Below are 72,089 nucleotides of genomic sequence, written 5' to 3'. Positions count from 1 at the left end.
AGTACATAAAAATATTAACTAATGTAGAAAATGCCAAAAGTATCTCATTGTCCATAGAAATTCTCTGCAATCCATACCTATTACCAAATTATAAAGTTAAATATAGTTACAATATACATTATTTTTAAAAAAGAAATGCATGTGTGTTAGTCCATTCTCACATGATATAAGAAAATACCCAAGACTCAGTAATTTACAAAGAAAAGAGGTTTAATTGACTCACAGTTCCGCATGATTGGGAAAGCCTCAAGAAACTCAAAATCATGCCTCTTCACAGGGTGGCAAGAAAGAAAATGAATGCCAGCAGGGGAAATGCCTGACACTTGTGAAACCATCAGATCTCAAGAGAACTCACTCATGATCAAGAGAACAGCATGGGGGAAACCACACCCATAATTCAATTACCTCCCACCTGGTACCTTCCACAACACATGAGAATAATGGGGATTACAAAATCAAGATGTGATTCAGGTGCAGACAAAGCCAAACTATATAAGCATGTTATGTAGTCCCAGATATTTTTAAAACTGAGGATTTTAGGGACCATGGTGGACGGGAAGGGAGGACTAGATTGCAGCTCTGGACAGAGCAGCTTACAGAGGCTTGCATTGTGAATTTTAGCTCCAGATTGACTATAAGAACAAACCAGCAATTCTGAGAGGACCCACAGACCCTCTGGAGGAAGCAGACTTCTTCTGCAGGACCCAGGAGACACCTCAAATACTGTGAGTGTCCCAATTGCAGAAGGAGGAAAGGGAGACCGTCCTCTCCTGAACACACTCCCACACTAGAGAAGCTGAATGTCTGTTTGCAGGAGAAGTTCCCAACTTTATCTGGAGCTGAGTCAAGTTAGAGATCAAGCTGAGAAAACTACAGGGGTAGAGGAAACAGCAGAAAGGCCCTGGGAGCTCACTAGTTCTCCAAGCAGCTCTTTCCTGCCTGGCACCACAGGGATCCATCAGGAGGGTGGCCCGAGGAGCAGGGGGTGAAACTTCCCAGGGAGAAGGACTTCTCTAGCTGAACCTCATAACAATTTGAATGGGATAAGAAGTCTCCTGGCCAGAACTCGAGGGAGGGCTCAAATCCGGTATGCAGACTTCACAGGTGAAGAAAGAATTAAAATACTTTCCTTTCACAGCTGGGAGGCAGAAATCCACCTGCAAGTTTTCAAGCCCGGCTCATCCTCCACCTGGAAACAGACTCAGGCTGCTGTGGGGGTCATGGTGGGAGTGAGACCAGCCCTTCAGTTTGCACAGGAGCTGGGTGAGGCCTGTGACTGCTGGCTTTCACCCACTTCCCTGACATCCTGCATGACTCAGCAGAGTCACCCACAATCCTCCTAGGTACACAAACCAGCGACTTCAGAATATCACACCCATCCCCCACAGCAGCCACAGCAAGACCCACTGAAGGAGAGTCAGCTCAACACGCCTAGCCCCACACCCACCTGATGGTCCTTCCCTATCCACACTGGTAGTGGAAGACAAAGGGTATATAATCTTGCGAGTTCTAGGGCCCCACCCATGGCTGGTCTCTCTTCACACTACTACAATAGATGGTTTCTGGAAAGTGCCACCTCCTGGCAAGAGGCCAACCAGCACAAAAATAGAGCATTAAACTGCCAAATCTAAGGACCCCCACAGAGTCCATTTCACCCTCCACCACCTCCACTGAAACAGGCACTGGTATCCATGGCTTAGAGATCCATGGATGGTTCACATCACAGAACTCTGTGCAGACAACCCCCAGTACCAGCCCAGAGCAGGGTAGACTCACTGGGTGGCTACACCCAGAAGAGAGACAATAATCACTGCAGATTGGCTCACAAAAAGCCACATCCACAGGAAAAGGGGGGAAATATTATATCAAGGGTACATCTCATAGGACAAAATAATCTGAACGTCAGCCTCCAGCCCTAGAACTTCCCTCTGACAGAGGATACCGAAATGAGAAGGAACCAGAAAACCAACCCTGGTAATATGACAAAACAAGGCTCTTCAGCACCCCCTAAAAAATCACACTAGTTCACCAGCAATGAATCCAAGCCAAGAAGAAATCACTGATTTTCCTGAAAGAGAATTCAGGAGTTAGTTATTAGGCTAATCAGGGAGGGACCAGAGAAATGTGAAGGAAATCCAAGATAGGATACAATAAATGAAGGGATAAATATTCAAGGAAATGGATAGCTTAAAAAAAAAACTTTGAAAAATTCAGGAAACTTTGGACACACTTTTAGAAATGTAAAATGCTCTAGGAAGTCTTGCTATAGAATTGAACAAGTAGAAGAAAGAAATGTAGAGCTTGAAGACAAGGTGTTTGAGTTAACTTAATCCAACAAAGACAAAGAAAAAAGAATAAGAAAATATAAACAAAGCCTCCAAGAAGTCTGGGATTATGTTAAATGACCAAACCTAATAATAATCAGTGTTCCTGAGGAAAAAGAATATTGTAAAAGTTTGGAAAACATGTTTGGGGAAATAACAGAGGAAAACTTCCCCAGCCTTACTAGGGACCTAGAAATCCGAATAGAATAAGAACAAAGAACATCGGGAAATTAATCTCACAAAGAGATCTTGGCCTAGGCACATTGTCATCAGGTTATCCAAACTTTAGACAAAGGAAAGACTCTTAACTGTGAGACAGAAGCTCCATGTAACCTATACAGGAAAACCTATCAGATTAACAACAGATTTCTCAGCAGAAACCCTACAAGCTAGAAGGGATTGGGGCCCTATCTTCAGCCTCCTCAAGTAAAACAACTATCAGCCAAAAATTTTGTATCCAGAGAAACTAAGCGTCATGTATCAAGGAAAGGTAGTGTTTTTCAGACAAACAAATGCTGAGAGAATTCACCATTACCAAGCCACCACTACAGGAGCTCCTAAAAGTAGTATGAAATCCTAGAACAAATCCTGGAAATACAACAAAACAGAAACTCTTTAAAGCGCAAATCACATAGGACCTACACAAGAAAAATACAAGTTAAGAAGTAAAAACAAACAAACAAAAAAAAATAAAGTACACAGGCAACAAAGAGCACAATTAACGCAACAGTACCTCTCATTTCAATACGAACATTGAAAGTAAGTGGCCTAAATGCTTCACCTAAAAGATACAGAACTAGTGAATGGATAAGAACTCAACAACCAACTATCTGCTGCCTTCAGGAGACTCATCTAGCACATAAGGACTCACATAAAATTAAAGTAAAGGGGTAGAAAAAGGTATTTCATGCAACTGGACACCAAAAGTGAGAAGGGGTAGCTATTCTTATGTCAGACAAAACAATCTTTAAAGCAACATCAGTTAAAAGAGACAAAGAGGGACATTATATAATGGTAAAAGACCTTGTCCAACAGGAAAATATCACAATCCTAAACATACGCACCTAACACTGGAACTCTCAAATTTATAAAACAATTACTAAAAGACCTAAGAAATGAGCAACACAATGATACTGAGCAACACAATGATTCTGGGAGACTTCAATATTCTACTGACAGCACTAGACAGGTCATCAACACATAAAGCCAACAAAGAAACAATGGATTTAAACTATACCTGGGAATAAATGGACTTTAACAGATATATACAGAACATTTCATCCAACAACCACAGAATACACATTCTATTCAACAGCACATGGAACTTTCTCCAAGATAGATCATATGATAGGTCATAAAATGAGCCTCAATAAATTTAAGAATGTTGAAGTTCTATCAATCATTCTCTCAGATCACAGTGAAACAAACTGGAAATTAACTCCAAAAGGAAACTTCAAACCATGCAAATACATTGAAATTAAACAACTTACCCCTGAATGAGCATTGGCTCAAAAACAAAATCAAGATGGAAATTTAAAAATTTTTTGAACTGATGACAACCTATACCTATCAAAACCTCTGGGATACAGCAAAGGCAGTGGTAAGAGGAAAGTTTATAGCCCTAAATGCCTACATTAAAAAGACTGAAAGAGCACAAATTGACATTCTAAGGTCACACAACAAGGAACTAGAGAAACAAAAACAAACTAAACCCAAACCCAGCAGAAGAAGGAAATAACCAAGATCAGAGCAGAGCTAACTGAGATTGAAACAAACAAACAAACAAAAAATTACAGAAGATAATGAAAAAAAACCTGGTTCTTTTAAAATATAAATAAAATTGATAGACCATTAACAAGATTAACCAAAAAAAGAGGACAGAAAATTCAAATAACCTCACTAACAAACAAAACAGGAAAGATTACAACTGACACTAGTGAAATACAAAAGATCATTCAAGGCTACTATGAACACCTTTATGCACACAAAGTAGAAAACCTAGAAGAGATGGAGGAAATTCTTGGAAAAATACAATCCTCCTAGCTTAAATCAGGAAGAATTAGATACCTTGAACTGACCAATAACAAGCAGCAAGATTGAAATGGTAACTTTAAAATTGCCAACAAAAAAGGTTCCTGGACTCTGGCTAAAAATATGATCCTTTACCTTGAAAACCCTAAGGACTCCTACAGAAACCTCCTAGAACTGATAAAAGAATTCAGCAAAGTTTCCAGATACAAGATTAATATACAAAAATCAGTAGCTCTTCTATACACCAACAGCAACCGAGTAGAGAATCAAATTAGGAACTCAACCTGTTTTACAAAAGCTTCAAATAAATAAATAAATAGGAATATAGCTAACCAAGGAGTCAAAAGTCCTCTACAAGGAAAACTACAAAACACTGCTGAAAGAAGTACAGATGACACAAAAAAATGGAAACACATCCCATGCTTATGGATGGTAAAATCAATATTGTGAAAATGACCATACTGCCAGAAGCAATTTACAAATTCAATGCAATCCCCATCAAAATATCATTCTTCACAGAATTAGAAAAAACAGTTCTAAAATTATTATGGAACAAAAAGAGAGCCCACATAGCCAAAGAATGGCTAAGCAAAAAGAACATATCTGGAGGCATCGCACTACCTAATTTCAAGCTATACTATTAGACCATAGTCACCAAAACAGCATGGTACTGGAACAAAAATAGGCACATAGTCCAATGGAACAGAATAGAGAACTCAGAAATAAAACCGAACACTTATGGCCAACTGATCTTCAACAAAACAAACGAAACCCTAACGTGGGGAATGGAGACTCTTTTCTTTTTTTTTTTTTTATTATACTTTAGGTTTTAGGGTACATGTGCACAATGTGCAGGCCTGTTACATATGTATCCATGTGCCATGTTGATTTCCTGCACCAATTAACTCGTCATTTAGCATTAGGTATATCTCCTAATGCTGTCCCTCCCCCCTCCCCCAACCCCACAACAGTCCCCGGAGTGTGATGTTCCCCTTCCTGTGTCCATGAGTTCTCATTGTTCAATTCCCACCTATGAGTGAGAACATGCGGTGTTTGGTTTTTTGTCCTTGCAATAGTTTACTGAGAATGATGATTTCCAGTTTCATCCGTGTCCCTACAAAGGACATGAACTCATCATTTTTATGGCTGCATAGTATTCCATGGTGTATATGTGCCACATTTTCTTAATCCAGTCTATCGTTGTTGGACATTTGGGTTGGTTCCAACTCTTTACTATTGTGAATAGTGCCACAATAAACATACGTGTGCATGTGTTTTTATAGCAGCATGATTTATAGTGCTTTGGGTATATACCCAGTAATGGGATGGCTGGGTCAAATGGCATTTCTATTTCTATATCCCTGAGGAATCGCCACACTGACTTCCACAATGGTTGAACTAGTTTACAGTCCTACCAACAGTGTAAAACTGTTCCTATTTCTCCACATCCTCTCTAGCACCTGTTGCTTCCTGACTTTTTAATGATCACCATTCTAACTGGTGTGAGATGGTATCTCATTGTGGTTTTGATTTGCATTTCTCTGATGGCCAGTGATGATGAGCATTTTTTCATGTGTTTTTTGGCTGCATAAATGTCTTCTTTTGAGAAGTGTCTGTTCATGTCCTTCACCCACTTTTTGGTGGGGTTGTTTGTTTTTTTCTTGTAAATTTGTTTGAGTTCATTGTAGATTCTGGATATTAGTCCTTTGTCAGATGAGTAGGTTGCAAAAATTTTCTCCCATTCTGTAGGTTGCCTGTTCACTCTGATGGTAGTTTCTTTTGCTGTGCAGAAGCTCTTGAGTTTAATTAGATCCCATTTGCCGATTTTGGCTTTTGTTGCCATTGCTTTTGGTGTTTTAGACATGAAGTCCTTGCCCATGCCTATGTCCTGAATGGTAATGTCTAGGTTTTCTTCTAGGGTTTTTATGGTTTTAGGTCTAACACGTAAGTTTTTAATCCACCTTGAATTAATTTGTATAAGGTGTAAGGAAGGGATCCAGTTTCAGCTTTCTACGTATGGCTTGCCAGTTTTCCCAGCACCATTTATTAAATAGGGAATCCTTTCCCTGTTACTTGTTTTTGTCAGGTTTGTAAAACATCAGATAGTTGTAGATATGTGGTGTTATTTCTGAGGGCTCTGTTCTGTTCCATTGATCTATATATCTGTTGTGGTACCAGTACCATGCTCTTTTGGTTACTGTAGCCTTGTAGTATAGTTTGAAGTCAGGCAGCGTGATGCCTCCAGCGTTGTTCTTTTGGCTTAGGATTGACTTGGTGATGTGGGCTCCTTTTTGGTTCCATATGAACTTTAAAGTAGTTTTTTTCCAATTCTGTGAAGAAAGTCATTGGTAGCTTGATGGGGATGGCATTGAATCTATAAATTACCTTGGGCAGTATGGCCATTTTCACGATATTGATTCTTCCAACCCATGAGCATGGAATGTTCTTCCATTTGTTTGTATCCTCTTTTATTTCATTGAGCAGTGGTTTGTAGTTCTCCTTGAAGATGTCCTTCACGTCCCTTGTAAGTTGGATTCCTAGGTGTTTAATTCTCTTTGAAGCAATTGTGAATGGGAGTTCACTCATGATTTGGGTCTCTGTCTGTTACTGGTGTATAAGAATGCTTGTGATTTTTGTACATTGATTTTGTATCCTGAGACTTTGCTGAAGTTGCCTATCAGCTGAAGGAGATTTTGGGCTGAGACAATGGGGTTTTCTAGATATACTATCATGTCATCTGCAAACAGGGACAATTTGACTTCCTCTTTTCCTAATTGAATATCCTTTATTTCCTTCTGCCTAATTGCCCTGGCCAGAACTTACAACAATATGTTTAATAGGAGTGGTAAGAGAGGGCATCCCTGTCTTGTGCCAGTTTTCAAAGGGAATGCTTCCAGGTTTTGCCCATTCACTATGATATTGGCTGTGGGTTTGTCATAGATAGCTCTTATTATTTTGAGATATGTCCCATCAATACCTAATTTATTGAGAGTTTTTAGCATGAATGGTTGTTGAATTTTGTCAAAGGACTTTCCTGCATCTATTGAGATAATCATGTGGTTTTTGTCTTTGGTTCTGCTTATTGTCACCATTGGAAAAGAGAAGGACAAGGTGTGATCAAGTAAGTCAACAGGAAGAAAAAAGCATTACTTCTTGCAGCCATTGTATTATGACTTCTCTGTTCCACATCACAATTGCGTCAATTACCTCTGCTGCAGTTGTGGGAAGAGCACTCTCTAAAACACTACAGATAGAAACTCTTCTCCTGATAGGAAAGCCATATTTAATCCAATACTGTGACTCATGGAACGAAATAAACAAAGAAAAATATTCTTTAAAAATATAATTGAGCCGTTATATCAACTAACTTTGAATATTTTCATAACATTGAAAAGTGTAATTATGCTAGCCAATCAAAAAACTTTTTATATTTCAAAACAGTTTGAATTCAGTGTTCTGTTATTTGAACCAGAAACATCAAAACTGAAACAGTTGCATTTTCAGTGTGTTTATGAAAGTTTTAATTTACAGGCACTTTATTTACCATTATATTTCAAAAAGCAACATGTTATATTAATAGTTATAACAATATAATCTGCCTTATTCATAATGGCTCATTAGTCTTTCAAAATTTCATTACAAATTTTATATCTTTTTGCTTCCAGATCAACTTTTAGGATTAAAGGAATATCCAGAATAGTTTGCTTTTATGTGGAAAGAAATGCAACCTATGGTTGCCATTTTTCCCCAAAGGTATATACTTAGCAAAATGCTATAATTTGGTGAAATGAAATTTAGACATAAACACAATCAAAATTAATTCATTACCTTGATAACATTGTAATAGTTTCTTCTTCAGAAGAAGCAACATAGAAGAGTACCGGGACTACAGTAAATATTATTAGTCTATGTGATTAATTGGTCTACTCAAAAAACAGAGCTTAGACTAATTATGCAAGATTCTTGGAAAAACGTGGTCCATTACCATCAGAGACATTTCACAAACCTTAGAATTATACCACTAGCTCCTCCACATCCTAGTAAAAAGAAAGAAATGACAAGGACTCTAAGATTCATAAAGCAAAGTTACTCATGCAATGACATTATACCCAAGAAACCTAATGTCTAGTCATTTTTGGAAGTGTGAATATATGAACATATGCAGACTGGAGACTCTAGCAGAAACCTAATCCTGCCATCCTGTAATGATTACTGGAATTTGGGATTCAAATTCCTGGTAGCATGTCCAGAGAAAGCCCATTGGAATGGCAACTACTGATAAGTTATTAGGCTTTCAGAAAGACACATTTTAATGTCATTAATGGCATAGCATGACCAAATATATTAATAAAATTGAAATAGAATTTACACAAACATATTTTAGGAGGTGGCTCCGGGAAGTATATCATATTCATAAGCCTAACTTTCAGAACAAAAGGTACCTCTCACAGAGGTTTCCATTCCTGTTGATCAGTGATATGAATGCAATTATACATTTCCTACCAGAGAATAACAAAATACTAAATTTCTCAATTGAAGGGTATGATTATTACAGAAATCTATTGAAATTCTCCCTCTGAATTGTAAAGCCTTGGTCAAAGTAGGCAAAATTAATTCCCCTGAAGGAATATATGTATTAGCAGTATATCCTTCACTGCACGTAGCATTTGATTATCCATGCCATGTCTGTATATTTTCAGATTCCTGGGTAGTACCCTCACCATTTGGATAGGCAGAAATGCTTCTGATGAATGGATATCCAAGAAATTCAGCAAGAGAGAATGCTATTATGGAAGGTCATTCAAGTATTCGGAGGGAAGTTTAAAGTGGGCATAGGATCCACCAAAGAACCCAGGTTTGACTCAAAAAAGAAAGAGAATCCCACTGGCTTTTGAGGTGGTGGGGACTTGAATATATGCATGAATGACATATAATGATGAGCAGAATAATGACATACCCCACTAAGCCAACCAAAATGTGGTGAAGAATAAAGTTCTGTAACACTTTGAGGAGTGTTAGCTAGGGTCAAATATTATAACACGGTTTGTTGGCTATTTCATAGGACCATTAGGCATAGATCCTAGTGGCTTCAAAGAGATGTATCCTTAAATACATTTTCCATTTTGGAATGCACTTAGCGTATGACCCAAGCCACAAGTGACAACACTGTCAAGCTACAGAAACACTACATAATACCAATTTGCCCACCCAATTACATCTCATTGATCTAAGGCAGAGATTTCCTCATGGCCCATGGACATAACTGGGCTAAAAAGTACATCACATCGACACATTATATCCCTTACAACTCACATAATATTGGCTTAATAAAAGCTAAAATTGGGTTTAAAAGAGTAATACGTTATTGAAAAAAATCATAGCTGATGAGAAAGGAGCACACAGATCAAAAATAATTCCTAGAAAGGAGATGATTATTATTTTCCCATGAGATTATCTTGACTCTTGAGAATAAAACTATTAACTCTTTCTCTCATATATGACATGAAGTCAGTTAGTGTCAGGAAAACATACTAGACTCCTTTTCACATGAATGAGAGAACTGAAGTTATTTCATGCTCTGCTTCAGAATTATATTATTTGGAAAAAAAGCACAACGCAATAAGTGGCTCTGTTGGAACAATTGAATAAACAAAAATCATAAATGTGAATAAATGAAGATGATAAAAGATAAAGAAGGAAATGGAGTAATCCAAATGATTTAAAAAAAAGATATGGTTTGAATCTGTGTCCTAACTGACCCAAATCTCATGTTGAAATGTAACCCCCAATTCTGGAGGTAGGGCCATGTAGGAGGTGACTGGATTATCGAGGAAGCTTCTCATGATTTAACACCATCCCTTTTTGGTACTGTCATCACAATAGTGTGTCCTCATGGGATCTGGTTGTTTAAAAATATGTGGAAATTCCCCTTCTTGATCCTGCTCCTACCATGTAAGTTGTGCCAGATCCCACTTTGCCTTCCACTATGATTGTAAATCTACTCAGGCCTCCCCAGAAGCTGAGGAGATGCCAGCATCATTCTTTCAGTTACAGCCTGTAGAAAAATGAGTTGATTAAACCTCTTTTTTAAATAAATTACAGAGTCTGTCTGATATTTCTTTATAGCAATGCAAGAATGGACTAATACGAAAAATTAGTACCAAAGCATGGGGAATTTCTATAAAGATACCTGAAAATGTGGAAGAGCTTTGGAACTGGGTAACAGGCAGAGGCTGGAAGAGTTTAGAGGGCTCAGAAGAAGACAGGAAGATGAGAGAGTTTGGAACTTCCTACAGGCTTTTTGAATGGCTGTGACCAAAATGCTGATAGTGAAATGGACAGTAAACTCTAGACTGAGGAGGTCTCAGAAGGAAATAAAAAACTAAATGGGAACTGGATAAAATAAAGGTCACTTTTGCCAAACTCAGCAAAGTCTGGCTGCATTGTGCCCCTTTTCTAGGAATCTGTCAAACTTTGAACTTGAGAGTGATGATTTAGGGTATCTGGCAGAAGAAATTTCTAAGCAGCAAAGCATAAAAGACTTAGCCGGGCTGCTTCCAATAACCTAAGCTCATATGAATGAGCAAAGAAGTGATCTGAAAAAGGAACTTATATTTAAATGGAAAGCAGAGTGTAAAAGGTTGAAATATTTGCCACCTGGCCATGTGGTAGAAAAGAAAAGCCCATTTTCTGGGGAGAAATTCAAGCAGGCTGCAGAAATTTGCATAAGAGGAGCCATGTGCTAACAAGCAAGACAATGGGAAAAAGCCCTCAAAGGCTTTTCAAAGACCTTTTCAGCAGCCCCTCCCATCACAGACTTGGAGACCTAGGAGAAGCAAATGGATTTCTGGGAATGTTCCAGTGCCTTGTTTCCCTGAGCAGCCTTGGAACACTGCTGTGTGCATCCCAGCCACTTCAGATCCAGCCATAGCTAAAAGGGGCCAAGGTACAGCTCAGGCAGGTGTTTAAGGGGATAAAAGCTGTGAGCTTTGAAGGCTTCCAAGTGGTGTTAAGCCTGCAGGTGCACAAATTCAAAGAGATGAGGCTTGGGAGCCTCCACCAAGGATTCAGAGGATGTATCAAAAAGCCTGGAAGTTCAGACAGAAGCCTGCTATGGGTTGGAGCATCAGAGAGGATCTGTACTAAGGCAGTGCAGGGGGGAAATGTGGGGTTGGAGCCCACACACAGAGTACCCACTGGGGCACTCCCTAGTGGAGCTCTGAGAAGAGGACTACCATCCTCCAGAACCCAAAATGGCAGCTCCACCAGCAGCTTGCACCCTGCACCTAGAAAAGCCACAGGCCCCCTCAAGAGCAACAAAAGACATTAAGAGCAACTGTGTTGGCTGAACCCTGTAAAGTCACATGAGTGGAGATACCCAAGGCTTTGGAAGCCTACCCATTGCACCAGTATGCCCTGGATGTGAGGCATGGAGTCAAAGGTAATTGCTTTGGAACTTGAAGATTTAGTGACTGCCCTGCTAGATTACAGACTTGAATGAGGCCTGTAACCCCTTTCTTTTGGATGATTTCTTCAACTTGGAATGAAAGTATTTACCCAATTCCTACACCTTCTTTGTATCTTTGAAGTAACTAGCTTGCTTTTGATTTTACATGCTCAGGTGGAAGGGACTAACTTTGTCTCAGACAAGACTGGACTGTGGACTTTTCAGTTAATGCTGGAATTGGTTAACACTTTGGGGGACTATTGGGAAAGCGTGATTGTATTTTGAAAGTTGAGAAGAACATGAGATTTTAGAGGGGCCAAGAACAGAATGATATGGTTTTGATCTCTGTCCCCACCCAAATCTTACGTTGAAATGTAATACCCAATGTTGGAGGTGATTAGATTATGGAGGAAGTTTCTCATGTTTTAATGCCATCCCCCCTTGGTGCTGTCAACATGACAGTGAGTTCTCATGAGGTCTTGTGATTTATAATTATGTGTTACTTTCCCTTTTTGCTCCTGCTGCTGTCTACTAAGATGTACCTGCTCCCACTTTGCCTTCCACCATGATTGTAAATCTACTGCGGCCTCCCCGGAAGTCAAACAGATGCCAGAATCCTTCTTCCCGCAGAGCCTGTGGAACAATGAACTAGCAAAGCCACTTTTCTTTACAAATTACCCAGTTTCAAGTATTAATAATTTTTTATAGCAATGCAAGAATTAACTACTACAAGGAATGTCAAAAAATGTGATAGTACACTTCTTAATTTTGGGATGTAGTCATTAATGCTGAGACATAAATCTGCTTAAGTTTCAGTGGAAAGCTGAAGTATTTAATAAGTGACTCTAATCATGCAGAAATTGAACCCCAAACTTTTTTTCACCCCTCTGCACTGGTAAGCTGCTAATATTTCTACTCACTCTTTCAAGCTTTCATCTATTTTGGGAATTAGAAGGGAGAAATTAATGTAGTCTCAACATGCCTCTGTGCAATTCAGTAATAAGATAAATATTTGAGTGGTGAGAAAACTCATAGTCAGTAGACCTACATTACAAAAAATACAAAAAGATAAATTTCTTCAGCACAGAGAAAGCAATATTACTTGAATATCAAGTTTATCAAAATAATGAAGATCGAAATAATATACACAAAATAATAATTCTCTTGATTTATAAAATTAATGGTTTAAGGTGAGATTAGTAATATATTCTGGAGTTTATAACATGTAGCAGTGAACTATATAAAACAATTTTATAGTGCTGTGGGATATAAGTAGAATTACACTCTCGAAAGATTTTTCATTTCTATTGAGAAACTGAATGCTGCCAACAGCCAGCTTGGAAGTGGATCCTTCCTCAGCCAAGCCTGCATATGAGACTGTAGTCCCAACCAGCATCTTGATTAGTCTATAGCCAATTCTGTTATTTATCACACCTTACTTTCTGCAAGGTTTAGTGCCTTTTCCCCCTTTCATCAATAAAACTAGATTCAACAGGAAAATTCTACTTGGAAATTTAAATGTTTCCTTGTAAAAATAGGGTATGAAAATTATCCTTTATAGCTTAAACAATTAAAAACGTGATACTTCAAATGCTGAAATATAGCATTACTAGGCTTTCAATATAAACTGCTAAGTTAACATTTTTGTAGAAAAAATTGATTTAACACAGTTTTAACATACTTTCCTGAGAACATGCCATTTTCAAAACAAAAAATTTCATAATAATAAAAACTCTATAATATTTCACAGTCACAGTTTTATAAATCTATTTAAATGACAGTAGACTAGGTACTTTTCTGACCATATATATCTATTAGTATGTTTCCTGGAATAATTTTTGGATTTATAAGTAAAATCCTATATTATGCTTCAAGAACATAATAGGTATTGGTTACTTTACACTCTAGCACACTTGACATGATCTGGAATTTTATTCTCTAATCAAATATAAATGAAAGTAATTATACACCTTTATTAATATATCATATAAAAATAATATCCCATAAACTAAGATTATACATCTATTGGTGTATTTATTATACATGTAATATGGAACATGTTTTTCTTTTTATTTGGCAAATGGAATAAGAAAACAAATTAGGTTGTATATTAAAACCAAATATACATTTTATATACTGATAAATTTCTATGTGCATTAGCTTAATTTTTCCAATTAGAATTTGTCCAATAAAATCATTGGTTTTTAAGACATTCACTACATTTCAACATATCACAGAAATTTTTAATAAATGTCTCTCATCAATGGTTTCAAATACTAACATCTTGGTCCAGAAAAGCAATGCTTCTTTCACTGAGGGTTGCCATAGATACCTCATTCCTCTATGTGTCCTCATAAAACACAGGAATATACATGCTTAATCCATGGATATAGAATTAGTTCCTAGTGTCTATAGTTTCCATAGTTCCACACAGTTTTCTCATTATCTCAGTCTTTAGAGGAGTATGGCACTATCCAAAGCAGATGACAAAACTATAATAATGCTTTAACATAGTGACAATATTTACTGTGAAAGGTGATTGAATATTCTCACCTGCTGGAAAATTTCTTCATAGAAAAACAAAAAGACTGTCTTTGCTTGGCTATGTAAAAGTTGTCCTGATTAGTGAAAATTAACCTGGGCAATACCCTTATTATGTGACACAAGCATCAACACTAAACTTTGTTACTTGAATATTTCCTCAATTATGGTGAAGCAACCATAAGTACTTCACTGTGATTAAGGATTTATAACATTCATGTACCTGGCTATTAAGCTTTTTACCTAACAAGAACAATGCTGAGATTTAACTTCATGGAAGATCCAATGACAGAGCTTTTGCACAGAGAGAAGAACTCTTTAGTCTTTCAGTTGTTCAACTAGCATATCCCTAAGACCACTTCTTTCCTAAGTAAAAGCATGTATCTATATCTCCCCAATCTCATCCCAGGAAATTGAGACCTTTCACTCATTTTTACAAGCAATGGTAGACGTTTCAAGAGAATATTACACCTAGAGGACTGGATACCAACTGAAGACATACTCTACCTTGGGCAGAAATTTAACTTTTTTGATATCTCCTGGGTTGTTCTATCAGAAAAATAATTCTTCCATTGATATGTGTAGACACAGTCTATGAATTTTACATCAACAATATTTTAGAAAGAGACAGTAAGGTCATTATAGATTAGTTAATTAAGATATTTGGAACAAATTCAAATGAAGTAACCTCTCTGTATACTTTTTTCTTACAAAATCACTAGAGGTAAAAGACTTGATTCTTGCTAGGAAGAATAGCTAAATGACAAGTAATGTGAAATGCCTGTAATATAAAAAGAATAATCTTAAAGTAAATTGAATAAGAAATTTTGAGTTTCACATTACGAAATATTTTGGTAAGGCAAGTAATATTTCATCCAGAATTAAGGAGAACCAGCCCCAGGTTCTCCTCACTAAAAATGTTTCCAGTAAGGAGGGCCTTACCCGTCCTGTTAGAAAGTTCTTGGAAGACCTCGTCTACGTACCTCCTTATCTACAGGAGGATGGACATTCTTTGTCTAACTATAGTTAACTTTTACACAAGACTTTTTCTATAGCATTTCTCGTTTCTGAATTTCTCAATGTGTATATAAAAGGGTTCAACACGGGTGCAATAACTGTATAAAACACAGTCACGAATTTATCAATAGGAAAGTTTGAAACAGGTCTCACATATATGAAAATACAGGGAATATAAAACAGGAAAACCACGATAATATGAGAGCTGCAGGTAGACAGGGCTTTGCACCTCCCTTCCTGACTGTAAGTTGTAAGGGAATTTAGGATGACCCCATAGGAGATTATTAGAAGGGTGAAGATGACCATGCAAATTGCTCCACCTTTGAAAACCACAGTGAGGCCTATAAAGTAGGTGTCAGTGCATGCCAGTTTCAATAATGGGTACATGTCACAGAAAAAGTGGTCAATGACATTGGGGCCACAGAACGGGCCACAGTGATGTTGGGTACACAAAAACAATTTGAAATAAAGAGTGTAAAAAACCTCCAGTCACCGCCAACACCAAGAGAAGAATACAAACTTGATGATTCATGATGGTCAAATAGTGCAGTGGCTTACAGATGGCCACATAGCGATCATAGGCCATGCCCGCCAGAAGGAAGATGTCAGTACCAGCAAACAAGTGGTCTATAAATAGCTGGCCCATGCAAGCTTGAAAGGAGATAGTCTTTTTATCACAGAGTAAGTCTATAATCAATACAGGAGAAATGGTGGTGGAATACACAGCATCTACAAATGACAGGTAGGCAAGGAAGAAATACATTGGGGAGCCCAAGGAAGGGCTGGCAATAATAGTCACCACAATGAGCAGGTTCCCCACCATTGACACAATATATGTGAGTAAAAACATGACAAATAATGCATTTTGCACATCAGGATCCTGAGAAAAGCCCAGGAGGGCAAATTCTGTAATATTTTTATTCTGTCTCATTTTTTTCTTCTTTCAGGCTTGCATCAGAGGTGAGAGCTCAGGAAAACATGACCTTTAATGAAGTAGTGAACAGGAATAAGATTACATCCATTGTATCACAGAGCACATCTTCATTGTTGTATCCTGCATAGTGATTTACACACAATAAACATTTAGTGAGTCTCTCATCCAAACAGCACATCTTCCCTTAACAATTCTATTTCTCCTCAAAGATTTTAGTTTCAGCTACAGGTAAAGGCTTCTGCCTCTATGTTTTAGTGAGTATTCTATACAGAGGAAGAGTTAAAGTCCCAACAGCCACTCATGATTTCATAACTTCTTATTTAAAACATTTTTCTGGGCACAGAATCAGCTGTGATGAATAGCCAACGGGTCCTTGGTCTCAAGAAAATTACTCTCTGCTAGTGGTAATAAACTCTAAATAAATAAATCGATGTAGATTTAGTCATTTATGTTTGTATTTCTGGTATCTTTATAATATGATCTGTATACCACCAAGAATAATATCTTCTGAACTATCTCACTCTCGCCCTCTACTGTCAGACTTCATGCATTCTTGCCTCAAAGGATATTCAGTCTTCATTAGTCTTGCATTAAATGCCAAAAGACAGGACTCTGAATGTATAAATGCTATGATATTATTTATTACATTATTCCCTGTAGCAATTACTTAATCTGACTCATTGTCCAACTTATAAGGAACTGTGATTCTCTCTGTTCTATCCTTGCCTATATTCCAATTTTTATAACGCTTACATACAATATTCTGGTTTTCAGCAATTAACTTGAACTCAAGTGAACTAACTCATGACATCACCAACTACCAAATATGCCATGAGTATTTTTTTCTGAGTTCTTGGGAGAAGCTAGGTAGTGAGACAGGAGAAAATATACACTGTAGAAAGGGGTACAGAGCAGTGGGACATGGTTTTATTTATAACACTATTTAGATTTCAAGAGTACTCAAAAATAGAATCTAAGTTACCAGATTCCAAAAACAAGCATACTCTAAGAGAAATTCCATGTTCAGTGTAAGAAGGCTTGGATTTGAGTCATTTTCTGAATGCATTTACAAGTCTGTCTCAGTTTGCTCCCTGAAAAACACTGGGATTAAATTTGAGAAATTCAGAATCTTTTCTAGTCAACCATCTACAAAACTATTAGCGTACCTCTCCTTTATGGTATTCTGTTGAAATTTTTTCATTTTTTATAAATTTATAATTAAATAAGAATGTCCAAGCTCACGATTCTTACATGAAAAATGGTAGTCAGTGAGATTTCATGATTACAGTGAGTAAATAATGACTGTAAGTTTCTCACTGAGTATGCACCTACTTAAGATCCAGGACATCTTTAGAGAGAAAGTGTAGCACATGTTGAATAATGTGGATACTGGAGCCACACTGCTTCAGCTATAACTTCAGCTTCACTATTTTTTATGAGATTTTGGGCCATTTAGTGAAGCCCTCTCTCCCTTACTTTCATCATTCTTAGAATGGAGATCCCAATAGTCCTTACCTCTTAGAGTTGTTTTATTAAAACTAAGTAAAGTGTCTAGAACACTGGCTGGCACCTGGGAAGGGCTCAAAAAATGATAGCTACTATTAGTGTTCTTGAATGCTTCACTGTGAACATAGAATCAAAACAAATCATGCAGATCTTTGTCAACTTTAAAAGATTTATAGAAATAGTCCAGGAAAAAAATAATAAGAGACTTATAATTCAGGAAAGCCTTTTGGGGGCACATAATAAAATTGTATGCCTTAGAAAATAATGATTTAATTATATGAGCAGTAATTTTACCTGTGATGGAATGTATCCTGATGAGAAGCAAGCAGAATTATAGTGAAAAAGTTGGACCCACCATTGGGGAGAGCTCAGGAAAGGAAAAGAAGGCTAAAATCAGAAAACAGAGAAATTGTAGTTAATAAATGAGTATTCACAAGCTATAAGAAGATTAATGAGATAATTAAGTGAGGCTAGAATTCTTTTAAAATCTTCTCCAGAAAGATCCCATTTATTGAGGAAATACTGGAAGTGCAAACTCCTGTGGGTTACCGGGGTGACTCAGGAAGCTTTTTGGGGTAGGCATAATAAACACAGACAGGATCATAGTTAAAAAAAAAAAAAATTCAAAGAAAAAAGGAACACATTGTTCCTCAAAGTCTCTCGATCTGACAGTTAAGGACAAACTTAAATTACAGAGAACAATGAGACAAGTACAGATACAAACCCAAACCTTCTGATTACTCACTGCTGAGGATAATGGCAAAATTACTAAATCTCAGATGTAGACAGGATGATTTCATTTACTTAAACCCGGCAGTGGAAGAGGACATGTGTGCTGAGAAAGTTTGAGCTGTCTCTAGAAGCCAGCTGTGATGAACATTCCACATGTCTCATTCACATTAACACTTCCAGCTGATTCCAGAGTTCTGTCACTGATGAAGCTATAGACTGATAGAGACACACCTGCTGAAGAACCCAAGGGAATAATGTAGTCTATAGCCAATTATGTTATTTATTCACACCTTACTTGCTACAAGGTTTAGTGCCTTTTCCCTCTTTCATCATCAAAACTAGATTTCAACAGGATAATTCTTTTGTCAATTTAAATGTTTACTTGTATAAAATAGGGTATGTAAACTATCTTCTATAATTTAATTAATTAAAAATATAATACTTTAGAAACTGAAAGATAGCATTACTAGGCTTTCAATGTAAACTGCTAAGTTAACATTTTTCTTTTTTTTTATTATTATACTTTAGGTTTTAGGGTACATGTGCACAATGTGCAGGTTTGTTACATATGTATCCATGTGCCATGTTGATTTCCTGCACCCATTAACTTGTCATTTAGCATTAGATATATCTCCTAATGCTGTCCCTCCCCCCTCCCCCCACCATACAACAGTCCCTGGAGTGTGATGTTCCCCTTCCTGTGTCCATGAGTTCTCATTGTTCAATTCCCACCTATGAGTGAGAACATGCGGTGTTTGGTTTTTCGGCCTTGCGATAGTTTACTGAGAATGATGTTTTCCAGTTTCATCCATGTCCCTACAAAGGCCATTATATAATGGTAAAGGGATCAATTCAACAAGAAGCGCTAACTATCCTAAATATATATGCACCCAACACAGGAGCACCCAGATTCATAAAGCAAGTCCTGAGTGACCTACAAATGGACTTAAACTCCCACACAATAATAATGGGAGATTTTAACACCCCACTGTCAACATTAGACAGATCAACGAGACAGAAAGTTAACAAAGATATCCAGGAATTGAACTCAGCTCTGCACAAAGTGGACCTAGTAGACATCTATAGAACTCTCCACCCCAAATCAACATTTTTCTAGAAAAAAATGATTTAACATAATTTCCTAAGGACATGACATTTTCAAATGATAAAATGCCATAAAAACATAAAAATCTCTATAATATTATACTTAACAGTCAAAGTTTTATGAATCTATTGAAATTACAGTAGACTGGATACTTTCCTGAGCATATATACCTACTAGAATGATTGCCAGGATAATTTTTAGATTCATAAGTAAAAACCCATATTATGCTTCCAGAACATAAAAGACATTGGTTCTTTCACACTCTAACACACTTGACATGATCTGCAATTTTAAACTTCCTAATCAAATATATCTGAAAATGATTGTACATCTTTATTAATAAATGATATAAATTATAACATCCCATAAACAAATATTATGATTAAAAATAAATTGGTTTATTATACATGTAATATGGAACATGTCTTTCTTCTTGTTTGGCAAATAGAAAAGGAAAACAAATTAGGCTAAATATTAAAACCAAATATACATTGCATATTTTGAGAATTGTTTATGTTTGCTAGCTTTACTTTCCCAATTAGAATCCCTTCAGCAAAATCACACAGGGTTTAAGGCATTAGCTACATTTCAACATATCACATGAATTTTCAATTAATATCTCTTGTCAGTGGTTTCAAACACTCACATTGTGGTCCAGAAAACCAATACTTCTTTCACCAAATGTTAATGTAGATACCTCAGGCATGTATGCATGTATGTGTGATCATAAAACACATGGGTATAAATGGCTGATCCATGGATATAGAAAGAGCGTCTACTGGCTACAGTTTCCACAGTCTCACACAGGCTTCACATTATCTCAGTCATTAGAGAAGTATGGCACTGTCCAAAGCAGATGACCAAAATGTAAAGATGCTTAAACATAATGTAGAAAGGTAATAAGTATTCTTACCTGCTGGAAAATTTCTTCATAGAAAAACAAAACACTATCTTTTCATGACTGTATAAAAATTGAGATAATTAGTGGAAATTAACCTAGACAAGACCCTTATTTGGTGACACAAGTAAACAAAAAGACACCAACACTAAAATTAATTATGTAAAAGTTTCCTCAATTATGGCAAAACAACCAGAAGTACTTTACTGTGATTGAAAATGTATGGTAACATTCATGTGCCCAGCTATTAAGCTTTGTACCTAAAAAGGAAAATGCTGAAATTTAACTTCATGGAAAAACAAAAACAGAGCTTTCTTACTGGCAGAAGCCAAATTCTTCAGTCTTCAGTCATTCAAATATCATTCAAACAGCACATCCCTAGGACCACTTCTTTCCGAATTAAAAACATTTTCCTGTATCTCTGCCACCACATACCAGTTAATTGAGAACTTTAACAAATTTTTACAAGAAATAGAGGATATGACGTAAAACATCACAACCAGAGGACTCGATACCAACTGAACACATACTCTAACTTAGGCAGAAATTTAACTCTTCAGATATCTCTTGGGTTATTCTATCAGGAACATAATTATCCCATTTATGTGTAGACACAACCTATGACTTTTACATCATCACTATTTTAAATAAAAGATTCAGTAGGTCATTATAGATTAGTTAATGTGAATATTTGGAATAAATACAAATGAAGTAATTTTTCTGAACACTTTTTTCCCCCTTAGAAAATCCCTAGAGGAAAAACACTTGGGTCTTACCAAGGAACAGCAGCTAAACGCTAAGTAATGTGAAAAGCCTATAATGTGAAAAGAAAAATTTGAAAGTAAATTGGACAATAAATTATGAGTTTCACATTAGAAATGCTGAGGTAAAGGCAAGTAATATTTCAGCCAGAATGAAGGGGGAAACCAGCCCCAAGTTCTCTTCCCTAAGCATATTCTCAGCAAGGAGGGACTTACCCTTCCTATTAGGAAGTCCAACCCAAGAAGACCTGAGGCTCAGAGGCACAGAGACTAACAACGGAAGTTGACATTCTGATTCTTGGAAAAATAGGTAATCATAGATTTGCAGTTTTAGGTTAGAATACAGGCTTTTGATCAAGGCCGATTCTATACCAGATATAACCATAATGATGTGTAGTTCATTAATTCAATCCTTGAATTTTATTCCACTAACAATTCAGTAACTGCTTCTATAATAAAGAATTTATTTTTATTTTATTTATGTATTTTTTGCCAACAAGGTAGCAGTGCTTAAGTGTTTCCATTGTTATTTTCATTGCTTAGCTTACCATCAGCTTCATTTATCACCTTCATTTCATCATATGTTTAGTTAAATATTGGATCTTCTGTGCCATAAGAGCCTTAGGTAAAGAGTCCCATAAATACTTATCTGAGCCAGTTAAGGTCTTTATCACTTAACAGGCTCCACTAAAAGTTGGTCATTTTCAACTTACCTAATAAATGGATTAAATTCATCCACCCAAATGTAATTGGTATCACTTCAAAAATTTTAAAAGCATGTCTATAAGCACTGTGCTCTCTTATTGGTAAGTGGTAACAGATGCACAAACATATCCTTAATTCTGAAGAACTATCAGATATGATCAAAGATATTGTGGATTAAATTTTGACTCCAAGATGGAGAACTAATATAAAAATAAGCCATCATTCTCTATGCCGCTTCTGGCTGAATTCAAATAACTGCTAATGCTTTCCACTCTCTAAATCACACAAACATATTTGTTAGATCAGATGATTCCTACAACAGCTTAGTATCTGAATTTATTACCTCCAATCATAAAAATACATCAAAAATATCAACTAACATAGAGATTGCTAAAGTCCATAGTAATTCTCTGCAATCCATAAGTATCTCCAAATTAGAAAGTTAAATATAGATACAATATATACTTATTTTTAAAAGGAGAAATGCATATGCATTAGTCCATTCTCACATTGCTATAAAAAATACTTAAGACTGGGTAATTTATAAAGAAAAGGGGTTTAACTGACTCACAGTTCCACATGACTAGGGTGGCCTCAGAAAACTTACAATCATACCTCTTCAAAGGGTGGCAGGAGAGAGAATGAGTGCCATGAAGGGAAATGCCAGACACCTACAAAACCATCAGGTCTCATGAGAACTCACTCATGATCATGAGAACAGCATGGGGCAATCTGCCCCCATGATTCAATTACCTCTCACCTGGTCCCTCCTATGACACATAGAGATTATGGGGATTAAAAATCAAGATGAGATTTGGGTGGAGACAAAGCCAAGCCAATCAGCATGTTATGTAGTCCCAGCTATTTTTAAGACTGATGTGGGAGAATCCCTTGGGCCCAGGAGTTTGAGTCCAGCTTGGTCAAAATAGCGAGACCCTGTCTCAAAAAAGAAAAAAAAAGCTAGAGGGCACAACCTTGCATCTGGAGTCCCTTTTCTTTAAAACTATGAAATAATTCTAAAAGCCATAAATGATAGTCTGAAAAGTTGTGTGAGACTTTTGGTAGATGCTTTATCCTAAGTGACAACATGTGAAATTGAAGGTGTACCAAGGAAAAGAGTCCTTTATAAACAAGGCTATCATTTGAGACCACAAGGGGATATACTCTTGGAGTAGGAATGCACAGACAATGGTGCAGTCCTCAAAGAAACTGAGGTCCAGCTTGTATCATCTAACTTCTTGATTGAATTAAGACTATCTGGGATTATTTTACTACTCCAATCCTAACCCTTCAGTAAAAATATAGGAAATGCCCTCTTAAAGAAAAAAAAAATTAATTGCCTCCTTAACAGTTCATATGCAAAATCAGGCATTCAAACAAAGTATCAGAGTGTAGAAGACATGGCTTGATTGAGGAGAAGTGCAACAAAAACAAACATAGATGATCTGAGTAATGAAAAATAAGCATTTTAACTAAGCTTGGTATGTACAAATATTAAAACACAAGATACATAATAAAAACCAAATGAATTGAAAAACTAAAATATATAATAACAAATTAAAAACTCAATGATTGGATTTTATGCCAAATTAGATGAAAAATTAGAGAATTAGTAAATTACAAGAAATGTTAGAAGAAAATACATAGACCAAAGCAGAGAGAAATAAAAAAGCAAATGAAGAAAATAGTATAAAAGAGATATAAAGGACACAGCACAAAACTCTGACATACTTTTAATTTAATTGCAATTCCAGAAAAAGAAAAAAAAATCAGGTAGGCAAATTATTTGAAGAGATATAGCTGAAAATTCTCTAAAACTACTGGATGATATTAAGCTATGAATTTATAAGGTGTTAAAAGTTTCATGAAAAATGAATTTTAAAAAGAATAATTTCTTTAAAAAGGATAAACAGAAAAGGGACAGCAGAATAAAAGCAAAATACAGACAAAACTTCTAAGAACATACTGCATTCAAGAAAATAATAATAAAGCCAGGTGCCGTGCTTCAGGCCTGTAATCCCAGCATATTGGGAGGCCGAGGCAGGTGGGTCACTTGAGGCCAGGAGTTTGAGACCAGTGTGGCCAACATGGAGAAATCGCGTCTCTACTAAAAGTACAAAAATTCGGTGAGTGTGGTGGCTGGTGCCTGTAATCCCAGCCACATGGGAGGCTGATGCATGAGAATTGCTTGAACTTGGAGGCAGAGTTTGCAGTGAGCAGAGATGCCACCACTGCATTCCAGCCTGGGCAACAGAGCGAGACCCTCTCTCAAAAAAAAAAAAAGAGAAAGAAAGAAAGAAAAAAAGAAAGAAAGAAAGAAAGAGAAAGAAAAAGAAAGAAAGAAAGAAGAAAGAAAGAGAAAGAAAGAAAGAAAGAAAGAAGAAGAAGAAAGAAGAAAGAAAGAAAGAAAGAAAGAAGAAAGAAGAGAGAAAGAAAGAAAGGAAAGAAAGAAAGAAAGAAAGAAAGAAAGAAAGAAAGAAAGAAAGAAAGAGAGAAAATAATATGACTGGCAGATTATTTCTTAAAAGAAGCAGTGAAAGCCAGAAGACAAAGGAAATGTCTCAAAATTAAACCACTTCTAAAAAATCCATTAGTAAAAATAAATCACAGAAAGTAGAAAATATTTTGAGCCTAATAATGAAAACACAACATATCAGAGCTTCTAAGGCTCAGCTAAAAATATTACTTGCATTTGCTATAAAATAGTAAAGACTGGAAAACAGTGTACTAAATATCTATTCAAGAAATCATTTCACTTAGCATAATGTCCTCTAGGTACATCCATGTTATCGCACTTGATATAAAAACATCACAGTGTACCCCACAAATACATACAATTACTGTTTGTCAATTAAAAACAAAATAAAACAAAGAACTTATTAAGTCCTTCATTCATGTTTTCAAAAATAACATAATATTCTTTTGGAGGTTTGAATAATATTCTATTATGAAATATTATTGCATTATATAGACAAACACAAAGGGCAAAAGGTACAAATTTTCATTTATGTTGGATGAATAAATACTGGTGATGTAAGTTACAGGATGAGGTCTGTAGTTAATAATACCATATTTTATGTATGTGTATGTGTGTGTGTGCAAAGATTAGAGAGATGATAGATAGCTCAAGATGATAGAGAGATAGATGATAGATAATGGATGGATGGATGGATGGATGGAGAGAGATAGAGAAAGCAGAGAAAGAGAGAGAGATGTCACATTGTCTTTATTCATTCATCTGTTGGTGGACACCTAAGTTGTTTCCATACCTTGGTGATTATGAATAATGCTGAAGTATACATGGAAGTGCAGCTATCTCTTCAAGATACTAACTTCATTTTCTTTTGATACATACCAAGTAGAGGGATTGCTGGATCATATGGTAGTTTTATCCTCCGTAGTGTCTCCTATAATGGCTGTATCAATTTACATTCCCACCAACCATGTAAAAGGGTTCCCTTTTCTCCACACCGAAAGTAAAGACCACATGATCTCAATTATATGTGGAATCTTAAAAAAAAAAAAAAAAGTCAAACTAATAAGAGCAGAGAGTAGAATGGTGATGGCCAGGGAATGCAGAGATGGAGAAATGAGGAGATGCTGGTCAAAGAGTACAAAGTTTCAGTTATGCAGAATGAGTAAGTTCTGGAGAGCTAAGTTACAGCATAGAGACTATACTTGGTAGTACCATATTGGATACTTCATGTTTGCTGAGAAAATACACTTTAATATTCTCACCACACACAAAAGTTAATTATGTGAGTTGATGAACATGTTGCTTGTGGTAATCATTTCACAATGTATACATTTACCAAAACATCACATTGTACATCTTAAATATATATTATACAACTTTTGTCAAAGCTTTATTGCTAGAGAAAATAAAAAGTAAACTATGTTTGAAAGATGACAACAACAAAAGAAGTAACCAATCTGCATGGAACGGCAAAAAGAGACAAAAGTAGGCAAATGCCGCACTGTCCCTGGAAGGTGGTCTGGAAGCAATGGAGTGAAGGAAAAGCCTTCCAGAGGGCAGTATTTTGAGCTGTCAGTCTGGTTTTTCACTGTATGTGGAAGGAATGACAAACATACTTATGGGTCTATACTGAAAATGGACGCTGGCTAAAAGGTTGGATAAGGTATTGAGGAAATTGGAAATTTAAAAATGTAAAAATGATGACAAAGTAGCTGGAAGAACAGTATGTGGATGAATCTCTCAAAATAAATACCAAATACTACAATGTTATTTTCCAACATAAATGCCTAACAAAAAAATCTACGGCAGGGGAAGCTTCCAGGAATCTCATAAACATGAACTGCACTTTGGATGTCAGTCAGCCTTTTTCCTAGTGACCTTTGAAGTCATTGTTGTAAAGATGAATGCTCCACAAAGCCTCAATGCACAACATCATCTGCCTTTCACCATGTCTGCTCTGGGGTGCAAAATGCCATCAGCAACGCCCATCATTGAGTCCTTAACACAATACAGATAGCATGGGAAACCAGCCAACAACTCTGTGACAGCTTACTTCATTGCAACTCCTCAGTCTGGAGAAGACAGCATTTTGTCATCTTACATTCTGATTATATATTTGTCCTAGGACTCACCTTATTTATTATTCATGGAGTAGAATCCATTTTCCTTTGCCATGGTTTCTTATTCATTCTTTATCCAGAAGAAACATATCTAGTAAATAAAGTAAAACATATCACTCACCACAATAGAATTTACTGGTATAATCATATTTCTCATCACCTGGAAGCTAGCAAATAGGGCATTGAAATGGCTTCCTAAAGGGTGAGTTGTGAGGCCAGTTAGACAACCCTAACCTGAGAACTTGAAATGCTCTCTTCTATATGTTTGACACACAGTATGTGCTCAGTAAATTTTAGTCATCATATACCCATGTCACATATATTCTGAGAAATTCTCCCAATGCTAATAATCATTTCCCCATGCAGCAATCCATTTTGACTTTCTTCGTTCCAATATCCACAAGATCCATTACCACACATTCCTCCAATTCTCACCAGTGCATATTACTTAGATTCTGCAACTTGTTAATCAAATGAAATATTCCCTTCTAGGACAAGGCCATATTTCCCACTTGCACTCCAGTGACACCTAAATACTCATCTAGATGCAAAAAGGAACTTCTCTGGGAAAGGGCATGAGACCTTTGGTGAGGTGACTTTCTGCAGCTTCTACAGATATTGAAGTGGCTAATATCTGAAGGTTATCTACTAATAGCAGGCCCAGCAGCTGGAAAAACATAACATTTTTCCCTAAAGGGACGGCAAGAAAGTACATTCTCAGATGTATCACAGCCTAGTTCTTATGTCGTTTGAATCCTTTTCTTCATATACACATGGGAACAGCTTCTTTAGGATTCTCTTCCTGGGGGAAAATTAGAAGAGAAAGTTTAAGGGACAAACTATGTCACTTGCCACCATGGCTGATGACAGAGTTGCCACTGCTATTTACCATCTTATTCCTTCATTGTCAATTCTATCTCTCCCACTTCACCTTCTACTAGCACCACTACTGAACACATGACTTACTTAAAGGTGGAGCTTAGACCTTCATGCCCAAAATGTCTCATCCCTGTACACTATACTCATTCAGAACCAGACTCTTGTATATTCTCATTTATTATCACAAGAGGACAAGATTTTGACAAGATGTGCCCATGTAAGTCACCTGGAAGACAAAAATATTCCCTGCCAACATTGTGTTATAACATCTCCATTTCACATCATAATCAGGTAATTACCACTGCTACGGTTGTGAAAATATCCTTCTCTAAATGGCTACAGATAGCAAAACTTCTCATGATAGGAGAGCCAGATTTAATCCAACAGGTGATTCACAGGATACAATGAACAAAGAAATGGGCTCTTCCATTAAATAATTAATCAATTTTGTCAACTTACCCTGAAGCTTGTCATAACATTAAAGTTTACACTTACGTTAGCCAACTAATAAATATCCTTATATTTCAAAATAGTTTGAATTGAGTTTTCTGTCATTTGTAACAAAAACATCTTAACTGAAACAATCTCAATTTAAATATGTATAGGATAGTGAAGGAATATATAAGTCCTATTATTTATGTACCTATGTATATATGTGAAACATATGGCATTGTTTTAATTGTTATAACATTATAATCTGTCTTATCCAGAATGTCTCATTTTTCTTTCAAAATTTAACTGCAATTTCCATATCTTTATGCTTCCAGATGAATTTTCACAATCAAAGGAATATCATGAATAGTTCAGTTTTATGTAGGAAAAGAGGCAAAATATGTTTACTATTTTCCCCAAGGATGTATGCTTAGCACACTACCATAATTTGATGAAATAAAATTTTGAAATAAACATAATTGAAATAAATTAATTCATTTAGATTTGATTAATTTATTTATAACTTCATATTTCATTCCTCAGAAGAAGCTTTGAGCAGTATGGGAGTGACAATAAATAACACTAGTCTACTGTGATTGATCAGGCAGGCCAAAATACGGAGTGTGGACTCATCAGGCAAGTTCCTTGGAACAACATCGTCCATGACCATCAAAGACATTTTACAAACCTTACCAAATACACCACTGTCTGGTTCACATCCTAGTATCAGAAAAGAAATGACAATAGTTCTAGGACATTTATAATGGATAATTACTCACACAATGCCATTGGAATCCGATAACCTTAATGCCAAGTTGTTTTTAGAATTGTTTACTATATGAAGATATAGTATACTATATGAAGATATAGTATACTATATGAAGAATATGAACACTGGTGTTTGAGATTCAATATTCTTAATAGAGTGGCCAGAGGAAGCCCATTTGTAAAACAACTTGTGAGAAGTGGTTGGACTTTCACAGAGACACAAATTAATTCATCCTGAGTGCCCTTGATGTCATGGGTGATGTTAGAGGGCCAGTTACAGAAAGATAGCATGGTATGATGAAGTTTCTTAATAAAATGAAAATAGGCCGGGTGCGGTGGTCACGCTTGTAATCCCAGCACTTTGGGAGGCCGAGGCGGGTGGATCACGAGGTCAGGAGATCGAGACCATGGTGAAACCCCGTCTCTACTAAAAATAAAAAAAAAAATTAGCCGGGCGTGGTGGCGGGTGCCTGTGGTCCCAGCTCCTTGGAGAGGCTGAGGCAGGAGAATGGCGTGAACCCGAGAAGCGGCGCCTGCAGTGAGCCGAGATTACGCCACTGCACTCCAGCCTGGGCGACAGAGCGAGACTCCGTCTCAAAAAAAATAAAATAAATAAAGTAAATAAATAAAAAACAAAATAAAATAAAATGAAAATAGTATATGTAGAAATGTTCAAGGAGGTGGCTCTGAGAATTATGTCATATTTATAAGCATAACTTTCAGAACAAATAAAACCTCTGACAGAGGTTTCCACTCCTGCTCATTACTGGTATAAATGCAATTGTTCCTTTCTGGCTAAAGATAAGCAAGATATTTAATTTCCTAATAGAGACTCTCAAATTGAATGGTATGATATATATGAAAATCTGCTGGAATTCTCCCCCTGAATAGTAGAACCTTGGTCCACTAAGGTAAAATTAAGTCCTTTGAGAAATGACCACATGTAAGAGCAGCATAACCTTCCATTGCATGAGCATTTGGTTCTTCCTTTCAGAGCAATGTCTGAATACTTCCTGAATTCTGGGTTGTAACCTCACCATTTGATCAGGCAGATAAGCCTCTGATCAATGGATGACCAAGAAATCCAGCAACAGAGAATGCTATTCTGGAAGCCTTATTAGGATACTAAGGGAAGATTAAAGTGAGTGCTATAGGGCCTCCAAAGAACTTAGGTTTTCACTCGTTCTAAAAAAGGAATAGAAAGCCTTTGTCTCAGGATTTTCATGTGGCCACTTGGATATATGAGATGAATGATGTACAACGATGGGAAGAAAAATGAAATATGCCACCAAATCAACCAAACCACTAATATGATAAAGACCAGTGGGCATAAATGAGCTAAGAAGTATATCACACAGGCCGGGCATGGTGGCTCATGCCTGTAATCCCAGAAATTTGGGAGGTCGAGGTGGGTGGATCATCTGAAGTCAGAAGTCTGATACCAGTGTGACCAACATGGCGAAACTCTGTCTATACTAAAAATACAAAAATTAGCCAAGTGAGGTTGTGCATGCCTGTAATCCCAGCTACCTGGGAGGCTGAGGCAGGAAAGTCTCTTGAACTCAGGAGGCAGAGGTTGCTTTAGCCAAGATCATTCCACGGCACTGCAGCCTGGGCATTAGAACAAGACTCCGTCTCAAAAAAAAACAAAACAAAAAAAAGAAGAGGAAGAAGTACATCATGTGGACATATTATATCCCTTACAATCTGTATAATAATGGCTTAATCAAAAGATTAAGAATTGGGTTTATATACATAATAGCTAAAAGGAAAAATTATGTCAGATGGGAAAGGAGAACAGGGATGAGTGATAACACCTAGAGTTGACACTATTATTCTTTACACATGACATTATCTTGTCTTCAGAAAATAAAACTCTTGTTTCTCTCATATGTGAAATGAAGTCAGCTAGTGCTAGGAAAAGACAATGAACCCCTTCTCACTTGAATGGGAGAATTAAACTGAAGTTATTTAATGCTCTGAGAATTGTGTTATTTGTAGGAAAAATACAATGCAGTAAATGCTTCTGTTGATACAACTGCATAAGAAAAAATTAGAACTGTAAAAAGGTGAAGATGATAAAAGATAAAGAAAAGGAGTAGCCCAATTGGGCGAATGTAAAAGAAAAACAAAAGAGCCCAAAATTGCTGTTTTCAAAAATAAAACTTGTTTCCCTTTCCAGCCCAACCAGAGATCTAAAGACTCTCAATGTAAGTAATGCCACTTAGCTTCTGATATTAAAGCCAATGCCACATGCTTTAAATGTTATAATAAATGTCATGGTGGATAAGCTTTTTGATATGCTGCTGGATTTGGTTTGCCAGTATTTTACTGAGGATTTTTGCATCGATGTTCCTCAAAGATATTGGTCTAAAATTCTCTTTTTTTGTTGTGTCTCTGTCAGACTTTGGTATCAGGATGATGCTGGCCTCATAAAATGTGTTAGGGAGGATTCCCTCTTTTTCTATCGATTGGAATAGTTTCAGAAGGATTGGTACTAACTCCTGTTTGTACCTCTGGTAGAATTTGGATGTGAATCCATCTGGTCCTGGACTTTTTTTGGTTGGTAAGCGATTGATTATTACCTCAATTTCAGAGCCTGTTATTGGTCTATTCAGAGATTCAACTTCTTCCTGGTTTAGTCATGGGAGGATGTATGTGTTGAGGAATTTATTCATTTCTTCTAGATTTTCTAGTTTATTTGCATAGAGGTGTTTATAGTATTCTCTGATGGTAGTTTGCATTTCTGTGGGATCAGTAGTGATATCCCCTTTATCATTTTTTATTGCATCTATTTGATTCTTCTCTCTTTTCTTCTTTATTAGTCTTGCTAGTGGTCTATCAATTTTGTGGATCTTTTCAAAAATGTCATCTCAAAGTTGTCAATGGAAGATTATTTGAGAAGACATCAGAAAGATTTTAAAGTGTGTCTCATAAACCCTACCAGTTAAACAAAAATAATTCTCAGACTCCAATGGGAATTACCCCACTGTACACACACAGACTCTCAGCTCAAACCCAAGAAAAGTCAGTTGCAAAGATATTTGTGAGTATGGCTCTTGTATAATGTTGTAAATGCCAATAAAAAACACAGAAATATTACAAAGTTTTTAAGGAAATTGCACTAAAGAAAGCACCTTAGCCTTTTCTTGTGAACAGGAGTGACTATTTTTGGTTATCTACTCCTCTCTTCCTCCATTGTATGCTGAGAATGTGAAAAAAAATCCTGTCTCTAGTTTATAGGTCTGAAAATAGAGAAGAACCAAAATAAAAGAGCTGTAAATTAGTACAGTTGCACCCAAAGAGCTTTGTCCACCCACTCTGGATATAGAATTTGAGATCCTGGATGTTAAAGTGAGGCCATGATGGGACAAGATGTTAACTGAGCTGAGAGTTCCTAAAGCCTGCTTTTTCAATCTGGATCCCTGAATTGCCATTACAAGTCTGATAATCTCAATGGAAAGACCTTGTCTATATACCCCTATAGCTACATGAAGAGGGACACGCTTATTCTACTTACAGTTAATTTTTTACACCAGAGGTTTTCTGTACCATTTTTCATTTCTGAATTTCTCAAACTGTATGTTAAAGGATTCAACATGGGTGTGATAACTGTATAAAACATAGTGATAAATTTATCAATGGGAAAGTTTAAAACAGGTCTAACATACATGAAAACACAGGGAACAAAAAAGAGGACAACCAAATAGGTGTTCTAGAAAGGGCTGGCCCATGTAAGCTGGGAAGAAAATAGTCTTTTTATCACAGAGTAAGTCTATATCCATTTGAGTGAAATAGCAGTAGAATGTGCAGCATCCATAAATGACAAGTAGGCAAGGAAGAAACTATGGGGGACCCCAAGGAGGGACTGCCAATAATAGTCACCATGATAAGTAGGTTCCCCACTATGGTCACAATGTATATGTATGAAAACATTACAAATAATGCTTTTTGCCCATCAGTGTCTTGAGCTAGACCCAAGAGGACAAATTGTGTAACTTTGCTAATCTGGCCCTTTAGACTCTTCTTTCAGGCTTGTATCAGAGTTGAGAGCTCAGGAGAAGAGGACTTGTAATGACATTGTGAACAGGAATATCAATACATCCATTATGTTACTGAGCACATCATCATTTTATCTTCAACAGTGGTTTATACTCAATGGACATTTAGTAAGTCTCTATTGTTGGCAACAGGCCCCCCAATCTGGCCATAAACAGGCCCAAAAACTGGCCATAAACAAAATCTCTGCAGCACTGTGACATGCTCGTGATGGCTATGACAGCCACGCTGAAGGTTATTGGTTTGCAGGAATAAGGGCAAGGAACACCTGGCCCACCCAGGGTGGAAAACCACTTAAAGACATTCCTGAACCACAAACAATAGCATGAGCAATCTGTGCCTTAAGAACATGTTCCTGCTGCAGATAACTAGCCAGAGCCCATCCCTTCGTTTCCTGTTTTAGTTAATCTGTAATCTGTAGAAACAATGCTTATCTCTGGCTTGCTGTCAATAAATATCTGGGTAAAACTCTGTTCATGGCTCTCAGCTTGGAAGGCTGTCAGCCCCCTAATTTTCACTCTACACTCTATATTTCTGTGTGTGTGTCTTTAATTCCTCTAGCACTGCTGGGTTATGGTCTCCACAACTGAGCTGGTCTCAGCAAATGGTGCCCATACGTGGGGCTCAAACCTAGGTTGAAGGGTCACTGGAGTGATGATTGGAGAACATGGAACTGTGCTGGAGGACACTCAAGTACTCTTAAGCAAACCCCATGGTGAGTAAAAAGGGGAGCTCGGAAGCATCAGTGTAACAATGGGACAAGTGTGTGCTCTGGTTGGTTCCACCTTGGAACATTTTTACACTGATGATGAGGAGGAAATAGAATATAATGAAGTAAAAAGAAGAGGTGACAGAGCAGGTTTGTTTGCCAGCTAAATCTAAAGTGGCAAAGGAGGGAGAGGCTTGTCCCTACCCTTCTGCACCCCTTCATTATTTTGAAGAAAAGGAGTGGCCTGACCCTCCAGATCTTTCTTTTCTGGAGGACACTGGGTGAAAAGTAGTTGCCTCAGTGACTGTTCAGGCAGCACCTTGAGCAACCACTCTCAGTTCTATTCAGGCAGGAATTCAGCAAGCTAGATGAGAGGGTGATATAAAGGTTGGGCAGTTCCCTGTTAGAATACACCCCCTACATCAACAGGGAAATATTGTATCTACATTTGAGCCTTTTCCTTTTAAATCACTTAAAGAATTTAAACAAGCTATTAATCAATACAGACCAGGTTCTCCTTTTGTAATGGGACTGTTAAAGAATGTTGCTGTCCATTTGGATGATTCCTACTGACTGGGATGCTCTTATTTGTCTAACTCTTGCTCAGTTCTTACAATTTAAAAGTTGGTGGGCAGATGAACCTTCCATTCAGGCTACTCACAACACCCAGGCCAAACCTCAAATTAATATAACTGCAGACCAACTTTTGGGGGTAGGAAGGTGGGCTAGTTTAGATGCACAAGTGGTCATGCAGGATGATGCCATATGACAGCTTAGCAGAATGTGCACTAGAGCTTGGGAAAAAATCACTTCAGAAGGAGAGTAATATCCTTCCTTTAGTGCTGTTAAGCAGGGACCAAAAGAACTGTATGCAGATTTTATAGCTCGGTTACAGGAGTCTCTTAAAAAAGTGATTGCAGAATCAGCTGCTCAGGATATAGTGTTGCAGTTATTAGATTTGACAATGCTAATTCCAAGTGCCAGGCTGCTCTGTGACCTACTAGAAAGAAAGCATATTTAGTTGATTATATCAAGACCTATGACAGTATCGGAGATAATCTGCATAAAGCTACTTTGTTGGCACAAGCTATGGCAGGACTGCGAGTTGGTAAAGGAAATATTTCATGTCCCAGAGCTTGTTTTAACTGTGGGAAGCATGGTCACACTGAAAAAGAATGTAGAAAAAATCAGTGAGTCAGGCTGCCAGTTGAGGGAAAAAAGAAAACTGCTGAGCCTGGAATATGTCCAAAATGCAAAAAAAAAAAAAAAAAAAAAAAAAAAGGAAAACATTGGGCTAATCAGTGTCACTCTAAGTTTGATAAAGATGGGAACCCGATTATAGGAAATGCCATGAAGGGCCTGTCCTGGGCCCCATTCCAAACCAGGGCTTTTCTGGCTCAGGCCATTCCCTCATCCCTGTGCAATGCCTGTCCCCCACCACAGCTGGTAGTTCCACAGTAGATTTATGCTGCACAAAAGCTGTGAGCCTTCTTCCTGCAGAACCCCCACAAAAAGTGCCAACAGGAGTCTGTGGATCCTTGCCAGTGAGGACAGTAGGATTACTTCTAGGTAGATCTAGTTTAAATTTAAAAGGAGTGCAAGTACATACAGGAGTCATTGATTCAGATTACATTGGGGAAATTCAAATGGTTATATCTACTTCTGTTCCCTGGAAAGCAGAGCCAGGAGAGCACATAGCATGACTCCTGATTGTGCTGTATGTGGGAATGGGGAAAAGTGAAACTAAACAAACAGGAGGATTTGGAAGTACAAATAAACAAGACAAAGAAGCTTATTGGGTGAATCAAATTACTGATAAATGTCATACCTGTGAAATAATTATTCAGGGAAAGAAATTTAAAGGTTTGGTAGATACAGGAGCAGACATTTCAATCATTTCTCTACAGCACTGGCTGTCCACGTGGCCAATTCCACCAACTCAATTTAACATAGTTGGAGTTGGCAAAACCCCTGAAGTATACCAAAGTAATTATATTTTGCACTGTGAGGAGCCTGATGGACAACCTGGGACTATTCAACCAATTATAACATCTGTACCTATAAATTTATGAGAAAGAGGTTTATTACAACAATGAGGAGCACAAGTTCTAATTGCAGAGCAACTAAACAGCCCTCAAAGTCAATATATGATGCATGAAACGGGTATGTCCCTAATATGGGACTAGGAAAAAATTTGCAAGTTTTGAAGGAACAACCTCAAGCGGAAAGACAAAGTTTCTCCCAAGATTTAGGATATCATTTTTGATGGTGGCCATTGTTAAGCCTCCAGAACCTATACCTTTAAAATGGTTAACAGATAAGCCAATTTGGATGGAACAATGGCCACTGAGTAAAGAGAAACTGGAGGTTTTAGAGGACATAGTTACTGAACAATTAGAAAAAGGAAACATAATTCCAACATTTTCCCCCTGGAATTCTCCAGTCTTTGTTATTAAGGAAAAATCAGGTAAATGGAGAATGTTGACAGATAGATCTTAGAGCCATTAATTCAGTTATACAACCTGTGGGGGCATTACAGCCAGTATTGCCTTCTCTTGCTATGATTCTGAAAAATTGGTCTTTAATAGTCATAGATTTAAAAGACTGTTTCTTTACTATCCCCTTAGCTGAGCAAGATTATGAATAGTTTGCATTTACAATTCCTGTGGTAAACAACCTGCAGCCTGCTAAGCATTTTCATTGTAAATGTTGCCACAAGGCATGTTAAACAGTCCAACAATTTGCCAGACTTATGTAGGGCAAGCAATTGAACCTACTTGTAAAAAATTTTCACAGTGTTACATTGTTCATTATATGGATGATATATTTTGTGCTGCTCCCACTCGAGAAATAATACTCCAATGTTATGATCACTTGCAAAATTTGATTTCTTGTGCTGGTTTAATTATAGCTGCTGACAAATTTCAGACAACTGCTCCTTACTCCTACTTGGGGACCTTAGTGAAAGACACTACAATAGTCCCACAGAAAGTAACCATACATAGGGATCAACTGAAAACATTAAATAACTTTCAAAAATTACTAGTGGACATTAATTGGATATGACCTGCTCTAGGTATTCCTACCTGTGCCATGGGCAATCCATTTTCTATCCTTAGAGGAGATCCCAGTCTCATTAATCCTCAGCAATTAACAAATGAGACTGAGGCAGAGTTACAGCTAATTGAGAAACAAGTGCATAGGGCTCAAATAAATAGAATAGATCCAGAGAACACTCTAAATTCGCTATTTTTTTCACCTCAGCATTCACCTACTGGTTTTATTGTGCAAAAGCAAGATCTTGTAGAGTGGCTTTTTTGTCCACATACTAATTCACAGACTCTAACTCCTTATTTGGATCAAATCGCTATGATAGGAAATGGGAGAACTTAGATTGTTAAATTATATGGATATGATCCTGGAAAAATTATTGTCCCTCTTATGAAGGCACATATACAGCAAGCTTTTATAGTCTTACTTGGCAAACACGGTTAGCTGACTGTATGGGTATTCTCAATAACAATTTTCCTAAAACAAAACTGTTTCAATTTTTGAATTTAACTAATTGGATTCTCCCTAAAATAACTAAATTTAAACCAATTGAAGATGCTGAAAATGTCTTCATAGTTGTGTCTAGTAATAGTGAAGCTTCTTATCCTGGGTCAAAAGGTAAAGTTTTCCAGATGCCCTATACTTCAATTCAAAATGAGGAGCTTGTAGCTGTAATTGAGGTATTGGCTGCTTTTAATATACCTATCAATGTGATTTCTGATTCTTCAAACATGGTTCATTCCACACAATTAATTGAAAATGCTCAGTTATGATTTCATACAGATGAACAACTGATGACTTTATTTACCCAATTGCAAACAGCAGCTAGGATTAGAAAAGACCCTTTTTACATCACTCATATTAGGGATCATACACCTCTTCCAGGACATTTGACTGCCGGGAATCAAATGGCTGATCGCCTAGTTGCTACTGCAATATTTAATGCCAGACACTTTCACAGTTTAACCCATGTTAATGCCTCTGGTCTCAAACGCAGATACAGCTTTACCTGGAAAGAAGCTAGAGTTATTATCCAGCAATGCCCAACTTGCCAAATGGTACATTCCTCATCTTTTACAGTAGGAGTTAATCCTCGAGGATTGGAATCTAATTCTCTTTGGCAAAGGGATGTCACCTATGTTCCCTCATTTGGGAGACTAGCTTATGTGCATGTATGTATGGATACATTTTCTCACTTTGTCTGGGCTACATGCCAATCAGGAGAGTCTTCTGCCTGTGTTAAATGTCACCTTTTGCAGTGTTTTGTGGTGATGGTCATTCCAGCTTCTATTAAAACAGACAATGACCCAGGCTATACTAGCCAAGTTCTAGCTACATTTTTCTCTGTATGGAATATTAAACAAACACATTACTGGTATCCTATATAATCCTTAAGGACAAGCCAAGTGGAAAGAATGAATCTCTCCATGAAACAGCAGTTGCAAAAGCAAAACAGGGAAAATGGGGACTACAGGATACCACATATGTAGTTGAATCTAGCATTATTAACTTTAAATTTTTTGAGCCTGCCTGAAGGCCAGATGTTATCAGCAGCTGAACAACATCTATAGAAACCAACTGCAAAGACAGAAGCAGAACAACTGGTTTGGTGGAGAGATCCGATAACAAAAAGTTGGGAAATAGGTAAAATAATAACTTGGGGTAGATGTTATGCTTGTGTTTCTCCAGGACCAAATCAATAGCCAATTTGGGTGCCATTGAGGCAGCTACAGTCTTACTATGAATCGGATACCCAGGAAGAGGTTTTGGGACAATCCTAAAGACCCACCAGTGGCAGCATTGTCCAAGTTGATGCTGAGGAGGACCCCAACTGCCATGAGCAACACCTGTTGAACACAGCCACCTACCTGGGAACAGATCAAGAAGCTGTCACAGATTTCAGGAGAAAACCTGAGGAATGCGAGACAACTAGTCACAATGAGTATCTTAATGATAGCTGTGATAGTGGTGATCACTACCGGTGTTAGTATTCCTTCCACAAGGGCTGACACAGAGAACAATTATACTTACTGGGCATACTTACCTTTTCCACCACTTCTGTGACCTGTAACTTGGCTGGACCCCCAATTGGAGGTATACAGTAATGATAGCTCTTGGATGCTCGGTTCTACCAATGATAGAGGCCCATCTCACCCACATGAGGAAGGAACTGTTATAAATATTTCTTTAGGATATGAACATTCGCCTATCTGTTTGGGAAAGGCCACTAGTTGCCTAATCCCTCGCTAACAATCTTGGCTGACAATAATGCCTGGATGTAATCACTCTATGATACAGTTACCATGTTTTCTGGTCTCAGTATTTACCATAATAAATCTGCTCCTATAATTGAGGCATACCACCCTCAAAAACCTATTTTTAAGCAGGATTGGACCTGGTCAGAAAAAATGAACTTACTTATTTGGAAACATTGCATTGCAGAACAGGCAGAGGTGCTGCACAATGATTCCTATGGAATAATTATTGATTGGTCCCCTAAAGAGATGTTTAGCTTGAATTGCACCTCTCAGTCTGCATGCCATGACCACACTATGTTCAGTTGGTCTGAACAAAATTGTCCGATGGTAGAAATGGTAACAAGTATGGCAAGTGTTCCTATTGTCTGTAAACATGGTGGTATAGTGGCACCTCAACATTAAATAATATGGCCCACTCTAGGAGCTAAACATAAGGATTTCTGGAAACTATTAATGGCTCTTAATAAGATCAAAGTTTGGGAAAGAATAAAAAACATCTACAAGGACACTTTACAAACATGTCTTTGGATATGGCAAAATTAAAAGAACAGATATTTAAAGCATCCCAGGCACACCTGACTTTAATGCCAGGAACTGGAGTGCTTGAAGGAGCTGCAGACAGATTAGCAGCTATTAATCCATTAAAATGGATGAAAACACTTGGAGGCTCTGTGATTTTAATGATGATTGTGCTTTTAATCTGTGTTGTTTGTGTTTGTATAGTCTGCAGATGTGGATCCCGATTCCTGCGAGAAGTAGCTCACTGTGATAAAGCTACCTTTGCCTTTATCATCTTGAAAAAACAAAAAGGGGGACATGTTGGGAACAGGCCCCCAAATCAGCCATAAACAAAATCTCTCCAGCATTGTGACATGCTTGTGAGATTGAACTAGATGAACTCAGAATCCTTCCCAGTCTAATTACCGAGGATATTATTATTGCAGCTCTACATTATTCTGCTGACATTTTTTCATTTTTCATATTTTTATTATTAAATAACAATTTTCAAGCTTATGACAGTTACTTGAACATTTCTAGCCTGTATATGTGAGATTTGACAAATACCATGAGCAAATAATATATTTCTCATACACTGTGTACCTATCTAAGACTCAAGACTTCTTTGGAGAGATAGCAGATTATGGTGGTAAATGATGTGGACCCTGGAGCCACACTGCCTCTGCTGCAATCCCAGCTTCACTAATTACTATGTTACTTTAGGCCACCTATGGAAGCTCTTTGTGCCTCACATTATTTTTAGAATGGGGATACCAATAGTTCTTACCTCTTATAGTTGTTATTTTATTAGAAAAAATTAAAGTGCCTAGAACACTGACTGGCACCTGATAAAGGCTCAATAACTGATAGCTGTTACTAGTAATCTTCAATGCTTCACTGTGAACATTGGATCAGAACAAATCACTCAGATATTTGTCAACTTGATAAGATTTATAGACACAGTCCAGGAAGAAATGAATGATACAACTGCACCTCATACACTCTTTGGGGGGCATATGTACAATAAAACTGTATGTCTAAAAAATTATTGATTTATTTATATATGAGTAATAATTTAACTGTGAAGTAATATATCTTGATAAGAAGCATGCAGAATTATAGGAAAAATTGGATCTATCATTACAGATAAAGCTAAATATTGAAGATGAAAGAAAAAAGAATCAAATAAGAAACAGAAATTATAGCTAATAAATGAATATCTACAAGCAATAAGAAGATTAATGTGATAATTAAGTGAGGCTAGTATTCTTTTAAAATTCTTCTTCCAAAAGATTTCTTTTAATGAGAAAATACTGGAAATGCAACCTCCTTATTGTCCTCAGGGTGACTCAGGAAGATTTTTGGGGTAGCCATAACAAATAAATACAGGCAAAATCTTAGTAAAAAGTACACAAATAAAAGAAATTTCAAAAAGAAAAAATCATTAGTTTCTCTATGTCTGCAGATCTGACGGTTAAGGACAAACTTAAAGAAAAGAGGACATTAGGACACGCAGAGCTACAAACCCAACTTTCTGATTATTCACTGTTGAAGAAACCTACAGAATAACTAAAACTTAAATAGAAAAGATTATTCCATTTACATAGATCTGGAAGTGGTGGAGTGCACATGCAGACAAAGTTAGAGCTGTCTCTAGACATCTGTTGTGATGGATAGTCTATGTTTATGTTTCATTCACATTACCTCTTCCAGCTGATTCTGGAGTTCTGTCCTTATTGAAGCTGTAGACTGATAGAAACACAACTGCTGAGGAACACAAGAGTATAATGTAGCCTACATTCAATTCTCTTTTTTTCAACCCTTACTTGCTACAAATATTTGTTCCTTTTCTCTATTAATCATCAGTGATAAATTTTATCACGCTAAATCTTCTGTTGGGCAGTTTAACAGTTTACATGAAAAAAACAGGATATGTAAACTATTCCCAATAGTTTAAGTCATCAATGATTTAATATCTTAAAAAACTGAAAGATAGTATTAATAGGCTATTAACTTAAACCACTAAGTTAACATTTTTCTAATGTAAAAATTTAACATAGTTTCTTCACAACATGACATTTTCAAAAGGTAAAATTCCATAAACATAAAAATAACCCTCCAAAGCACTTAACAATTGCAGTTTTATAAATATTTCTTAATCACAGTACACAAAGTACTTTCTGGAGCATGGGTTTCTTTACAAGCATATACTATTAGGTTTGCTGAGATAATTTTTAGATTCACACATAAAAATCCATATCATGCTTCCAGAACATAATAGTCATTGATTCCTCTACACTCTAACACACTTGACATGATATGCAATTTTAAATTCTTTAATCAAATATGTCTATAAGTAATTCTACATATTTATTAACATATCATGTAAAGTATTATATCTTATAAATTAAGATGATAAATGTACTGGTTTATTTGTTACAGATATATCACGGAACATATTTCTCTACTTTTGGCAAAATGGAAAATAAATGCCTATCAGACCGTATTCAAAACCAAATAGGCTTTGTATACTATGATTAATGTCTGTGTTTTGCTAGCTTAATTTTCTTAATTAGAATTCCTCCAATGAAAATATATGCTAGGTAAGACATTACCTATATTTAAACATATCACAGGAAATTTTAATGAATATCCCTGTCAGGGGTTTCAAGAATTCACATCTTGACCTCTGTCCTCAGTCCGAAAAATCAATGCTGCTTTTACTGAGGGTTACTGTAGGTGCCTCATGCATTTATGTGTGATGATAAACACATGAAAATGGATGATTTAGCCATGGATCTAGAAATAGCTTTTAGTGGCTACAGTTTTCATATTTTCACACAGGCTTCTCATTATTTCAGTGTTTCAGAAAAGTATAAAAGTATTTAAATCAGCTGCCAAAAATATGAAGATACTTAAACATAATGTCAACATTTACTGTACAAAGGTAGTTGAATATTTTATCTGCTGAAAAAATTTACTTTATAGAAAATCAAAGATTCCCCCATTTGCATGACTAAAATTGACCTAATTAGCGGAAATTAACCTGGACAAGTTGATTATTTTCTCTAAGAAAAAAGATTTGGTTCTTGCCAAGGAAGAGTAGCTGGATGCCAAGTAATGTATAAAGCCTGTAATGTAAATAAGAAAATTCTAAGGTAAATTGAAAAATAAAATATGACTTCATATTGTCAAATATTTATGAAAAGCAAGTAATATTTCAGCCAGAATGAACCAGCCTCATATTTTCTTACCCAATTATAAAACAAAGAGACACCTTACCCTTGCTATTAGGAGTCTGTGCCCAAGAAGACTTGAAGCTCAAAGGCAGAGAGCCTTGAATTGAAGTTGATGTTCCACTTATTGGAAAGACAGGTAGTCACTGTTCTGCAATTTTAGGTTAGATTACAAGATGTTGATCAAGGCCTGAATTTGTGTCAGATGCAACCGTAATGATATATAGTCCATTAATTCAATCTCTTAATTTTAGTCAAATATTAATTCAATAATCATTTTTACAAGAAAGAAATTGTAATTTTCCAAGAAGGCAATCGGTCTCTAAGGACTTACATTGCCCATTCCATAAATTGGCTTGTCCTTGGCTCCACTGAGCATCTTTACCTCATTGTATGTTTAGTTAAATACTGGAACTTCTGTGTCAAAAGGGCCTTGGGGATAGAGTCGCATAAATACTTATCTCAACCAGCTAAAGATATTTCTCATGTAATAGGTATCACTAAACATGACTTATTGTGGAATATCCTCCACTAAAGTTGGCAGTTTTCAACTTGCCTAATAAATGGATTAAATATAGCCACCCCAAATGCAATTTAGATCACTTCTGAAATTTAAAGAGCACATCTAGATGCTATGTTCTCTTATTGGTAGGTGGTAAAAGATGCACAAAATATATATTTGTTTCTGAAATACGATCTGATGTGAGCAAGGGTACTATGCATTAAATTATGACTCCAAGATGGAGTACTAATATAAGAATAAGGCATAACTCTCTATGCCCCTTCCAGTTGAAGTAAAAAAACTACTAAAGCTTTCCATTTGTCTGAACGAGGTAAAAGTGTTTGCTAGCTCAGATGATGCCTACCACAGCCCAGAATCTGAATTTATTGCTCCAACGAAGAAATACATTGAAAATATTAACTGATGTAGTTGTTGACTCAAAATATGCCATAGTCTACAGTAATTCACTATAACCCATATTTATTGCCAAAGCGGACAGTAAAATATAGATATAATATATATTTATCTTCTTTAAAAAGCGGAAATCACTTGTTTTACACCAAATTTAGAATGAGAAAAAAATAGAAGCACTAGAAAAATACAAAATACATGCACTTTAAAGCATTTAAAAACTTTAATAAGTAAAGAATTTGAGGGAATAACATTTCAAAGAGATGCCTGCCTTTGGGTTCTTTCCTCTAAGAGTACAGAATAAGTCTAAAGCCACAAATGAAAGCCTGAAAAGTTGTGTGGGACCTTATATAGATGCTGTTCTCAGAAGAATAAGTGAGCCTCAAAGTATAGCAAGAAAAAGAGTTCTTTTTAATCAACCAGGCTTGCACTGGAGACCACAGAGGACTTTACTCTTGGAGTAGGGATGAATAGACAAAGGTGTAGGAATGAATAGACAATGAAATAGTATGCAAAGGAACTCAAGCCTAGCTTAGGTCATCTCATTCCTTCATTGGATTAATGTTGTCAGGGATTTTTATATCTTCAATCCTAGCTGCTGACTAGAAAAATAGTCAATCCTCTTTTAAAGAAAACCAACATAATAAAAGTCTTAATATGTCTTAGAATTTTTAATATGCAAAATGTAGCACTCAAAAATAACAAAGTTTAGGAGAAGACAAGGCCTAATCAAAAGACAAAATCAAAATAAAACAGATACAGATGATTCAAATAATGGAAAACAGACATTTTAAGTATACCTAGTGTATACAAATAATTAAAACACAAGATGCATAATACATTGAACCAACTAAGTTTGAAAACTAAAATATACAATACACAAGAGTAAGAACTCAGTGGTTGCATGTAACAGAAGATTAGAAACAGTTAAAGAGAGAAATAGTAAATTAGAAGAAAATAAGCAGAACAAAGCAGAAAGCAATAAAGTTAATGCCAAAAATGGTATAAAAGAAGTATAAAGTTCACAGTACAAAACTCTTAACATATATTGAATTATAATTGCAGAAAGATAGGCAAAGTATTTGAAGGTATATGGCTGTAATTATTTTTAGAGGTTCTGGAGTACATGTGCAGGCTTGTTATATAGGTCAACTGTATGTCATGGGGGTTTGGTGGACAGATAATGCCATCACCTCGGTAATAAGCATGGCAATTGATAGGTACTCCTTCTGATACTCTCCCTACTCCCATCCACCCCTTTCAATAAGGCCTCAATATCTGTTGCTCCCCTTCTAGTATCCATGTGTTCTTCCTATTTAGCTTGAATAACTAGTCTTATCTCCCACTGATAAGTAAGAAACATGCAGTATTTCTTCTAATTTGCTTAGGATAATGACCTCTGGGTCTATCCATGATGTTGCAAAGCCATAATCTCAAAGTTGTTATTGCTGCATAGTATTCTACGGTGTACTTTTGCCGATTTTTTAAATCCAGTCTACTGTTAATGAGCATTTAGTTTGATTCTATGTCTTTGCTATTGTAAATATTGCTGTAATGAACATATGTGATATTGTTTGGCGTGTCATCACCCAAATCTCATTTTGAATTCATGGGTGTTGTGAAATAGACCTAGTGGAAGGTAATTGAATGATGGGGGTAGGTCTTTCACATGCTGTTTTCTTGATTGAGAATAAGACTCACAATATCTGATAGTTTTAAAAGGGGGAGTTTGCCTGCAGGAGCTCTCTATTTGCATGCTGCCATCTATGTGAGACTCAACTTGTTCCTCCTTGCCTTGTGGCATGATTGTGAGGCATCCCTAGCCACTTGAAGCTGTAAATCTACTAAACCTTTCTTTTGCAAATTGCCAAGTCTTGGGTATGTCTTTACCAGCAATGTGAAAATGGACTAATACAATAAATTTGTACCAGTAGAGTGCGGCACACTGAAAAGATACCTAAAAATAAGGTAGTGACTTTCGAACTGGGTAACAAACAGAGGTTGCAACAGTTTTGAGGGCTCAGAAGAAGACAGGAAAATGTGGGCAAGATTGAAATTTTCTAGAGACTTCTTGAATGGCTTTGACTAAAATTATGGATAATGATATGGACATTGAAATCCAGGCTGAGGTGGTCTCAGGTGGAGATGAGGAATTTTTTTGGGAACTGGAGCAAAGGTGACCCTTCTCATATTTTAGCAAAGAGACTGGCAGCATTTTGCCCCTGCCCTAGAGATTTGTGGAACTTTGAACTCAAGAGAGATGATTTAGGGTATATGTTGGAAGAAATTTCTAAGCAACAAACATTCAAGAAGTGACATGGGTGCTGTTAAAGGCATTCAGTTTTATAAGGGAAGCAGAGACTTAAAGTTTGGAAAATTTTCAATGTGACAATGCAGTAAAAAAAATCCCTTTTTCTGAGGAGAAATTCAAGCAGGCTGCAGATATTTGCATAAGTAATGAGGAGCAAACATTAATTACCAAGACAATGTGAAAAATGTCTCCAGGGCATGTCAGAGAATTTTGTGGCAGCCTCTCTAATCACAGGCACTGAGCATAGGAGGAAAAATGGTTTCATGGGCCTGATCCAACGTCCCTCTGCTGTTTGCAGTCCAGTTACTTGTTGCCCTGCATCACAGCTCTCCAGTCATGACTAAAAGGAGGCAAAGTGCAGTTCAGGCTGTGGCTTCAGAAGTTGCAAGCCCCAAACTTTGGCAGCTTCTACGAGTTTTGAACCTGTGGGTGCACAGGAGTCAAGAATTTAGGTTTGTGAACTTCCATCTAGGTTTCAGAGGATGTATGGAAATGCCTGGATGTCCAGGCAGAAGTTTGTTCCGGGGTGGGGAACTCATGGAGAACCTCTGCTAGGGCAGTATGGGAGGGAAATGTGCAGACAGAGCCCCCCAAAGGGAGTCGCCACTCCAGCACTGCCTAGTGGAGCTATGAGAAGAAGACCACTGTCCTCCAGACTCCAGAATGTTAGCTCCAAGGACAGCTTGCACCATGCACCCGGAAAAGCTGCAGGCACAACATCAGCCCATGAAACCAGCCAGAAGGAAGGCTATACCCTGCAAAGTCACAGAGGCAGAGCTGTACAAGACCATTGAAACCCACCTCTTGCATCAGTGTGACCAGGATGTGAGACATGGAATCAAAGGAGATCACTTTGGAGTTTTAAGATTTGACTGCTCAACTGGATTTTGGACTTGTATCACCTTTATTTGGCCAATTTCTCCCATTTTTAATGACTTTGTTTACCAAAAGCCTGTACCCTCATTGTATCCAGAAAATAATTAACTTGTTTTTGATTTTACATGCTCATAAGCAGAAGGGATTTGCCTTGTCTCAGATGAGACTTTGGACTGTGGACTTTTGATTTAATGCTGAAATGAATTAAGACTGTGGGGGATTATTGGGAAGGAAAAATAGGTTTGGAAATGTAAGTACATGAGATTTGGGTGTGGACAGGTGTGGAATGACATGGTTTGGCTGTGTCCCTACCCAAATCTCATCATGAGTTCCTGCATGTTGTGGGAGATCTGATAGGAGGTAATTGAATCATGGAGACAGATCTTTCCCATGCTGTTCTCATGGTAGTGAATAAGTATCAGGAGGTCTGATTGTTTTATAAGGAGTTTGCCTGCACAAGCTCTGTCTTTGCCCACTGCCAAGCATGTAAGACATAATTTTCTCCTCCTTGCCTTCTGTCATGATTGTGTGGCCTCCCCAGCCATTTGGAACAGTAAGTCTACTAAATCTCCTTTTTTGTAAATTGACAGACTCAGGTATGTCTTTATCAGCAGTGTGAAAACAGTAATATAATATGCATTGACATATTTTTATAATAGAACATTTTATGTTCCTTTGAGTATATACTCAATAATGAGATTGCTGGGTGAAGTGTTCATTCTGTTTCTAGATCATTGAGTGATTGCCACACTGCTTTCTATAATGACTGAATAAATTTACACTCCCACCAGCAGTGTATAGGTATTGCCTTTTCTCTACAACATTACCAGCATCTATTTTTTTTTTTACCATTTAGTAATAACCAATTTGACTGTTGTGCAAAGGTATCTAGTTGTGGTTTTGATTTGCATTTCTCTAATATTTGATAATATGGTGCATTTTTCACATACTTGTTGGCTGCATGAATGTCTTATTTTGAAAAGTGTCTGTTCATATCTTTGCCCATTATTTTATGGGCAAAGTACCTTTTTAATATTTGTGTTTTGCTTGTAAATTTGTTAACGGTCATTAAACATTCTGGATATTAGACTTTTCTAAGATCCATAGTTTGAAAATATGTTCTCCCAATCAGTAGGTTGTCCGTTTACTCTGTCGATAGTTTCTTTTGCTCTGCAGAAGCTCTTGAGTTTAATTGTATTCCATTTGTCAATTTATTTTCTTGCAATTTCTTTTGGCATCTTCATCAAAAATCTTTAGAACACATCTCAAAAAAAGAAGAGCCGTCTTTGACCAACCCATAGTCAATATTGTAATGAATGGGCAAAAGCTGGACACATTCCCTTTGAAAACCAGCACAAGACAAGGATGCCCTCTCTCACGATTCCTATTCAACATAGTATTGAAATTTAGGCCAGGACAATCAGGCAAAAGAAAGAAAAAAATATTCAAATAGGAAGAGACAAAGTCAAATTGTCTATGTTTGCAGATGACAGAATTGTATATTTAGAAAACACCATCGTCTCAGCCCAAAAACTCCTTAAGCTGATCAGCAACTTCAGGAAAGTTTGGGATAAAAAATAAATATGCAAAAATCATAAGGCATTCCCATACACCAACAATAAACAGTGAGCCAAATCATGAGTGAACTCTCATTCAAAATTGCTACAAAGAGAAGAAAATACCGAGGAATAAAGGGATGTGAAGGACCTCTTCAAGAACTACAAACCACTGCTCAGTGAAATAGGAGAGGACACAAACAAATAAAAAAATCCATCCTCATGGATAGGAAGAACAAGTATCGTGAAAATGCCCATACTACCCAAAGTAATTTATACATTCAATGCTATCCCCATCAAGCTATCACTGACTTTCTTCACAGAATTAGAAAAAACTACTTTAAATTTCATATGGAACCAAAAAACAGTCCATATAACCAATACAATTCTAAGTAAAAATAACAAAGCTGGAGGTATCATGCTACCCAACTTCAAACTATAGCACAAGGCTACAGTAATGAAAACAGCATGCTACTGGTACCAAAACAGAGATATAGAGATATAGACCAATGAAACAGGACAGAAGCCTCAGAAATGACACCACACATCTACAACCATCTGATTTTCAACAAACCTGACAAAAACAAGCAACGGGGAAAGAATTCCCTATTTAATAAATGATGCTGGAAAAACTGGATAGCCATATGCAGAAAACTGAAACTAGACCCCTTCCTTACACTTTACATATAAATTAACTCAAGATTAATTAAGGACTTAAATGTAAAACCTAAAACCATAAAAACTCTAGAGGCACACCTAGGCAATACCATTTAGGACATAGGCATGGGCAAAGACTTCATAACTAAAACACCAAAAGCAATTGCAACAAAAGCCAAAATTGACAGATGCGATCTAATTAAACTAAAGAGCTGCTGCACAGCAAAAAAATAAATAAATAAAAAATAAAAAACCTGTCATCCGAGTGAACAGGCAACCTACAGAATGGGAGAAAATTTTTGCAAACTATCCATCTGACAAAGGGCTAATAACCAGAATCACAAAGAACTTAAACAAATTTACAAGAAAAAAACAAAGAACCCTGTCAAAAATTTGGTGGAGAGTATTAACAGACACTTCTCAATAGAAGACATTTATGCAGCAACAAACATACGAAAAAAAAGCTCATCATCACTGGTCATTAGAGAAATGCAAATCAAAACCAAAATGAAATACCACCTCACATCAGTTAGAATGGCAATCATTAAAAAGTCAGGAAACAACAGATGCTGGAAAGGATGTGGAGGAATAGGAACACTTTTGCACTGTTGGTGGGAGTGTAAATTAGTTCATCCATTGTGGAAGACAGTGTGGGAATTCCTTAAGGTTCTAGAGCCAGAAATACCATTTGACCCAACAATCCCATTATTGCGTATATACCCAAAGGACTTTAAATCATTCTACTGTAAAGACACATACACACATATGTTTAATGCAGCACTATTTACAATAGCAAAAGCTTGGAACCAACCCAAATGCCCACAAATTATAGACTGGATAAAGAAAATGTGCCACATATATACCATGGAATACTATGCAGCCATAAAAAAGAGTGAGTTCATGTCCTTTGCAGGGACATAGATGAAGCTGGAAAACATCATTCTCAGCAAACTAACACAGGAACAGAAAACCAAACACCGGATGTTTTCACTCATAATTGGGAGGTGAACAATGAGAATACATGGACACAGGGAGGGAAACATCACACATGGAGGACTGTTGGGGTTGGGGGCAAGGGGAGAAAGATCTTTAGGACAAATACCTAATGCATGTGGGGCTTAAAACCTAGATGACAGGTTGATGGGTGCAGCAAACCACCATGACACATGAATATCTATGTAACAAGCCTGCATGTTCCACACATGTATCCCAGAACATAAAGTATAATAAATAAAAATAAAAATTTCTTCATGAAGTCCTATGTCCAGAAAATTTTTCTTAAGTTACCTTTCAGGGTTTTACAGTTTTAAGTTTTACATTTAAAACACTGATCATCTTGAGTTGATTTTTGTATATGACGTAAGGTAGGGGTCCAGTTTCAATCTTCTACATATGGCTAGCAAGTAATCCAAGTATGATATATTGAATGGGGAGTCCATTCCGTATTGCTTGTTTTTGTTCATTTTGTCAAAGATCAGTTGGTTATAGGTGGGCAGCATTATTTTTGGGCTCTATATTCTGTTCCATCGGTCTATGTGTCTGTTTTTGTACCGGTATCATGTTCTTTTGTTTGCTGTATCTCTGTAGCATAGTAGTATAGTTGAAGCCAGGTAATATGATGCCTCCAGCTTTGTTCTTTTTACTTAGGATTATCTCAGCCATTCGAGCTCTTTTTTGGTTCCCTGTGAATTTTAAAATAGTTTTTTTCTAATTCTGTGAAAAATGCCATTGGTATTTTTCATATGCCATAGCATTGAACCTGTAAATTTCTTTGGGAAGTATGGGCATTTTAACAATATTGCTTCTCACTATTAGTTCTCTTTGTAGAGACCTTTCATATCCCTACTTAGCTCTTTCTAGATAATTTACCCCTTGACAATTGTGAATGAGATTACTTTCTCCATTTGGCTCTTGGCTTGGATACTATTGGTGTATAGTAATGGTACCAATAATCTCTGTATGTTGATTTTGTATCCTGAAACTTCGCTAAAGTTGTTTAACAGAGTGAGAAGCCTTTTGGCAGAGACTATGGGGTTTTCTAGATATAGAATTGTGCTGTCTGCAAAATCTGATATTTCGACTTCTGCTCTTCTTACCTTTCTGCATTTTATTTGTTTCTCTTGTTTGATTGCTCTCACCAGAACTTCTCAAACTATGTTAAATAGAACCAATAAGAGAGGGTATTCATGGCTTGTGCCAATTTTCAAAGGGAATGTTTCCAGCTTTTGCCCATTCTATAAAATGTTGGCTATAGATCCGCCCTAGATGGCTCCTGTTATTTGGAAGTACATTCTTTTAATGCCTAAATTATTGAGGGTTTCTAACCTGAAGATATATTGTATTTTATCACAAGTGTTTTCTGCATCTATCAAGATAACCATGTGGTTTTTGTCTTTAGTTCTGTTTCTGTGATGAATCACATTTTTTGATTTGCATATGTAAAACCAACCTTGCCTCCCAGAGATAAGGCCTATTTGATCATGGTGGATTAGATTTTTGATGTGCTATTGGATTTGATTCGCTAGCATTTTGTTGAGAATTTTTGCCTCTATGTTTATCAAGGATATTGGCAAGAAGTGTTATTTTATTATTGAGTCTCTGTCAAGTTTTGTTATCAGGATGATGCCAGCCTCACAGAATTAAATAAGGAAGAATCCTTCCTCCTCAATTTTTCAGAATACTTTCCCTTGTAATGACACCAGCTCTTATTTTATGTCTGGTGGAATTTAGCTGTGAATCCATCTGGTCCTGGGCTTTTTCTAGTTGTTAGGCTTTTTCTTAGTGATTCAGTTTTGGAACTCATTATTGATCTCTTCGGGGATTCCACTTCTTCCTGTGACAGCTTACTTCATTGCAAATCTCAATGTGGTGGAGACAGTATCTGGTCATTACATTATATATTCTGGTTATATGATTGTCCCTGTGCTTTAGTCTTATTTATTATTCATGGGGAAGGATCCATTGCCTTGGGATCACAATCATTGTCATTTCTAACAAGGGGATATCTTTTCTAACAAATAAAGTAAAGCAAATTACTCACCACCATAGAATTCAGCGCTATGACTACATGTCCCATCACTTAGAAGCTATTGTCTAGATAGAACATTGAAATGGGCTCCTAAAGGCTGAGTCATGGTGCCACCCTGAACATTCCACCCCAGAAACCTGGAATGCTTTTTCCATATGTTTGACACACAGTATGTGTTCAATAATTTTACTGTACATAAACCTTGTGCTACATATATCTATGGGAGGTTATCTTCACACTGATAAACATTCCCCCATGCAGCCTAATCAATGTCCTTCTCCATTTCAATATCCACAAGATCCAATTCCACATGTTCCTATGATTACTGTCATTTAAATTATGTAGAATTGTAATCTTTAACAAAATAAATTATTTACTTCTAGAAAGGAATCATGTTTTCTACTTGCAGTATAATGTTACCTGAACCTAAATATTAACCCGGATGCAAAGAGGGACTGCTCTGGGAAAGGGCATGAGACCTTTATTGAGGTGGCTTTCTGCAACTTCTAAACATACTGAAAGTGCTATCATCTGAATGCTGTCTACTTACAGCACACTCAACAGCTGGAAAAATAAATTCTTCTTTCCTAAATGAAGGAAAGGACATGGCCTCCTCATATACATCATAACATACCCCTTATGCCACTTTAATTTATGATTCTTATACATTATCAGAACAGCTATTTTAGGATTATCTTACTTGAGGGGGACTAGGAGAGAAAGCTTCAAGGACAAATTATGTCTCTTGCCATTGCAGCTGATCTGAGTTGCAACTACTATTTACCATCTTCTTCCTTATCAGTTTTTTCCACTTCACCTTCTGCTAGCATCTCTATAGATCTCATAACTTATTTAATGGGATAGTCTAGACTTTCATCCTCAAAATACCTCATCCATGTTCATTATACCCATTCAGGAAAGGATGGTTGCACTTTTTGATTTATTACCTCTATTTGGAAAGGAAATGGCAAGACATACTTAAATAAGTCATCTGGAAGACAAAAGTATTATTTCTTGCAACGATTGTGTTATAACACCTCCATTCCACATCACAATCAAGTCAATTACCTCTGCCACAGTTGTGGGAAGAGCCATCTCTAAATCACTACAGATAGCAACCCTTTGCATGATAGGAGATCCAGATTTAATCCAATATTGTGACTCATGGGAAAAAATAAAGAAAAGGGCTCTTTAAAAACATAATTGATCCATTTTATCACCTACCTTAAATATTTTCATAACATTGAAAACTGCAATTATGCTAGCCAATCAATAAATATTCTTATATTTCAAAAAATTTGAATTCAGTGTTCTATCATTTGAACCAAAAACATCGTAACTGAAATAGCTGCATTTTAAATGTGGTTATGAAATGGTTTTAATTTAAAAGACTTTTTTAATTTACATTGATAGTTCAAACATTACCATATTGTTTTAATTGTTATAACATTGTAAACTGTCATATTCAGAATGGCTCATTAGTCTTTCAAAATTTAATTGCAAATTTTATATCTTTGAGCTTCCAGTTCAACTTTTCAGATTAAAGGAATGTCCAGAAGAGTTTGCTTTTATGTGGAAAGAAATGCAACATATGGTTTCCATTTTCCCCAGAGATATATACTTAGCATAATGCCATAATTTGGTGAAATGAAACTTGGACATGAACATAATCAAAATAAATTAATTAATTACTTCAGTAACATTGTAATAGTTTCTTCCTCTGAAGAAGCAAAGCGGAAAAGTATGGGGAATACAGTAAATATTAGTAGTATAATGTGATTGATCAGTCTAGTCAAAAAACAGAGCTTAGACTTATCATGCAAGATTCTGGGAACAACATAGTTTATGACCTTCAGAGGCATTTCACAAACCTCAGCAATTTTACCACTAGATATTCAACATACTGTAATAAGAAAGAATCGGGAGGCCAAGGCAGGTGGATCACAAGGTCAGGAGATTGAGACCATCTGGCTAACATGGTGAAACCCTGTTTCTATTAAAAAATACAAAAAAAATTAGCCAGGCATGGTGGTGGGTGCCTGTAGTCCCACCTACTTGGGAGGCTGAAGCAGGAGAATGGTGTGAACCCGGGAGGCAGAGCTTGCAGTGAGCCAAGATCACGCCACCACACTCCAGCCTGGGTGTCAGCGAGACTCAGTCAAAAAAAATAAGAAAGAAAGAAAGAAAGAATAGAAAGAAAGAAAGAAAGAAAAAAAGAAAGAAAGAAAGAAAGAAAAAGAAAGAAAGAAAGAAAGAAAGAAAGAAAGAAAGAAAGAAAGAAGAAAGAAAGAAAGATGAGAAGGCCTCTAGAAAATTCATAATGGGAAGTTACTCATGCAATGCCATTAGACCCAAGAACCCTAAAGCACAGTCATTTTTGGAAGTGTATATGTACGAACATATGCAGATGGAAGACTCTAGCTGAAACCTAATCCTGCCACCATGTGATGATTATTGGGATTTGGGGTTCAATAAGTCCTGATAGAGTGTCCAGAGGAAGTTCATTGGAAAGGCAACTACTGCGAATTTATTGGGCTTTCACGGAAACACAATTTAATGCTGTTAATGGCATAGCTTAACAAAATATCTTAATAAAATATAAATAGTATGTATAGAAACATATTTCAGGAGGTGGCTCTGGGAAGTATATCATATTCATAAGCATATCTTTCAGAGCAAATGGAACCTCTCCCAGAGGTTTCCAGTCCTGTTGCTCAGTGGCATGAACGCAATTATATATTTCCAGTTTCAAAGATATTTGTGAGTATGGTGCTTATATATTCTACAGTCTTTAAGTAAATCACACTGAAGGAAGCACCATTGCTTTTCCTTATGAACAAGAGCATCTATTTTAATTACCTAGCCCTCTCTTTCTCCATTGTCAGCTGGGCATGTAGAAGAAATATCCTGTCTCAATAGATATGTAAATAGAGAAAAACCATAATTTAAACAGCGCACAAGGGAAACTACATCAAAAGAGCCCCATCCACACTCAATGCAGATATAGACGTTGAGATCTTGAACGTTCAAAGAGATGCCATAATGAGACAACATCTCTTTGAGCTGTGAGATTCTAAATCCTGCCTTCCCAACCTAGGATACCTGAACTGCACTTAGATGTCTAACAGAACCATGGCAAAGATGTTGTCTACATATATGTCTTCTAAAAGAAGAGGAACACCCTTATTTTATTTATTTATTTATTTATTTATTTATTTATTTTGAGACAAAGTCTAGCTGTGTCACCCAGGCTGGAGTGCAGTGGCACAATCTCAGCTCATTGCAAACTCTGCCTCCTGGATTCAAGTGATTCTCCTGCCTCAGCCTCCTGAGTGGCTGGGAAAACAGGGACACACCCCCACTGCTGGATAATTTTTGTATTTTTTAGTTGAAGCAGGGTTTCACCATATTGGCCAGGCTGGCCCCGAAATCCTGACCTCATCATCTCCCCCGCTGCATCCCAAAGTGCTGGGATAACAGGCATGAGCTGCCGCGCCCCTCCAGAACACCATTATTCTAACTATAGTTGAGTTTTTTCACAACAATTCTCATCTCTAAATTTCTCAATTCGTATATTAAGGGATTCAACATGGGTGTGATAATTGTATAAAACACAGTCATGAATGTATCAATAGGAAAGTTTGAAACAGGTCAAACAAACATGAAAATACAGGGAACAAAAAAGAGGACAACCATGGTAATGTGGGAGCCACAGGTAGACAGGACTTTATGCCTCCCTTCCTGACTATAAGTTTTAAGCGAGTTTAGTGTGACCCCAAGGAGATTAGTGGAAGACTGAAGAAGACCATACAGATTGCTCCACTATTGGCAATAGCAGTGAGGCCTATAAAGTAGGTGTCAGTGCATGTCAGTTCCAATAATGGATACCTGTCACAAAGGAGTCAATGACACTGGGGCCACAGAAAGGGAGATTGTACACAACAACAATTTGAAACACAGAATGCACAAAGCCTCTTAACCAGGCCAACACCAACAGAAGGATGCAAACCTGTTGATTTATGATGATCAAATAGTGCAGTGGCTTAGAGATGGCCACATAGCAATCATAGGCCATCAACACCAGAAGGAAGACCTCAGCAGCACCAAATACGTGGTCTATAAATAGCTGACTCATGCAAGCTGGGAAGGAAATAGTATTTTTATCACAGAGTAAGTCTACAATCAATATGGGAGAAATGGTGGTGGAATACACAGCATCTACAAATGACAGGCAGGCAAGGAAAAAATACACTGGGGAGTCCAAGGAGGGGTGGCAATAATGGTCACCACAATAAGCAGGTGGCCCACCATAGTCACAATGTATGTGAGTAAAAACATTACAAATAATGCTTTTTGCACATCAGGATCCTGAGTGAGGCCCAGGAGGACAAATTCTGTAACATTGTTTCTCAGTCTCATTTACTCTCCTTTAAGGCTTATATCAGAGTTGAGAGCTCAGGAGGGCAGGACCTGTAATGAAACAGTGAACAGGAGCATGAATACATACATGATGTCACAGAGCACATCTTCATCTTTATGTCTTAAACAGAGGTTTATGAACAATAAACATTTAGTGAGTCTCTATTGAGTTGCTCATCTCCTCAAAGATTACAGGTCAAGCCTACAGTTAACAGCTTCTGTCTCTAAGTTTTAGTGAATATTTTATACAGAGGAAGAGTTAAAGGCCCAACAGCCATTTATACATTTCAAAACTCCTTAATTAAAATGTATTTCTTGGCACGACAATTAGCTATGGTGAATAGTCAACAGATTCTTGGTCTGAAGAAACTTACTTTCTGGTGGTAGTAATAAACTCTAAATAAGTAAATTGACATAGATTCAGTCCTTTGAGTTTGTAGTTGCTGTGGGATCTTTATGATCAGGGTAGCATTAAAATTAACATCCTCTGAAATATCTCACTCAGGACTATGGAATTCCATTATTAGACATTTGGTGCTTCATGCCTCGAAGGATGTTCAGTCTTTATGAATATCTCATTAAATGTCAAGAGACTGTACATCAACCTGTATATATAGTAAAATATTATTTATCACATTATTCCCTGTTGCAATTACTTGATCTGACATCTGTTTGCCTTATAAGAAGCAACAAGTCTCTAGATAATATCCTTGCCTATTTCATAATTTTTATCACACTTACAATAATATCCTGATTTTCAGCAACTACTTTTAAACTCAAGTAAACTAACTGGTGACTATCACCACTGCAACATTAGTAGTGAGTATTTTTTTCTGAATTCTTGGGGTGAACTAGATAGTGAAAGAGAAGAAAATGTACACAGTAGAAAGAGGTACAGAGCAGTGGGGGGTGATTTTATTTATAAAACTATTTCGATACTGAGAGCACTCAAAAGCAGAACCTTAGTGTCCAGATTCCAATAAAAGCATACTCATAGAGAAATTCCCAGTTCAATGTAAGGCGGCATGAATTTCAGTCGTTTTCTGAATACATTTACAAACCTGCCTCAGTTTTCTTACTGGAAAACAGTATGATTAAATTAGATGAACTGAGAATCCTTTCTAGTTAACCACCTATGAAATTATTAGTGCACCTCTCTCTTATTCTATTCTACTGACTTTTTTATTTTTCATACATTGATAATTAAATAGCAATTTCCAAGCTCATGACTGTTACATGAATAATGATAGTCAGTGGTAGAGGTTTCATGGTTACAGTGAGTGAATGATGACTCAGTATGTGTCTATTTAAGATTCAAGACATTCTTGGAAAGCATAGCATGTGGTGAATAATGTGGACATTGGAGCCACACTGCCTCAGCTAAAACTGCATCTTCACCACTTACATGTGACTCTGGGCCACTTGCTAAACCTCTCTATGCCACACTTCGATTTAAGACATCTTAGGGTTGTTTTATTACAGTAAAGTAAAGTGCCTAGAACACTGGCTGGCACCTCGTTAAGGCTCATAAATGGTAGCTATTACTCATGTTCCTGAATGCTTCACTGTGAACATTGGATCAGAACTCATCATCTGGATCTTTGTCAATTTAAAAAGATTTATAGACATAGTCCAGGGAAAAAGCAAGAAGATTCCTGTAATTCAGGAAAGGCTTTTGGGGAGCACAATATAATTGTATGTCTTAGGAATTATCTATTTAATTATGTATGAGTAGTGATTTTAGCTGTGATTGAATGTATCTTGACAAGATCAGGCAGAATTATGGTAGAAAAATTAGACCCCTCATCAGAGAGAGAGAGCTATGTGGTAGAGAATGAAAAAAGGGTCAAATCAGAAAACAAAGTAGTTATAATAAATAAGTTAATATCCACAGTTAATAAGGAGATTAAATTTAATGTGATAATTGAGGTAAGTATTCTACTAAAAATCTTCATAAAGACTTTTTAGTGAGGAAATACAGGAAGCACAACCTCCTGTTGGTCCGTGGGTTGACTCAGGAGGCTTCTTCGGGTAGCCAAACAAATGTAGACCAAATCTGAAAAGAAAGATAGAAAGAAAGAAAGAAAGAAAAAGAAAGAAAGAAAGAAAGAGAGAAAGAAAGAGAGAGAGAAAGAAAGAAAGAGAGACAGAAAGAAAGAAAGAGAAAAAAAGAAAGAAAGAAAAAGAAAGAAGGAAAGAAGGAAAGAGAAAGAAAGGAAAGAAAGAAAATGAAGGAAGGAAGGAAGGAAAGAAGGAAGGAAGGAAGGAAGGAAGGAAGGAAGGAAGGAAGGAAAACTCACAAGAAGAACTAAACACATTGATTTCCCAAAGTCTCTAGATCTGATGATTAAGGACAAACTTAAATTACAGAGGACAATGAGACAAGTAGAGATACAAACCCAAACTTTCTGATAACTCACTGGTAGGAAAACTGCAGAATTTCTACACCTCAAATTTAGACAAGATGATTCCATTTATGTAGATCTGGCAGTGAAGGAGGATGTGTGCAAAGGGAGTTTGAGCTTCCTCTAAACACTAACTGTGCTGAACATTCCACATATCTCCTTCACATTACCACTTCCAGCTGATTACAGAGTTATGCCATTGTTGAAGCCATAAACTGATAGAGACACATCTGTTAAAGAATACAAGGGAATAATGTAGTCTATAGCCAATTCTATTATTTGTTCACACCTTATTGCTGCAAGGCTTAGTGCCTTTTCCCCTTTTCATCATCAAACCTAGATTTCAAAAAGATAATTCTACTTAGAAATTTAAATGCTTACTTGTAAAAAAATAGGGTACAGAAACTATCCTTTATAGTTTAAATAATTTAAACTATCATACTTTAAATGCTGAAACATAGCATTACTAGGCTTTCAATGCAAACTTCTAATTTAACATTTTTCTAGGGACAGTGAAGATATTTAACAGAAAAATCGAACTGGGAAAAATATAATAAAGTTAGTTTTGTGATAAGTTCTAGTGCAGTTTTTGTCATAAATTACAAGTGAATTCTGTAAGTAAGGCTGTCTGTCTGCTTAAGGGAAGAAAACTTTGGATTTGCTGGATCTGAATCGGCTTCATAAACTCCACTGGGAGCACTGCTGGGCTCCTGGACTGAGAACAATTGAATACCGTGGGCTTCGTGAAGGATTTTCGGCCAAGGTTTGCCCTCAGCTTTGCAGAATGAAGCTTTGAGGTCTATCACCACCCACAGCCACCTTACAGCAGCCTTAACTGTGACCCTTGCTACACTGTGTCATTGTTTAAACGTTTGCCTATGTCCTCCAGGGCGTGATGGCAGGAACAATTATCTTCATCTGCCCCAACAGCGAGCAGGCACTCGGTAAACACGAATGAATGGGTGAGTGCACAGATGAATGGAGGTTACAAGATCTGTCTTTCCAATGGCCGGGGGGCATTTGGTCCCCACATTAAGGCTATTGGACATCTGCACAGGACGGTCCTATTTTTGATGTCCTTTGCTTTCTGAAAATAAAGTTGTGCTTTGGAGAATGACTTGTGAGCACATCTTTAGGGACCAAGAGTCAGTTTCTGTAAGGAGTGACTCATGGCTTGCCTTTGTCTCTTGGGAATACTTTTCTAACCAGGGTTGCTCTCACCTGAGACATTCTCCACCCGTGGAATCTCAGGGTCCCAGGCTGCAGCGCATCATGACCTCCAACTGGCTCCTGATCTCCAGCTTTCCTGTCATTGAAAGCTTCGGAAGTTTACTGGCTCTGCTCCCGCCTGTTTTCTTTCTGACTCTATCTGGCAGCCCGATGCCACCCAGTACAGTAAGTGACACCAGTACTCTGAAAAGCATCATCATCCTTGGACAGACTGAGCACTCAGCGCCTTCAGCCACAATTTCAGGATCACTTCCTTGTGAGCTGCTGCCTCCGAAATCTCCTTTGAAGTCTAGACATCTTTCTCCAGCTTCAAAACTGTAGACATAACTTGTTCATCTTCATTTACTTTCCACTTTGCCCGCTGTCCTCTCTGTGTTCCCCAAATCAGAGAATAGCCCACCATCCCCCAGGTAACCTATCTGGATTCCTCCCCATTCACCCACCTTGCCAGGTGCAGGTGAGGATGGTGCACCAGACAAGGTAGCTGTCCCCCAAAATGTGCCCTGTGCAAGCAGTGCCCCGTCTCCATGCTTATTTCCCCAGTGTCTGGCGGGGAGCCAGGTGACATCATAAATACTTGCTAAATAAAAAAAAAAAAAACATTTTTCTAGATAAAAATGATTTAATATACTTTCCTGAGAACATGCCATTTTCAAAAGACAAATTTCCATAATAACAAAAAACTCTATAACATTATATTTCATAGTTACCGTCTTATAAACTATTTAAATGACAGTAGACTAGGTACCTTCCTGAGCATATATATCTACGAGTATGTTTGCTCAGATAATTTTTAGACTCATAAGTAAAATCCGGTATTTTGTTTCTAAAACAATACAGGCATTTGTTCCTTTGTACTCTAACACACGTGACATGATCTGGCATTTTAAGTTCTCTAATCAAATATGTCTAAAAGTAATTGTAGACCTTTATTAATATAACATGTAAAATATAACATCTCATAAACTAAGATTATATAACTATTGGTTTATTATACATGTAATATGTAACATGTTTCTCTTATTTGGCAAATGGAAAAATACAACCAATTAGGCTGTGTATTAAAACCAAATATACATTGTATATTCTGATAAATTTTCATGTTGCTAGCTTAATTTTTCCAATTATTTTTTTCAATAAAACCATTGGTTTTCAAAGCATTAGCTATATTTCAACATATCACAGGTATTTTCAATGAATATAGCTGTCAATGGTTTCAAATACTCACCTCTTGGTCCTGAAAAGAAATGCCTCTGTCACTGAGGATTGCTGAAGATACTTCATGCATCTATGTGTGATCATCAAACACAGGAATATACATGGCTGATCCATGGATATAGAATTAGGTCCTAGTGGCTACAGTTTCCATAGTTCCACATAGGCTTCTCATTATCTCAGTCTTTAGAGAAGTATACGATTCTCTTTAGGGAAGTATAGCACCAAAGCAGATGACCAAAATATAAAGATGCTTTATCATGATGTCAATTATTTACTGTACAAAGCTAATCAAACATTCTCACATGCTGGAAAATTTCTTCATAGAAAAACAAAGAGACGATTTCTGTATGACTGTGTAAAAGTTGACCTAATCAGTGGAAATTAACCTGGACAAGACCCTTATTATGTGACACAAGTATCAAGAATAAAACGTATTACTTTTAAGTTTTCTCAATTATGGTGAAGCAACCAGAATTACTTTACTATGATTCAGGATTTATGACAATATTCATGTGCCCAGCTATTAAGCTTTGGCCGAAGCCAAATTATTTCTTTTTTTTTTTTTTGAGACAGAGTCTTGCTCAGTCGCCCAGGCTGGAGTGCAGTGGCGCGATCCCAGCTCACTGCAAGCTCCAACTCCCGGGTTCACACCATTCTCCTGCCTCAGCCTCTGGAGTAGCTGGGATTACAGGTGGCCGCCATCACGCCCAGCTAATTTTTTTTTGTATTTTTAGTAGAGATGGGGCTTCACTGTGTTAGCCAAGGATAGCCTCGATCTCCTGACCTCATGATCCGCCCATCTCAGCCTCCCAAAGTGCTGGGATTACAGGCATGAGCCACCGTACTTGGCCAAATTATTCAATCTTTCATTCATTCAACTAGCATATCCTTAAGACCACTTCTTTTCTAAGTAAAAGCATGTTTTTCTATCTCCCCAGTCTCATCCCAGGAAATTGAATACTTTCACACATTTTTACAAGCAACGGTAGATATGAAAAGAAAACATTACACCTAGAGGACTAGATACCAACTGAAGACATACTCTAACTTGAACAGAAATTTAACTTTTTTGATATATCCTGGATTGTTCTATCAGGAAAATAATTATTCATTTATGTCTGTAGACAGTCTATGACTTTTACATCAACAGTTTTTAGAAAGAGACAGTAAGATCATTATAGATTAGTTAATTAGAATATTTGGAAAAATTCAAATGAGTAATCTCTTTGTAAACTTTTTTCTTAGAAAATCCCTAGAGAAAAAAGACTTGGCTCTTGCTAAGGAAAAGTAGCTAAATGAGAAATAATGTGAAAATCCTGTCATATGAAAAGAAAAATTCTAAAGTCAATTGAATAATAAATTATGAGTTTCATGTTGTGAAATGTTTAGGTAAGGCAAGTAATATTTTAGCCAGAATGAAAGAAGAACCAGCCCCAATTCTCTTCTCTAAAAATTTTCCCAGTAAAGAGGGCTTTACTCTTCCTGTTAGAAAGTCTGTGCCCAAGAAGCCCTGAGGCTCAGAGACAGAGAGCCTAAGAATGGAAGTTGACCTTCTGATTCTTGGAAAAATAGGTAATCACAGTGCTGCAGTTTTAGGTTAGAGTACAGGTTCTTGATCAAGACCTGTACCTATGTCAGATGTAACCATAATGATCTGTAGTCCATTGATATGGTTTGGCTGTGTACCCACCCAAATTTCACCTTGAATTGTATCTTATTTTTCTCTTGCAGCTGCCATGTAAGAAGTACCTTTCACCTCCCACCATGATTCTGAGGCCTCCCCAGCTGTGTGGAACTGCAGCTCCAATTAAACCTCTTTTTCTACCCAGTCTTGGGTATGCCTTCATCAGCAGTATGAAAATGGTCTAATACATCCATTAACTCAATTTTTAAATTTTATTCCCATATCAATTCAACAACTGTTGCTACAATAAAGAAATTTTGATTTTACAAATAAAGGAGCTGTGCTTATGGGCTTCCATTGTTATTTCTGTAACTTGGCTCACCATTAGCTCCATTGAACCCCTTTATCACATCACACGTTTAGTTAAATATTGGATCTTCGTGTCATATGAGTCTTAGATAAAGAGTCCCATAAATACCTAACTGAATGAGCTAAGGTCTTTATCATGTAATGGGCGCCATTAAAAGTTGGTAATTTTCAACCTAATAAATATCTAATACATGGGATAAATTCATCCACACTAAATGTAATATGTATTACTGCTAAACTTTGAAGAGCATGTCTATAAGCACTGTGCTGTCTTACTGGTAAGTGTTAAAAAATACACAAACATATCTTTAATTCTTACTAACAATCAGATATGAACAAAGGTACTGTGGTTTAAATTATGACTACAAATGAAGAACTAATATAAAAATAGGACTTAATTCTCTAAGTCCCTTCCAGCTGAATTCAATAACTACTAATACCAACACCCGGTGTGGAAGTGGATCCTTCCTCAGCCAAACCTTCATATGAGATGGTAGCCCCCAAAGCACCTTGCTTACAGTTTTATGAGAGACTTTGAAGCATGGGAATCTGCTAAACCATCCTTAGTTTCATGACCTGCAGAAATTGAGAATGAGTGTTGTTTGAATCAACGTTCTGAAATAATTTGCTATGAATAAATATCAGGGGAACCCACCACTGATAATTCAACGTTATATCATGTAGGTTCTTTTCTATTTCCATAAATGTTAGCTGGTCTGAGAAATAAAGGGAAAGACTACAAAAGAGAGAAATTTTAAAGCTGGGTATCCGGGAGAGACATCACATGTTGGCAGGTTCCATCATGCCCCTTGAGCCATAAAACCAGCAAGTTTTTATTAGCAATTTTCAAAGGGGAGGGAGTGTACGAATAGGGTGTGGGTCACAGAGATCACATGCTTCAAGGGCAACAAAATATCACAAGGCAGAAGGACAGAGCGAAAGTAGAATCACTAATGAACTTCTATGTCCTGCTGTGCACGCATTGTCAGGGTTCAAGAGCAGAGAGCCGGTCTGTCTAGAATTTGCCAGGCTGGAATTTCCTAATCCTAGCAAGCCTGTGGGTGCTGCAGGGGACTAGGGCATGTTTCATCCCTATCTATATCTGCATAAGGCAGACATTCCCAGGGTGGCCATTTTAGAGCCCCCCCACCCCCCAGGAATGCATTATTTTCCTAGGGTTGTTAACTATTAATATGCCCTACTGGGGAAAGAATTCAGCAATATTTCTCTTACTCATTTTCAGTAATAAGAGAAATATGGCTCTGTCCTGCCCAGCCCACAGGCAGCCAGACCTAATGGTTATCTCCCTTGTTCCCTGAACATCACTGTTATCCTGTTCTTTTTTCAAAGTGTCCAAATTTCATATTGTTTAAACAATTTGTGCAGTTAATGCAATTATCACAGGGTCCTGAGGTGACATACATCCTCAGCTTATGAAGGTGACAGGATTAAGAGATTAAAGGCAGGCATAGAAAATCACAAGAGTATTGATTGAGGAAGTGATAAATGTCCATGAAATCTTCACAGTTTATGATCAGAGATTGCAGTAAAGACAGGTGTTAAGAAATTATAAAAGTATTAATTTGGGGAACTAATAAATGTCCATGAAATCTTCAGGATTTATGTTCTTCTGCTATAGTTTCAGCCAGTCCCTCCGTTCAGGGTGTCTGACTTCCCATAACAAATAACCCATAAATACATCTAGGATATGCTTCAAATATTGTGAAACATGCCAACAAATATTTAGTCAATCTATGAATCCAGAAAAAAGGCACGATGCAAATAAGCAAATATTTAGAACTCAGCAAAAACAAAAACATATCAAAATGTGTGAGGTGTGATCAAAACAGTACTAGAAGAAACACGTATAGCTATACATGCTTACATTTAAAATAAATGTTTAAAACCAGTCATCTGAGCTTTCACCTTAAGAAGCTAGAACAAGAGGAGTAAATAAATGCCAAGGTAAGTAAATAAAAGGACATAAGATCAAAAACCAATTAAATGAGAGACATAAAATAGAGAAAAAATAGCCCAAAATTGGTAGTTTTATAATGAAATTGATAAACTGTTAGCAAGAGTGATCAAGAGAAAACAAAGAGAAATTCAAATTATCTATATCAGAAATAATAAAACAAATAATCATCCCACAGATCCGTTGGACATTAAAAGGTTAGAAAACTTTTGTTATAAAATACATTATTTCAATTAATTTGATAGCTTAGATGAATTATGCCAAATGTAGGGAAAGGACAACCTTCCTAAAATGATACAAAGAGAAACTGAAACATTCCTATATATTTCAAAGTAATGAGCTAAACTTACTTGTACATAACATGACAGTGTTGCAGAAAACCCTAAAAAATCTACAGACATAATTATGCAGGAATAAGGATTAAATTTAACAAATTTACAGGACTCAACCCTCAAAAAAAAATTCAATTTTCTATATATGTGCTAGGAACAATGACAACTGGAATTTGTTTATTATTATTATTATACTTTAAGTTTTAGGGTACATGTGCACAATGTGCAGGTTTGTTACATATGTATCCATGTGCCATGTTGATTTCCTGCACCCACTAACTCGTCATTTAGCATTAGGTAAATTTCCTAATGCTGTCCCTCTCCCCTCCCTCCACCCCACAACTTGGAGTGTGATGTTCCCCTTCCTGTGTCCATGAGTTCTCATTGTTCAATCCCCACCTATGAGTGAGAACATGCGGTGTTTGGTTTTTTGTCCTTGCAACAGTTTACTGAGAATGATGTTTTCCAGTTTCATCCATGTCCCTACAAAGGACATGAACTCATCATTTTTTATGGCTGCATGGTATTCCATGGTGTATATGTGCCACATTTTCTTAAGCCAGTCTATCATTGTTGGACATTTGGGTTTCTTCCAAGTCTTTGCTATTGTGAATGTGCCTCAATAAACATACGTGTGCATGTGTCTTTATAACAGCATGATTTATAGTCCTTTAGGTATATAACCAGTAATGAGATGGCTGGGTCAAATGGTATTTCTAGTTCTAGATCCCTGAGGAATTGCCACACAGACTTCCACAATGGTTGAACTAGTTTACAGTCCCACCAACAGTGTAAAAGTGTTCCTATTTCTCCACATCCTCTCCAGCACCTGTTGTTTCCTGACTCTTGAATGATGGCCATACTAACTGGTGTGAGATGGTATCTCATTGTGGTTTTGATTTGCATTTCTCTGGTGGCCAGTGATGATGAGCATTTTTGCATGTGTTTTTTGACTGCATAAATGCCTTCTTTTGAGAAGTGTCTGTTCATGTCCTTTGCCCACTTTTTGATGGGGTTGTTTGTTTTTTTCTTGTAAATTTGTTTGAGTTCATTGTAGATTCTGGATATTAGCCCTTTGTCAGATGAGTAGGTTGTGAAAATTTTCTCCCATTTTATAGGTTGCCTGTTCACTCTGATGGTAGTTTCTTTTGCTGTGCAGAAGCTCTTTAGTTTAATTAGATTCCATGTGTCAATTTTGGCTTTTGTTGCCATTGCTTTTGGTGTTTTAGACATGAAGTCCTTGCCCACGCCTATGTACTGAATGGTATTGCCTAGGTTTTCTTCTAGGGTTTTTATGGTTTTAGGTCTAACATGTAAGTCTTTAATCCATCTTGAATTAATTTTTGTATAAGGTGTAAGGAAGGGATCCAGTTTCAACTTTCTACATATGGCTAGCCAGTTTTCCCAGCACCATTTATTAAATAGGGAAATCTTATCCCATTGCATGTTTTGTCAGCTTTGTCAAAGATCAGATAGTTGTATATATGCGGCATTATTTCTGAGGGCTCTGTTCTGTTCCATTGATCTGTGTCTCTGTTTTATTACCAGTACTTTGCTGTTTTGGTTACTGTAGCCTTGTAGTATAGTTTGAAGTCAGGTAGCATGGGGCCTCCAGCTTTTTTCTTTTGGCTTAGGATTGACTTGGCGATGCAGGCTCTTTTTTGGTCCCATATGAACTTTAAGGTAGTTTTTTCCAATTCTGTGAAGAAAGTCATTGTTAGCTTGATGGGGATGGCATTGAATCTATAAGTTACCTTGGGCAGTATGGCCATTTTCACGATATTGATTCTTCCAACCCAAGAGCATGGAATGTTCTTCCATTTTTTGTATCTTCATTTATTTCATTGAGCAGTGGTTTGTAGTTCTCCTGGAAGAGGTCCTTCACGTCCCTTGTAAGTTGGATTCCTAGATATTTTATTATCTTTGAGGCAATTGTGAATGGGAGTTCACTAATGATTTGGCTCTCTGTTTGTCTGTGATTGGTGTACAAGAATACTTGTGATTTTTGTACATTGATTTTGTATCCTGAGACTTTGCTGAAGTTGCTTATCAGCTTAAGGAGATTTTGGGCTGAGACAATGGGGTTTTCTAGATATACTATCATGTCATCTGCAAACAGGGACAATTTGACTTCCTCTTTTCCTAATTGAATATCTTTTATTTCCTTCTCCTGCCTGATTGCCCTGTCCAGAACTTCCAAGAGTTTTTCTATAGCACTTTTCATCTCTGAATTTCTCAATATGTATATAAAAGGGTTCAACATGGGTGTGATAACTGTATAAAACACAGTCCTGAATTTATCAATAGCGAAGTTTGAGACAGGTCTAACATACATGAAAATACAGGGAACAAAGAAGAGGACAACCACGGTAATGTGGGAGCTGCAGGTAGACAGGGCTTTACGCCTCCCTTCCTGACTGTAAGCTTTAAGGGAGTTTAGGATGAGTCCATAGGAAATTAGTAGAAGGGTGAAGAACGCCATACAGATTGCTCCACCATTGAAAACCACAGCGAGGCCTATAAAGTAGGTATCAGTGCATACCACTTCCAATAATGGGTACATGTCACAGAAAAAGTGGTCAATGACATTGGGGCCACAGAAAGGGAGACTGTACACAACAACAATTTGAAACACAGAATGCACAAAATCTCCAGTCACGGCCACCAGCAGCAGAAAAACACACACCAGTCGATTCATGATGGTCAAATAACGCAGTGGCTTACAGATGGCAACATAGCGATCATAGGCCATCCCAACCAGAAGGAAGATCTCTGTACCACCAAACAAGTGATCTATAAATAGCAGGCACATGCAAGCTGGGAAGGAAATAGTCTTTTTATCACAGAGTAAGTCTACAATCAATACGGGAGAAATGGTAGTGGAATACACAGCATCTATAAATGACGGGCAGGCAAGGAAGAAATACACTGGGGAGCCCAAGGAAGGACTGGCAATAATAGTCACCACAATAAGTAGGTTCCCCACCATGGTCACAATATATGTGAGTAAAAACATGACAAATAATGCTTTTTGCACACTAGGATCCTGAGAAAAGCCTAGGAGGACAAATTCTGTAATATTGTTATTATTTCTCATTTACTCTTCTTTCAGGCTTGTATCAAAGAGCTCAGGAGAACAGTATCTGTAATGAAAAAGTGAACAGAAATATGATTACATCCATTGTGTCACAGGGCACATCTTCATTGTTGCATCCTGAATAGTGATCCACACACAATAAACATTTAGTAAGTCTCTATTGAGTTTCTCATCCAAAGAGCTTAACTTCCCTTGACAATTCTAGTACTCCTCAAAGATTTTAGTTTCAGCCACAGGTAAAGGTTTCTACCTCCAAGTTTAGTGAATATTCTATAGAGAAGTGTTAAAGTCCCAAAAGCCATTCCTACATTTCATAACTTCTTATTAAAAACATTTTTCTTGGCAAAGAATTCAGCTATAATGAACAGGCAACAAGGTCTTGGTCTCAAGAAACTTACTTTCTGCTGGTGGTAACAAACTCTAAATAAATTAATTAACATAGATTTAGTCCTTTGTGTCTGTATGTGTGGTATCTTTATAATATGATCTGTGTAGCACCAAGAATAACATCTTCTGAAATATCTCACTCAATACTCTGGCCTTCTACTGTTAGACTTCATTCTTTCATGCCTCAAAGTATGTTCAGTCTTCATTAGTCTTTCATTAAATGCCAAAAGACAGGACTCTGAACTGTATAAATAGTGATGATATTACTTATTACATTGTTCCCTGTAGCAACTAGTTGTTCTGACTTTCTGACCACCATGTAAGGAGCTGTTATTCTCTCCATTTTATCCTTGCCTATGTTCCAATTTTTAAAACACTTTCATACAATATTCTAATTTTCAGCAGTTAATTTGAACTCAAGTGAACTACCTCATGATTATCATCAATTACCAAATATGCCATGAGGATTTTTTTCTGAATTCTTGGGATGAGCTATGAAGTGATAGAGGAGAAAACAGACACTGTAGAAAGAGGTACAGAACAGTGGGACATGGTCCTATTCATAACAGTGTTTAGATACCAAGAGCCCTCAAAAATGGAATCTTAGTTACCAGATTCCAAAAAGAAGCATACTCTAGGAGAAATAAGTTCAGTGTAAGGAGGTGTGGATTTGAGTCATTTTCTGAATGCATTTACAAGTCTTTCTAAGTTTGCTGTCTGGAAAACCCTGGGCATAAATTTGAGAAATTCAGAATCCTTTCTAGTCAACTATCTACAGAACTATTAGTGCAACTCTCCTTTATGGTATTCCACTGATAATGTTTTCATGGTTTATGAATTTATAATTAAGCATTTCCAAGCTCATGATTCCTACCTGAAAAATGGAAGTCAGTGGGACATGGAATTTCATGATTACAGTGAGTAAATAATGACTAAAAATTTCTCACCCAGTATGTACCTATTTAAGTGAGATCCAGGACATCCTTAGAGAGAAAGTGTAGCATGTGGTGAATAATGTGGACACTGGAGCCACGCTGCTTCAGCAACAACTTCAGCTTCACTATTTTTTGTGAGATTTTAGACCATTTACTAAAGCTCTCTGTCTCTTACTTTCATCATTTTTAGAATGGGGCTTCCAACAGACCTTACCTCTTAGAGTTGTTCTTTTATTAAAACAAATAAAGTGCTTAGAATACTGGCTGGCACCTGGTAAGGGCTCAATAAATGATAGCTGTTATTAGTGTTCTTGAATGCTCACTGTGAGCATAGAATCAAAACAAATCATGCAGATCTTTGTAAACTTGAAAAGATTTATAGGTGTAGTCCAGGAAAAATAAAGGGATAAGATATGTATAATTCAGGAAAGCCTTTTGGGGGCACACAATAAAATTGTATGCCTTAGAAAATAATAATTTAATTATATGAGTAGTAATTTTACCTGTGATGGAATGTATCTTGACGAGAATCAAACAGAATTATAGTGAAAAAGTTGGACCCAACATCGAGGAGAGCTCAGGAAATGAAAAGAAGGCTAAAATCAGAAAACAGAGAAATTGTAGTTAATAAATGAGTATTCACAAGCTATAAGAAGATCAATGAGATAATTAAGTGAGGCTAGGATTCTTTTAAAATCTTCTTCAGAAAGATTCCTTTTAGTGAGGGTATACTGGAAGTGCAACCACCTGTGAGTTCTTGCGGTGACTCAGGAGGCTTTTTGGGGTAGGGTAGCCATAACAAACACAGACAGGATCCTAGTTGAAAAAGAAAACAAAATTCAAATAAAAAAACACATCGTTGCTCAAATTCTCTAGATCTGACAGTTAAGGAAAAATTTAACTTACAGAGAAGAATGGGACAAGTAGATATACAAACCCAAAATTTCTGATTACTCACTGCTGAGGAAAACAGCATAATTACTAAACCTCAAATGTAGACAGGTTGATTCCTTTTACATAAATCTGGCAGTGGAAGAGGATGTGTGCAGAGTGAGTTTGAGCTGTCTCTGGAAGCCAGCTGTGATGAACATTCCACATGTCTCCTTCAAATTACCACTTCCAGCTGATTCCAGAGTTCTGGTATTGTTGAAGTTGTAGACTGATAGAGATGCACCTGCTGAAGAACACAAGGGAATAATGTAGTCTATAGGCAATTCAGTTATTTTTTCACACCTTACTTGCTGCAAGGTTTACTGCCATTTCACTCTTGCATCATCAGAACTAGATTTCAACAGAATAATTCTTTTGGCAATTTAAATGTTTACTAGTAAAAAATAGGTTATGTAAACTATCCTGTATGATTTAAGTAGTGAAAAATTAAAAATAAAATACTTTAGAAACGAAAAGATAGGCTTACTAGGCTTTCAATGTAAACTGCTAAGTTATCATTTTTCTAGAAAAAAATGATTTAACATAGTTTCCTAAGAATATGACATTTTCAAATAATAAAATGCCATAAAACCAAAAAACCTCTAAAATATTATATTTCACTTTTACAGTTTTATAAATCAATTTAAATGACAGTAGACCAGGTACTTTCCTGAGCATATTAATTTACTAGTGTGTTTGCTGGGATTATTTTTAGATTCATAAGTAAAAACAAATATTATGCTTCCAGAACATAATAGGTATTGGTTCCTTCACACTCTAACACATTTGACATGATCTGCAATTTTAAGCTGTCTAATCAAATATATGTGAAAGTGATTGCGCACATTTATCAATAAAGCATATAAAATATAACACCCCATAAACAAATATTATGTTTTAAAATAAATTGGTTCATTATACATGTAATATGGAACATGTTTTTCTTCCTATTTGGCAAATAGAAAAGGAAAACAAATTAGGCTGTATATTAAAACCAAATATACAGTGCCTATTATGAAAAATTTTCATGTTTGCCAGCTTCACTTTCCCAGTTAGAATTCCTTCAACAAAATCATATGGTATTTCAGACATTAGCTACAGTTCAACATATCACACAAATTTTCAATGAATATCTCTTGTCAGTTGTTTCAAATACTCACATCACGGTCCAGAAAAGCAATGCTGCTACCACTAAACTTTAATGTAGATACCATGGCCATGTGTGCTTGATCATAAAACACATGGGTGTGGATGGCTGATCCATGATTATAAAAATACAGTCCACAGTTTCCACAGTCCCACACAGGCTTCACATTATCTCAGTTGTTAGAGAAGTATGG

The 72,089-nt window shown here is 36.8% G+C and overlaps 1 protein-coding gene and 2 pseudogenes across 1 annotated transcript; all 3 read right to left on the bottom strand.

Moving 5' to 3' along the window:
- Positions 1 to 15,334: 15,334 nt before the first annotated feature.
- LOC100595608 lies at positions 15,335 to 16,291 on the bottom strand (annotated as a pseudogene).
- Positions 16,292 to 32,163: 15,872 nt separating this feature from the next.
- LOC100595953 lies at positions 32,164 to 56,247 on the bottom strand (annotated as a pseudogene).
- A 3,652-nt stretch (positions 56,248 to 59,899) lies between these two features.
- Positions 59,900 to 68,519, bottom strand: LOC100596293 (olfactory receptor 4A8-like). Its single transcript, XM_003281105.3, has 3 exons — positions 67,583 to 68,519; positions 60,326 to 60,462; positions 59,900 to 60,197 (listed from the first exon to the last, which is right to left on the bottom strand). The coding sequence occupies exons 1-3, from the start codon at positions 68,495 to 68,497 to the stop codon at positions 59,900 to 59,902; spliced, it is 1,350 nt and encodes a 449-aa protein (XP_003281153.2). The 5' UTR covers positions 68,498 to 68,519.
- Positions 68,520 to 72,089: the final 3,570 nt, after the last annotated feature.

Source organism: Nomascus leucogenys, chromosome 4, assembly GCF_006542625.1.
Source record: "Nomascus leucogenys isolate Asia chromosome 4, Asia_NLE_v1, whole genome shotgun sequence".
Classification (NCBI taxonomy): Eukaryota; Metazoa; Chordata; class Mammalia; order Primates; family Hylobatidae; genus Nomascus; species Nomascus leucogenys.
The sequence above is the reverse complement of the archived record's forward strand: the minus strand, read 5'-3'. Positions and strand labels throughout refer to the sequence as shown.

Coding starts and splice junctions, on each gene's coding strand:
- LOC100596293 (XM_003281105.3), bottom strand. CDS start 68,497: ATGAGAAATAATAACAATATTACAGAATTTGTCCTCCTAGGCTTTTCT. Junction 60,463..67,582: donor TCTTGGAAGTTCTGGACAGG/GCAATCAGGCAG, acceptor TTTTTTATTTAG/CAAGTATTTATGATGTCACC. Junction 60,198..60,325: donor CCTCACCTGCACCTGGCAAG/GTGGGTGAATGG, acceptor TTATGTCTACAG/TTTTGAAGCTGGAGAAAGAT.